This window comes from Brachycentrus maculatus, unplaced genomic scaffold (assembly GCF_059751285.1).
Source record: "Brachycentrus maculatus isolate JH-2025_06_01 unplaced genomic scaffold, ASM5975128v1 h1tg000344l, whole genome shotgun sequence".
Classification (NCBI taxonomy): Eukaryota; Metazoa; Arthropoda; class Insecta; order Trichoptera; family Brachycentridae; genus Brachycentrus; species Brachycentrus maculatus.
This window is the reverse complement of record NW_028281093.1, coordinates 1,116,719-1,188,807: the sequence shown is the minus strand read 5'-3', so window position 1 is coordinate 1,188,807 and position 72,089 is coordinate 1,116,719. Positions and strand designations below refer to the sequence as shown.

Here is a 72,089-nt window from a genome sequence, read left to right as displayed (position 1 = left end):
CATGAATGTGAAAGAGGCAATAATAGTTTGAAAAGACATATTGGTGTGGCTTTCTATTCTCTCTGTCTACTTCTGTGGAGAATTTTTTTTTAGTTTTTAAAAATTTGATGCACTTGCTGTGATTTTTTTTCATTCATTCAAATCCTTATCCGCTCCCCAATGGTGCATAGGGCACTGCATCATATAAACGCAGTGATATCTTGATCATTAACAAATGAAGGAAAGGTGATCAGCCCTCCGCTTCAGGTACCAGTCCAGGGTCATATTAAATAAATATAAGAGTGAACAAATCACTTCAATTTATTTGACCTCCCCTGGGAATCGAATACGAGACCTCCAGAACGGTAGCCAAGCGTGCTGACCATTACACTAAGGAGGCGGACGAAAAGGTGGCTGTGAAAAATAAGGAGAGTTAAAATAAATGTGGGTAGTTGAATTTTTATAATATTTGCTTTGAGCACATGTTTATATTATTTTTTGACATCTCATCAAAGATGAAGAAGAATATGGAAGTCTGGGCATTTACGGGGCTTACGACCGTCATAAGCTGGTTTAAGTGATCACTTTACACACGTGTAACATTCACCAATTCTACCCATTATTGACAACCACACTACTCAAATTCTTGGAAGTTCTATATATATGAACCAATTTAGAAACCTAAAAAAAAAAATAATAATAATAATAATATGAAAATAACTCCTGTAATTGGAGATAATCCAGATTTTGTGAACAAGTATTTGGACACACTCAAAATGTTGTAGCACATATTTAGTTCATATGAGCTGAAAGAAGGTTCTTTAGATTTCAGGAAAGCTCTTGTCTGGTTTCAGCAACGTTGCGCCAGTTGCGATAATTGGCGGCCACCTGTGGCGCCATCACCTGATCCTAATTATCATTTCCCAGAAACATTAACGGTCCTTCAATTCACACAGGGTGGTTAGACAGGGATTTAGTGCATACGAAAGAAAATAGTTTTATTATTCATCAGTCCTTCAAACCCTCATCCGCACAGGATGGTGCATAGGGCACTACATCATATAACCGCAGTGTTATCTAAATCCTTAACACATGAAGGAAAGGTGATCAGCCCTCCGCTTCAGGTGCCAGTCCAGGGTAATATTGAATAAATATTAGAGTGAAAAAATCACTTATATTTAACTGACCCCCCCCCCCTGGGAATCGAACCCGGGACCTCCAGTACGGTAGCCGAGCGTGCTGACCATTACACCATGGAGGCGGACTTCATCAGTTCTTTATAAAAACCACTTCAGAGTATGATGGCTTGAAATTTCAAAGGAAGTTCATAAAAAAATGTGGAATGTTTGAAAAAAAAGCACCAAAACTTACTTGTAACTTATATCAATATACTCGTACATATTGATTCATTTTTTCATTTAAATTTATGTTATTTAAAGAATAATCAGGCAACCGAAATCAATTTTTTTTTAAATCCATCTTTAGACCATTCGTTACTTGAACCTTTATAAATTTTAACCTTTTGTATGATACTAACTTATTGAAATAACATTACCAAGGTATCGACATATTTTTTAATTGTGATATGTATTGATTATATTGTAGGATTGATCACTCTTATTGAAGATTATAAAAATACTCTATCGATTATGTTTTTATTATGATGTATTGACTATATTGTAAGATAAATCACTCTAGTTGACGATTATAAAAATACTCTATCTATGTCACGCAGTGCCTTATGCACCATTTGGCGCAGATAAGGGTTAGAAGATGTAGAGGAATAGACTATATTTCCAGTAGAAATTGACATAATGTAATAAAAAATAATTTAATTGAAATAGGTTGACAACATTTTGAGTGTGTCCAAATACTTGAAATTGGTTCATATATATATAGAACTTCCAAGAATTTGAATAGTGTAGTTGTCAATAATGGGTAGAATTGGTGAACGTTACAGGTGTGTAAAGTGATTACTTAAACCAGCCTATGACGGTCATCAGCCCCGTAAATGCCAAGACTTTCATATTCTTCTTCATCTTTGATGAGATGTCAAAAAATAATATGAAAAAGGTTGAATTTATAGTAATATCCCTAAATTCAGCTGTTCATATCAAATTAAAAGATTGTCCTGTGATCAGTATTTAGGAATTTTTATATTGTATGATTATGGTGCATATTTATGGAAATATAATTAAATCTAATTGACAAAAAAGTCATTAATGTAGAGCCATGTGGCATAAGACTTTGCTTTTATATAATTAGTGGTCAAAAAGTTCCTTAATACCTTAAGTTTTGTTCCTTGGTAAGTTTGCCTCAGCCGGCTTAATCCTCCCCATTCTAAGAGAGAAGTTAGACAAGAAGAACTAAACTTTTTGAGTGATATGTAATAAAGACCTTGATGGGGCAAATCATCATCAAGCAAATTGGTTGAAAGTATAAGTTCATATGGAAAGAGCTTTATTTAGCAATACAAGCAAGTTTAAAAAATATCCTCCTCAAATCATAATTCTTATTTGCAGTTACTCTAATACTAGTACTACTTTGAAAAATTAAAACTATTATAAATTGATTCAGGTTAATTTTTCATATTTTCTGGCTTTTCGTCATACCTCTTTAATTATTTCAATTTATATTTGAAGCACTAACTTTGTGATTTTCCATTTTTTAATTAAAATGTTACATTGTTTTAAAATCACTATGAATATTTTATTATAACTAATTATACTCATTAATCAGTCTTGATAAAGAAACGGTTAGTTTCGAAACCGGTAAACATTATAATCATGTTATAATAAAATATTTATAGTGATTTTAAAGCAAAGTTACATTTGAATTATAATTTTATTTATGAATAATTTTATTAAAATCCGGTTTCTAGTTTTTTTTAAATTATGACCGTCACTACTAACTTTGATAATATTACCAATAATGCCAGTACCTACACTCTGACAAATTTTAGCGAAATGCTTAGGTCTGAATTGAAGAGTCGTTTGGTCATCACATTCTTCGATCTAAATAGCCAATTTACAACAGGTGGTCAGAAGTCGAAAAATGTGTCACACACACATACTATCATGTATGTTATTATACATGTATATAGAGATAAATATATGTTTTTTTTTATAAATAAATATAATGATTTTTAATACTCTTCTTATCATTCATCGTTCGCATTGTGTTAAACCACTTTTAAGTGGCAATATACAAAGCGAACGATAAATTATAATGAGAGTATTATATTACCATACCACAAAGTTAACAATACTTTCAAAATACCAAATACGATATTTTATTAGTGAAACAGTTTATACAATATATTATTGAATTGGAAAACTTTTCTCAAACGAGTGATTTCTTCTAACCATACAATAAAGACACAATCAAATGTGTCCACAATCAGCTAACAAACTTTTCGAGAACTTCTTAATAAATTTTATAAAATTAATTAACTTTGTTTTCACCACTTTTTTTATTTTTTTATTGATACAATTTAACCTACCGGTTTCGACAATACCTTGTCATAATCAGGGTTTATTTTAAATAAAAAAAACATTAAAAACATTAAAATACTCTAACCAAAAACTTCCACACACTGCATAAAAATCCTAAATGTTATTTTATAAATAACATTTAGGATTTTTATGGAGTGTGTGGAAGTTTTTTTGTGAGAGTATTTTAATGTTTTTGATTTAAAATAAACCCCGATCATAACAAGGTATTGTCGAAACCGGTAGGTTAAATTGTATTAATAAAAAAGGGGTGAAAACAAAGTGAATAAATTGTATAAAGTTTATAAAATGTGCCACAAAGTATCTGCGGAAAACATTCAAGAAAAAAAACTTTTGCAAACCCTAATTATTATGTGGTCGAAATATTAATTAAATGCGTATCTTTTCTACCACCCTGTTAGATAAGGTAATACGCATAAAAATCGATGAATAATACGCAAGTACATCTAGACACTCCAGTAATACAGGGCATTAGGTTTTATGTCTGACTTTGCCCATGTGACGTATGGCACACACATGGGTATGCGCGATCATTGTGTACACAGGGTATGCTCGCGGATTACAACTTCCAGTATCAGCGCACTGGGTTAATACTACGGCTCCGGCACACGGTCGCGACGGTATAATTACCGTCACTATCAATGTGTCACCCCCATCAATAACTTGCATTTTTATTAAATTTCCTCCACTGATCTCGTGCTTGACAGTAATTATGTAGATACCGATGTGAAAGTTCTCTGAACTCCGACCAATAGTTTTTATTTTTTTTATTTTAGTTTTTTTATACTCCACTCGTTTGCGAGTGATTTTGAATAACACAACAATCTTTAAATCTTTATTGAAAATTTAATTACTTAATTATTCAATTCCACTGTACTGATTTTTTCACTGTAATGTTAATTCGATATTACCCTGGACTGGTACCTGAAGCGGAGGGCTGATCACCTTTCCTTCACGTGTAAACGATCAAGATAACACTGCGTTTATATGAAGCGGTGCCCTATGCACCATTGGCGTGCATTAAGCAAACAAAAATATTTTAAATTGGACGACAAAAATAATTTTTACACAACCGTTGAAATTTTTGAAGTCTAATTATAAAATCAGTTGTATGCTTAAATAACAATCTTTACAGTATATTTTTTTGCTGAATTGTTTTTATTTTGATTTTTTATAATTAGTATTTTTCGTAGCATTTTTTGTTTGTTTTGTGTTCAAAATTTAAGCATTTCAACTCGACAAAGACTATGTTGAAATATCCAAAATACACACACATACAGGCGAAAAGAGACCTTAAAACAAAGCGCTGCTGTATAGCCCTATTTGTTTAATTTTTAACCAAAATAGTATATTATCCCTTTGTACCTTCATTCAATTCAATTTTTTAAAATAATGTTTTCATTGTATTCATGGACTCATCATTCAAAACATGAATGGAGTTCTTCTTTATGAAAGTCCGGAAATATAAAAATATATAGTGTTGTGGGCCGAGCAGAACAAAGAATAGAAATCCCGAATTGCACGCAAATGATAATATTTCACGTTTTTGATACTTTAACGTCGCTCCAAGTGTTCTTAGAATTTTTTTGAAACTCTACCTAAAAATATTTTATTATATTTAAATATTGGCATGAAAGGGCCTTTATCTTTTTTCCCGTCATTTTAAATGCTTGTATCATTGCTTTCTCGAGTCCTTAGTGCAGTTGATGACCTATTCAGTGCATCATCAGTGTACCTGTGAACACGTTATTACTGGAGTATATTTATACAAAAGCACTAACGATTTTCAACAAAAATAAAACATAATAACTTATGTGAGAATGCGATATGTTTAGATGAATCTACAACCTTTTCAGTGTGTCCAAATACTTGTTCATAAATCTGAATTATCTCCAATTATAGGAGTATTTTTCATATTATTTTTTGACATCTCATCAAAGACGAAGGAGAATTTAATAATATGTATAATGGGTAGGATTGGTGAATGTTACACGTGTGTAAAGTGATCACTCAAACCAGCTTATGATGGTCATCAGCCTCGTAAATGCCCAGACTTCCATATTCTTCTTCATCTTATATGAGATGTCAAAAAATAATTTAGATGAATCCATCAAAAAAAATATAATAGTATGTATGAAAGTGAAGCATGGAGTTGGTAAAAGAAGGATGAAAGTAGATTGAATGCGTTTCTTAGACGAATGTACGGCAAAATTTTGAATGATAGATGTTTGAATGGTGATATAAGGGATATAAGGAAAGAATGCAAGGCTGAGATAAGCATTATCGGTAAAATAAAGAAAAGTGTGTTGAAATGGTTTGAACACGTGAATCAAACGAGTAAAGAACAGTAAAACAAATTTATTAGGCAAATGTGGTTGGTAATAAAAGCAGAGGAAGACCGAGGAAAATTTGACATGATCATGTATTTCGTATTGAGCAGAACAAAGAATAGAAATCCCGAATTGCACGCAAATGATAATATTTCACGTTTTTGATACTTTAACGTCGCTCCAAGTGTTCTTAGAATTTTTTTGAAACTCTACCTAAAAATTAATTTGAATTCAGATAAACACGAAATTAATTGAGGTTCTCCTAGAAGTAAGTCGTATAACTTGTACCTTACCAGGGGAAGTGAATCAATTAAACAAAATGGAGGGATCTTTAAATCGCCCTGCCTTAAATGAATCATACTCGTAAGATGTAAAAAATGGAGTCTGTTTTGTAGCAGATATTTTATGCTTCCATATTCCGATAATAACCAATTTATTATGCTATAAAATTGCGTTAATACTCGATCCAATAACAAAACAACATGTACTGGAATTTAAGACTATCAAAAATACACAAACATTCATAAATAGGGTGATAATAATTCATAGTACTACATGACTCGGCATAATTTGTGAACGAATAACGTCATAGTAAATAATTGTTATATTTGTATAAAATTTAGGCTAATGCCAGGTTTACTTTTGCTGAAATAAAATTTAACAAAGCAAATTCATAAATTTAACTGAAGTTGTGTAGTGGTTAGGACTATGCATGAGGTCCCGGGTTCATTTACCAAGGCATTATTACTTTGAACTGTTTTTATGCATTGTCATATATTCTTATCCCGTATTCGCAAAGCAAACCCCAGTCCCAGGTATTATCATCAACACGAAAAAAAAAATTATTGGCTTTTTTAAAAATTGTACACATCTTGAGTTTTATTTCATTACACAAGACTAGTTTAGAAAACTACAATTATTCTAATCAACGGGTGATTACAAAACTAGTACTATAGTAGTTTTCGAAACAATTCGTGTGTAATGAAATAAAACTCAATAAGTGGCATTATACATATATGTATATATATACGTAAAATATATAAATATATATATATATATATATATATATATATATATATATATATATATATATATATATATATATATATATATATATATATATATATATATATATATATATATATATATATATATATATATATATATATATATATATATATATATATATATATATATATATATATATATATATATATATATATATATATATATATATTTATATATATATTACAGAAAATAAGAGATTTATGAAAACCTAGCTTAGAACTTTTGTGAGGTGCTGTAGGGTTAGATGACGGGCAAAATTCATAGGGTCGGCTAGGGGTTAATTTAGTATAAAATGTTATGATGGTAATTCATTGAATAAGTCAAGTAGTTCGTCAATAAATTTTAGCGTTCTCCACTCGCCGTTACCCCAATACGGGATTACCTGCCCACAAGGACTATTTAATTAACTAAGAAATATTGTATTTGAGGTTCGATATATCCACGTTTTTGTCCACCTCCGTAGTGAAGTGGTCAGCGCGTTTGGCTACCGTGGTTTTGATTCTCAGGGGAGTCAAAATAAATATGGGTAATTTTCACTCTCATATTTATTTAATACCACCCTGGCCGGGTACAAGAAGCGCAGGGCTGATCACCTTCCCTTCATTTGTAAACGATCAATGTATCACTGCGTTTATATGATGCAGTGCCCTATGCACCATTGGGTGCGGATGAGGGTTTGAAGAAGTTTGAATAATGTACAGACATTTATTGACCAACTGCTAATAAATGTTGCCTTGATGCAATTACGATCAAGATAACACATACTTCGCTACGATGAAGTATTATTGAAGTAACCCTATTCATGGGTGCAGATAAGGTTTTAATGAAAAAAGAAATAAACCCACGTGAATTTCAAGTTCAGTTATTCAATAGTCATCCCTTTTTATTTCGGCTGATATTTTTTTAGTACGGCGATCGCAGTATAATGGAGCGTAAGAAAATATTTCGCATCAAATAAAATGAGAATTACAGAAGCGTTGCGATGAAACGACTCCGCTAACTGGAGTGTGCATAGTAACGTATGAACGTGACATTCATAGCTACAAAGAGTACTTTCAATTGCTTTGAACGTGTTGTGACTTCGTACTCTGGCACTTGGTGAGAACGGGGAAAAACGATCAACGCTAAAAAAAATAGTTCACGAATATCGTATATTACGTTTTTTATTTGATTCATCTTTTTAATATTTTTTTTATATCTCATCAAAGAGGAAGAATTATATGGAAGTCTGGGCATTTACAGGGCTGACTTATAATTGGAGATAATCCAGATTTGTGAACAAGTATTTGGATACACTCAAAATAATTTCTTTTTAATCTTTTTGGAATTAAGTTTATGTAGGGTTTCTTCGTATTTAAATTGAATTAAACATATAATTAAAATACAACATTGTTTTAAAATCACTATAAATATTTTATTTTAACTTAAGTATAATGTCTACTGGTTTCGAAGCTAACCGCTTCTTTATCAAGACTGATTAATACTAATAGTATTAATCAGCCTTGATAAAGAACCGGTTAGCTTCGAAACCGGTAGACATTGTAATCAATTTATAAAAAAATATTTATAGTGTTTTTAAAACAAAGTTACATTTTACTTATAAAATGGAAAAATCACAAAGTTAATGTTTCAAATATAATTATAAAAAACAACTCATTATTAAATTCTAACTTTGGTGGACCCGAAATGATTTTTTCAAACTTTTTTAATTCATCTCACAAAGTTATAAATGTGCTACTGACAAATTAACGTGATAACAAAAATTGTTCATATTATAAATTGTCAAGTATTGGAAAATTGTCAAATATAAGTTTTGTGCTGAAATTTCTTGGTGAACTGCACTTTCATAACAACAAAATATGTATTTTATTTGACTAGTGACCGGGTTTCGTCGTTACCGACATCAGTATGATGATCGGTAATGACGAAACTCAGTCACCGGCCTAAAATAAAGTATAAAAGTATAATTAATAATTAATAATTAAGTTATTATAAAATATTTAAAGTGATTTTAAAACAAAGTAACATTTTAATTGTAAATGGAAAATCACTAAGTTAGTGCTTCAAATATAAATTATAGTTATTATTTTATTATATTTAAATATTGGCATGAAAGGGCCTTTATCTTTTTTCCCGTCATTTTAAATGCTTGTATCATTGCTTTCTCGAGTCCTTAGTGCAGTTGATGACCTATTCAGTGCATCATCAGTGTACCTGTGAACACGTTATTACTGGAGTATATTTATACAAAAGCACTAACGATTTTCAACAAAAATAAAACATAATAACTTATGTGAGAATGCGATATGTTTAGATGAATCTACAACCTTTTCAGTGTGTCCAAATACTTGTTCATAAATCTGAATTATCTCCAATTATAGGAGTATTTTTCATATTATTTTTTGACATCTCATCAAAGACGAAGGAGAATTTAATAATATAATGGGTAGGATTGGTGAATGTTACACGTGTGTAAAGTGATCACTCAAACCAGCTTATGATGGTCATCAGCCTCGTAAATGCCCAGACTTCCATATTCTTCTTCATCTTATATGAGATGTCAAAAAATAATTTAGATGAATCCATCAAAAAAAAATATAATAGTATGTATGTAAGTGAAGCATGGAGTTGGTAAAAGAAGGATGAAAGTAGATTGAATGCGTTTCTTAGACGAATGTACGGCAAAATTTTGAATGATAGATGTTTGAATGGTGATATAAGGGATATAAGGAAAGAATGCAAGGCTGAGATAAGCATTATCGGTAAAATAAAGAAAAGTGTGTTGAAATGGTTTGAACACGTGAATCAAACGAGTAAAGAACAGTAAAACAAATTTATTAGGCAAATGTGGTTGGTAATAAAAGCAGAGGAAGACCGAGGAAAATTTGACATGATCATGTATTTCGTATTGAGCCGGAATAATCGAGGAAGAGTAACGTGTGAGACGCGAAGATTGTTTGCAAAGACAGATTTGTGTGACGTTTTATTATTTCTGCTTACCCCTACGGGATGTGGCGAGATGGTTATTTAGTTGTTTTACATATAATGATTTACTTGTTAAACTAAAATGTTACTTGTTAAATTGTTAAACTATGTTCGTTGTCCACAGTATTTTGAGTGTGTTCAAATGTTTGTTCACAAATCTGGGTTCGTCCACTTAGGAGTTATTTATATATTGAAGTATGAACAAAGATGAAGAAGAATACGGAAATTTATGTTTACATTACTGAGTGACTGACTTGACAATACTTACTCAGCATGTCAATTGGTTAATGTTTTAAAACATTTTTTTCAATGTTTTGCTTTCAGCTACAGATTTTATTCATTTCATTCTTAGACAATTCAATATATATTTAATCCGCACCCATGGTGCATAGGGCGCTGCAACGTACTGACACAGCGTTACCTTGTTCGTTACTTACATGAAGGTAAGATGATCACTCCTGCGCTTCAGGGACCAGTCCAGGGTTATATTAAATAAATATTACAGTGTAAAATCACTAATATTAATTTTTACCCCTCCTGGGAATCGAACCCGGGACCTCCAACACGGTAGTTAAACATGCAGTACATTACACCAGTGAGGTGGACGTACACTTTCCCAATACATATCGCTCACTCCTTTCAAGAACGTCATAAATCGAAAAACTTGATTTTTCAGGAGAACGTTGTTAAAGTTTTAAAATATAATACAATGTATTAAAAATAAATATCAAGCCACTTATTGATCTTTTTACTGTGCAACAGATCTTTTTAGGTAAAACCTGAAGGTTTATTCTTCATTTGAAAAATAGTTTATTTTAAAAAATAGCCAAACATACATTTTCTTCAAAATGCAAAAACAACACTTTCTGCCCTGTAGAGGGTAAATAAAAAGTTAAAAATATGCCGCTTTTGCTGAGATATAGTACATTTTCTGGGCATTTCGAAAACATGCACAACTGAAAATTGATGATTTTTGATATATGACGTTGTTGAAAGGAGTGAGCGATATAATAAATAATCTTTTACCTGTTTATCTGTTTTGTTTACGGTTAGTGTATTCAATTAGATTAGAGGAACGGCAAAAAAGGCAGTATTTCACAAACATTTACTCTTGAATATTGAACATAACCAATGAGATGTTATTCTTCCGGCGTTTATGTCGTAACGTTATGTAAACGCAGCATGGATACCATTTTTGCAGTGCTTAAAAGTCTCACAAGAAAAATGGTTACAGTAAAAATGTTTAAAAGAATAACATTCGAAGATGTACGTGTGTGAGTCGTGATCTTTGATTTGTTTAAAAGATTTAAAACAAAAAATTACATACTTCTACTAGTGTCTCTGATCAGCACCAAATGGTGCATAGTTTTTTTTTACGTTTATTATTATTTATTTCATTAATTTGCTTAAATTACACTTATATAAACTATTAAATTACATACACACACACACATATATATATATATATATATTTATATATATATATATATATATATATATATATATATATATATATATATATATATATATTTATACATATATATATACATATATATATATATATATATATATATATATATATATATATATATATATATATATATATATATATATATATATATATATATATATATATATATATATATATATATATATATGTATATATATATATATATATATATATATATATATATATATATATATATATATATATATATATATATATATATATATTTATATATATATATATATATATATATATATATATATATATAACGTGGTAATATTTTCCTTTTGAAAATTAAGTGTAAATAATATGTAAAGTGGGTGTATAATAATAAAATAAACAATGTGTTGCTTTGTAATTAAAGTTTATTCTTAATTTATCTTTATAATAATTTTTATATCTATCTATCTATCTATCTATCTGATTCTGACAGTTAACAATATTATCGGAAGTCTTTTGTTTAATTCTGAGCGACGCATGCGGCATCTGGTGGTAGAACTGTTTTATGTAGGTACTTTTTGTAAGTACTTAATAAAATGTATAGGTAGGTACCTAGGTATTTTATTACATCTCCCCCCTTGGGGATGAAAATTCATAGTAAAATTTTCACTCGTCCTCCGGATCATCTTCTTGTAGTGAAGGGACTGGTATAAGTTTAGTGATATGATAAAGTTTTTATTTTTATTTTTTCCTCCTATCTTTTTTCCTTCTTTTTTTTCTTTCTTTTTTTTTGTATTTTTTTTTTCTTCTTGACCCTTTTAAAGTAGACACAGTTTTTTTCAATCCATTTTTTTTTCTTTTGAATTCCTTCATTTTTATTCAGATCTCTTAAAGTATCTTCTAATATAACCAAATGTACAACTTTTAATTGTTCATCTGCATTTTTATTCGATTCTAAAACTGGGTTCCGGCTTAGACAATCTACTTCTAAATTTTTCTTTCCTGGAGTATATTTTATTTCATCTTTCGTAGAAGTTTTTTCTACTTTATTTTTATTTTCATTTTTCAAGCATTGTCTCTGTGTTATTTTTAAGTCTTCATTTTGGATTAGTTTAAATTTTTTTATCATATCTAATCCTATCAAAAAATCATATTTGAAATTTTCTTCATCAATAATATATACATCAACGTTTTTTTCCAATTCAAATATTTTTATTTTCAAAGTCGTCAAACCGTTTGTCTTTTTAACACCATTAATTGTTACTAAATCTGCTTCATTCATATTGTTTCCTTTTTCTTTTAGTTTTAATAACTTAGAATTTATTAGAGAAACATTTGAACCTGAATCGTAAATTCCAAATATTTCAATTTTATCATTTAGTAATAGTTTGACATTTATTAATGGTGTTATTATTCGTTTTTTTGATCGGTTTCGTTTAACTTAGCTTCTATAACTGAATTGTTTACATGTCTGATAGTATTTTTATTATTAAACTTATCATCCTCCTTTGTTCTAAACCAGCACGTTACTTCAGGGTGATATCGAGTTCCCTTATTTAATTTTTTCACAAATCTTACATGGACTTTTATCTTTAATTTTACCACTAGTTCTTAGATTTCCATATCTTCTTTGATCCGAAAACCTTTTTTTATTTACAATGTTTTCGTGTTTTTTTACTTCATTGAATAAATCGACTGTATCTTCTAATTTTTCTCTATCAATCTTATTAATTATAAATTCTGGTAAACCAGCCACAATAAGATCTACTAAGGTACCCATGTCGATCGTTCTTCTCATCTCCAACAAAAGTTTTTCCTTCCTTATGGCATAGTCTAACAAGGAACCGTCGATATATTTAAAAGATAATGCAAACATTACATGGTTCCATCCCTTGTTTGTAAATGTTTTACAAAAGTTGTTTTTCCATACTATCCATTCTGAGTTCATGGAAAATTTTATCATCATCGAACTGTACCAATCTTCACAACTTTTATCCATAAACAATCTTAATATTTCAATTTTTTTCTCATCCGTTGTCACCTCAAAACGTGTACATTCTTTTTCAAAAATATCCATCCACTGGTTTGCATTAGGATTTTTGCTTGTAAATTTTTCAATGATGAACTTCTCTGAAATATCTTTTAAATTTTGATGTTTGCTTACCTGAGCATTTTGTATTAATTTTTCTAGTAAGTTTTCTAATGTTTGAGGAGCAGTATCCATTTTATTTTTATTTTGTTTCTTCATTTTTGATTAACAAAATTGTCGTTTTATAACGTGGTAATATTTTCCTTTTGAAAATTAAGTGTAAATAATATGTAAAGTGGGTGTATAATAATAAAATAAACAATGTGTTGCTTTGTAATTAAAGTTTATTCTTAATTTATCTTTATAATAATTTTTATATCTATCTATCTATCTATCTATCTGATTCTGACAGTTAACAATATTATCGGAAGTCTTTTGTTTAATTCTGAGCGACGCATGCGGCATCTGGTGGTAGAACTGTTTTATGTAGGTACTTTTTGTAAGTACTTAATAAAATGTATAGGTAGGTACCTAGGTATTTTATTACATATATATATATATATATATATATATATATATATATATATATATATATATATATATATATATATATATATATATATATATATATATATATATATATATATATATATATATATATATATATATATATATATACGTCACCTTACAATAAACAAAACATTTATTTTTAAATTCTTTCAGACTCTTTTCATTCTTCATACATATTATGTGCGCGGAACTAATCAACGATTTAAGAGGGGAAAAGAATGATTAATTCAGATACCCCATCGATTAGATAAGGATTTTTTTGCTTCATTGAGTTTAGACAGGGGTCAAAAGAAGAATGTATTATTTACATGAAAATCTCAAATAAATACCCTTTATTTTTATTAAATTTTTTAAAGTATCTTTTTCGTCCTTTTGATTTATATTTATTTTTACTACATCCTAATTTAAAGTATAAATGAACGCTGAGGATGATCTTTCTAAAGATACTATTATTTCTTTCTATCAGCTGAAATAACCACTTGGAAATCCATTAAACCGAGTCAATAAAGGGTCGAGTAATAAGATTAGGAAGGATAGGTGGTATTTAATGATTATGTGTTTGGAGTTAATTATAATTTAAACCCTTTGTGAATTACAAATCCACTCAAGATACCACTTAAAAGAAAATCAAATAAAAGTATGCAAGTAATTTGGAAAGTGTGAATTTGATAAATTGTATTAAAAATTAATAATAAAGAAATGTTCATTCCAGTTAAATAAACTCGAATGAACATTTTGATGTGATTAATTTATTTTTAATCTTCGATTCGACAGTCTATTTGTGGTAATGCCAATACTTCTTTTTAAATTTATGTAAACTTTAAAAATGCTATGCTTACGGTATTTGATTTTGATGTTGAATACATATCCCTCACTCCTTTCAACAACGTCATATATAAAAAAAAAACGTCAATTTTCAGTTGTGCATGTTTTCGGAATGCCCAGAAAATGTACTATATCCCAGCAAAAGCGGCATATTTTTAACTTAATATTTACCCGCTGCAGGACAGAAAGTGTTGTTTTTGCATTTTGAAGAAAAGGTTTTTAAATATAATAAATATTTTTCAAATGGAAAAAAAACCTTCAAGTTATACCTTAAAAGATTTGTTGCACAGTAAAAAGTTCAAAAAGTGGCTTGATATTTATTTTTAATACATTTCATTATATTCTGAAACTCTAAAAACGATCTCCTGAAAAAAAGATTTTTGATATGTGACGTTGTTGAAAGGAGTGTGCGATATACCAAAGCACGTGTATGTACAAATTTAAATTTATTGTATGAAAGTTCGGCTGGTTATAATATTAAAAATAAAAACGCAAGTTTATATAATAAGCATTTCTACGTGTTCACAGTGATTTTTTATTATTTTATCTTAAATAGTTCTCATCCATAGTACTATTTTATGACAGATTCGTTAGTTAAAATGTTATTTTTACATTAAAATGTACCCTTTCTGTTCCACAATTATTCAACATGCAAGGTGTTGTAATCTTCTTCATTTTTTGCTCCTCTGGGAATCGAACTCGAGACTTCCAGAGCGGTAGCACAACGTGCTGGCCACTACATGGAGGCTGACAACTTTAAACCAGAAAATATTTTCTTTTGCCTAAAAATTATTTTTTCATAATTTCAAAGTTTAAAAAGGACCAAAATTAATTTTTCTTTTTTAATTTAAAGCGATTCAGAAGTTTCTCGATCTTGATTCGACTAATTTGTCACCATATAATTCTGTTAGGAAAAATGTAATCAAGAAAAAAGCCTCCGGCAATTCATTCATATTAATCTACCACATTTCAGTTAATTAAGTTCCAGAACAAGCTTTTTAATTTTGCCCGCAATGATGGTTTATCGAATTTTTGTAGCGAGCAGTGGTGGATCTAGATTTTTGCTCGAATTTAACGTAAAATTAGTACCGAGGTCCTACTTATATGGTTTCCTGGTGATTTACTTGATGCAGACTAGGAAAATAAATCAATTGTAAGAAAGGCAACTTGGCTAGACCACCAAACGTTTTTATGTAGGTACCCATCTATAAAACATTTCAGCATATTTTTTCAATTGTTTAATTCAAAGAATATTTTATTTATTAATTTAATATTTTTATTTCTTTTCTTTTTGTTTGTACATTATGTTTCAAAAAAATATTTAAAAAAAGTTTGTAAAAAGAACTTTATCGACAAAACACATAAGGTGGTTGGTGTCTGCAACAAAAAAACATTGTGTTTATGAATATATAAATTACTTATTACTTCCTTGGTATTTTATTTGCGCTGAATGAACCGTTTTAACTACGAAGACAAGGTGATCATTCCTACACTATAATCATATATGAGGATTTTTTTTTGGATTTAAAGAAATAACTCATTGAATAATTACTAGATCATGTCAAGTTTTCCTAGGTCTTCCTCTGCTCAATTACCAACCACATTAACCTCATAAATTGGTTGAGATCTTTCATAATACTGTATCGATGTAATGCAGTGCTCTTTAAACCATTTAGTGCATATAAAGGTCAGAAGTAGAAGAAGAAGAAAGTTTTACATAAACTCATCAAATATCTCAGAGAAGGTTGTAATACCTGGTAGGATAAAGCTTTCAACTATACTTATATATATATATATATATATATATATATATATATATATATATATATATATATATATATATATATATATATATATATATATATATATATATATATATATATATATATATATATATATATATATATATATATATATATATATATATATATATATATATATATATATATATATATATATATATATATATATATATATATATATATATATATATATATATATATATATATATATATATATATATATATATATATATATGTTACTACCGTCTTAAGTGGACCACAGCTTGCTAACTTTGAAGAAACCACCCCAACCTCTATTTCCCATTATATTTCAGTCAGTCGATTGACCCCGGAAATGCTACAATACTGTAGAGATGTGACTAATGGGTGACTGTTACTTTTTCAATTATCCGATTGAGACGGATTCCTTATATTTTCCGGGTTTTTATTTCTTTTCGTGTCAATTTTCAAATATATTACAAGACATGCAATGTGCATCCAAATTTGTGCGTGATTAGTTTTAATTGATGGAATACAGAAACCGCACTAGGCAACGACCTATTTTAAAGAAACCGTTATTTACAACATTTTGAGGGTGTCCAAATACTTGTTAAAAGTATTTGGACACACTCAAAATGTTGTAAATAAATTTATTGGTGAAATCATAAGCTAAAATAATTGAAATTGTTATAACAAATTTAATTTAAGCGATCGTAAACATAGATACTTACATACATTGATTTTTTCAACAAAAAGTTTTCTATTTAAATGTCAAATTCCAACTGTAATTTCATACTTTCACATTAAATGATGACAACTTAAAAAATATATAAATAAACTTTAAATCGCAAGTTTAACACTTTGTTGATAAATGTAAAGATACTAATAAAAAATATCGTCATTTTAATCGTTTTCAATGCTCCATAACACTACAATGGTATTCAATATAAAATGCTTATTTAGAAATTTAAGGTTTAGTCAAAATTCTAACTTAGTTAAACTTTGATAATACCAACATAAACTTAAAAATTTCGGTATCTTTTTAAAAATTTAATAATAAAATCTCTCCAAAAACGAATTCCAAATTTTAAGAGGGTTGTATGATACAAATTCCTGATACGTCAAAATTTTATTTTTTCCAATTATCTTTTCCTTTGAACCGTTTATTTAAATCCGTTTATATCGGATCCGCACAACCAACTATTTCGATTCCAGCCTCATTTCGCGATCGCATTTTTCACGATCGAAATCACAGTAATGAAATTTGTCGTTAGGTTAGTGCGGGTGCAATCTTCAAAGCTCTCCCGGTTTCCGTTAGACTCACAATTTCAATGTAATTATGAAATCCGTTTCAGGTGCCTTCAGATCTCAGATTGTGCTTAGTTCCGCTTTAATTTAAATTGATATCAGCAATTTCAGCAAACACGGCATTTGAAAAATAACATAAATATTATTATCATTTTTTAGACATTCTAGAAAGTATAACATTTAATGTATTTTATGTGGCTACATCCATGGATTATTTATCTCGATTTCCATTATGAAAAAAAAATCGAAAGTGCATCTTTTCGTCTAAACTAATAAATTATTCTGTTAATTAGTGAATAACTATTGCTTTTTACTCATATAGTATGTGCTTAAAATCAATTAAACAATAATCCATTGTCGTTATATTTAATGAAATTTCCAATGACAATAAGTAGAAATTAGGACTTTATAATTTCTTGCGCTTTATCTAAGCTTTCGTTCGTTCAAGAAACATTAGTTTGAATGCTGATTTTGTCATTAGGGCAAATAATATTTTTTCAGATTTAAATATAGCTTTTCCTTGGTAAATAGAATATTATATTTTAAAAATCAGTTGTGACATGTGTTTCGATACATTCCGCACCATTTTCAAACGTCGTGGTATTTACCAAGTACAACTTAAATAAAAAATAGATAGATATTACCCTGTTGAATAAATGTAAATATAGCACTTGAATCGTCATATGACAAATTTTTAATGAGTTATACTTGATAAATACAACAGTGGTAAATACTAATATAAATTATAAAATGGATAATTTTACCAGAAAGTGACTACTGAATCAATAAAATAAATTAAAAATAATCATAGCATTTTTTTATTTAATAGACATAAATATATCACATTTTTTATAATTCTTTACCCCTTCTGATAAACGTTAATAATCTTTGCTCTTACTCTGATCTACCATACATTTCTTCTCACTATAAGGACTCGCTGGGTAGTTTATTTATTATAAATATTTTGAGTACATCATTTCGAGTATATCTTGATGACAATTTGATGATGATTCGTACATACTCAAACTATTAAAACGTCTCTATATACATATAACTTGACTCTTAACACCTACTGGTAAACTGTAATAAGCTGTGATCTTACACTAATTCACATTAATTTCTGTTGACTATAAGGATACGCTATACAATTCTGATAATTCTATGACAACTTCTCAAAGTAATATTTTGAGTACATCTTGATGACAATTCCTTTATGATGATGTTTTGTACATACTCAAACTACTGAATATATATACTGAACTTATTTATTATATTATTTTTTGACATCTCATCAAAGATGAAGAAAAATATGGAAGACTGGACATTTACGGGGCTGACGACCGTCATAGGCTGGTTTAAGTTATCACTTTACACACGTGTAACATTCACCAATTTTACCCATTAAAAAAAGAAGAAAAAAATTATTATGTTTTAAAATTCATAAAATATGGGCAAAGCGGGCCTGCATCTATCCTCGCTTTGTAAACCATGGGGTGATACCAACTGGAAGATACTCGTATATTAAAATTTTCCCCACAAATGTTTATTTATCAATTCCAATTTACAGGCTATACGTGTTTTTAAAAACAACTGTGGGTTTGATTTATAATTAATTGTAAAGGTCGAACCGAACCACAAATTTAATTAAAAAGTTAAATTAAATGAATAAATATTAATTTTGTCTATACATATGTACTACGCCACGTCTTTGATTATTTTAATCTTTTTTTATTTAAATCTATATAAATTAAAAATGTGATTGTAAGTTGGATCAAAATGTCAACTCTCTTCAAGTTATTCAACGGATGCATTGAAATTTTTACACGATGTTTCATTCGAATACGCGCATAATTTTTATGTTTTTTTTTCTTTATATTCCATTTAATCAGATTGAGCCACCGCAGAACGGGGACGGGTACAGCTATTATCTTAGTATTTTAAACATAAATTAACGAACTTACCATCGTGCCGCTTCCCCTCAGGAGTAAACAGAGAATATATTTCGTTACACAACTCTGTTTTGCAAACGATCTTCGACTTTTCCACATTAAGCTTTCTCCTCACATTTCGCATGTACACACACACACATATTTATATATATATATATATATATATATATATATATATATATATATATATATATATATATATATATATATATATATATTATATATATATATATATATATATATATATATATATATATATATATATATATATATATATATATATATATATATATATATATATTTGTAATCGCCGGTTGTTCCGACTCCTGATCTGACCTCATTCGAGTAATTGAAATATTTTTTACTATTGCATATAAGTACATATATATACATACTTGCGTTTCCTTATGACTTATGCTCATGACGTGTCATATGTTTGTGAACAAGGAAATCCTTGTTCACAAACCTATGACACACCCAAAATGCTATTAATATTGTAGCTTAATAATATTTTTTGATGCTTAATTTTACCCTACACTGGATATTATTGCATATGTATAATACATACGTGTGATTCCATAGAAAACTCTTTATCTTGCCGGTACGGTGCGGAAACACGTCGACGCTTTCCATCGATTCAATATTTCATCAGATTCGTCCATTAGGCACACTCCATTTAGGGGGAAACGAATCATTAAGCCCTTCAGTGTGATTGTTTAGTGGAGCTTATCGCATTATGTGCATTCGCGACTTATCTTCACTCCTATCGATCTACTATTTGTCACAATTTGTTCTAGGTTAAATGATATACAAGAGTACGTACTTTAATAATTACCGCGAACCTCACGCGAGGGTATTTTTTTGGGCCATGGACAAGAGTCAAGAAATCTGGTCCAACAGCTCAGGGATGAAACACGCAAAGGAACTGATCACAGGGTACTCGCGGAAATTTACCACAGAAGCTCTAAAGCTTAGCAAAAAACAAATAAGGATCCTAACCAGGACCTTGACAGGACACTGCAGACTGAGGAAACACATGAAAAAAATTGGAATACATGACTCCCCAGTATGCTGATTTTGTATGGAGGATAACGAAACACCAATCCACATTCTCTATAATTGTGACGCACTCGTTTGCAAACGAATTCACATCCTTGGAGGACCACTACTGGACTCCGAGAAAATGAAGCTCCTACCACCAAGACAGGTCGTGAGTTACATGACACATGTAGGTCTTGAGAGTGAGCTGTGATACAGAGGGAGGTCACAATAGACCTAATATGGTCGCCGTGACATAAGGGATGCAAGATCCCTTGACCTCACAACAAAAAAGGGGAAATTCCAATTATTTCTAGTTGATGTTTTACTTTACCACTACTTCTTAAAATATATTGTGACACGTGTTTCGATGCATTCCGCATCATTTTCAAACACCGTATGTGAAGCTATGTTTAAATTGGAGAGTTGTGTCCTTGGGATGTTGAAGGACGAAGAGGGGGTAGGAACTGTTTATTTTTTTAGTATGTTTTTTTCTGTGGAAACATAGACAATATAGTGGAGTCTTTCTTCAAACGGCGCAGTAGTAGTCTTTAATTGATTCAGCTGGCACTTTGTGGTAATATTTTTATTTGGACAAAACAACAAATTGCTTACCTACCTATAATGAGATATGGTATAAAAAAATTGGGATAAATAACTTCAAAGTAAATAAAATAAATCCAAAATTCGTGAACAGGCTCTTGGAAAATGTTTAAATAGATAAGTATTCATTCAATAAAAAATAATGCGGAAACTACGTTAAATATACTATGAAACTTTTTGGTAATATAATCGAGTATTCATACTTATTCTTGTGCTTATAAAAGTGCCTTTACCATTACGAAAAACGGAAAGCTCAATAGTACTTCCGTATTCCCATTCGATTATTATGGATGTAATACAGTTATATGTGGGATTATACGTATATTACCTCATCATACAGATATAGGTGAGATACAGTTGACCCTTGCAAATTAGCATACAAAGCTTTGACTCTGTAATAATGTAGATAGGGGAAATACACCAGTAAACGACATCTCTTTAAAACGTTTAGATTTTTAATATTCATCATAGTTATTTATTATAAAAATAAATACATAGTGATGCCTCGTGTAACGTATTTAATTCTATCCAGGAGCAAGCTCGTTTTATAAAACGTATTTTCCTATAATAATTCACGATAAAAAATCATTCTGTAGCATAAAATATAGTACTGTAGCACAAAAAAGGCAGTATTTTTATTTTATTTTAAATCGGCTGATACAATTAAAAAATAAGCAAGTAATCTTAAAAGTAATCTTACAAAATCGAAAAATAAATATCATCAATAATTAGGCAATCCATTTGTGGTTTGTTAAACGATAATGTTGAGAGCATCGACACAAGCGTCCTACAATAAAAAATTGTTATTACAAAGTACTTGTATAACTTTATAGTTTTTTTCCACATATAATTGTGGATACATGTAGAAAAAACTATTTGGTTGTTATATAATACGTATACTTAGAATAACAGTTCCACCAAGAAATGTCAAAACAAAACTTAAAAAAACCCAAAGTATTTCAATTAAAAATTTATACCAGTTAAGGGTAGGTGTCCCCTCTGCTTTAAAACAAACACTCGTGTACGGAAGCTTACTTAAACCACTAGCTTTCTGTGGAGCTTTTCAGATTCCTGCACTAGAGATGCATTATGCACTTTTAGTTTGCACTATCTTAGGAAGCGATAAGCCATTCAGGGAAAATGTTACTTCCATTTGATAGCTATTGGGATTTAACAACATAATCATGCTATCTCTCGATGTGACATACATTTGTACATTAAAATGTATATTGTATATATATATATATATATATATATATGTATATATATATATATATATATATATATATATATATATATATATATATATATATATATATATGTATATGTATATATATATATATATATATATATATATATATATATATATATATATATATATATATATATATATATATATATATATATATATATATATATATATATATATATATATATATTTATATATATATACATAAATTTTTGTAACAAAGATGAAGAATAATATGGAAGTCTGGACATTTACAGAGCTTACGACCGTCATAGGCTTAGTTAAGTTATTACTTTACACACGTATAACATTCACCAATTCTAACCACGATTGAAAACCACAAAACGAACTTTTTTGGAACTCCTATATATACATATTAATCAAACTCGTGACACAGTACATGTAATATACAATAAAAATTGTAAATCATGTTTCCAGGCGGGTCGCAAGTATGTGAACTTAATCCGCCAAATAAACGTATACCCTGCTTAGTAAAAGGATTCCTTAATCCAACATAGATGACTGTTGTGAACTCACATGTACTGTGTCACTATGTTCTTCATCTATGTTGATTTGTCAAAAATTAAATAAGAAATACTACGGACTTTGCATTAAATCGAAAATATTGAGATTTATCGTATAATATATTATCTCAGTGTTAATAATAATAATTATTTGGGATAATTTATATGGCGTCATTTTCGTAAAATACTACCTTAAGGGTATTTGTCGAATCAACCCCAAGTGTGTTATTGGAATCGTAAATAACATAAAGGTAAGGTGTAAAGGCTAAACCAGAGGCTCCCAACCATAGGGCCGCGGACCGATACCTGTCCGTGGATTAAATGGTAACGGGTTGTCCAAGGCCCTGCCTAAAAATCAAAATTACGCAACAAAAAAAAAGAAAATCCTCAAAATGTTTCAAAAACAATTATCGACAATTGAAAAAATTTAGTCGAAAACCCATTCACTCGAATTCTACCCCTCTTATCTAACACAAACTATTATAATATATGTATCTATTCAGGCCCATTTTGTATACAGTGATTTTTGCAAATGTATTTTGAATTATTGGATATTTTACATGTACTTTTTCTTCTTCAAACACGTATCCGCACCCGATGGTGCATAGGGCACTGCATCAAATAAAAGCAGTGTTATCGTGATCGTTTATACATGAAGGTAAGGTCATCAGCCTTCCGCTTCAGGCACCAGTCCATGGTAATATAATTAAAGTAAAAAATCTTATATTTATTTTACTCTCCCCCCCAGGAAATCGAACCCGGGACCTCCAGTACGGTAGCCGAGCGTGCTGACTATTACGTTACGGAGGCGAACCTATACATATCACTCACTCCTTTCAACAACGTCATTTATAAAAAATCGTAAATTTTTAGTTGTGGATGTTTTCGGAATGCCCAAAAAATGTACTACAACCCAGTAAAAGCGGCATATTTTTTTACTCAATATTTACCCGCTATAGGGCAGAAAGTGTTGATTTTGCATTTTGACGAAAAGGTATTATTTAATTATTTTTTTAATTATCCTAAATATTTTTCAAGTGGAGAAAAAACATTCAGGATTTACCTAAAATGATCTGTTGTACAGTAAAAAGTTTAATAAATGGCTTGATATTTATTTTTCTTAACCTTTAAATACGATCTCCTGAAAAATCAAGTTTTTTTATATATGACTTTGTTGAAAGGAGTGAGCGATATTACAACTGTATAATCATATGAGTTTACGGCTATGCTTTTTTACGCCGATATTTGATTCTATGTCACATAAAATGGGTTTTTAAATGTGTGAGGAGAAATTCAATTTCCTTTCAAACATAAATGATTAATAACGAGTGAGAGAAAGTAAACGGGGCTTCTTGAAACTTTTTGATGTGTGTGGCGAATTGTGAATTCAATTTTACAATTCCAAATTGAAATGTCTTGTTAATCGAAGAGGCGTTTCACAAAAACATACTGAAATATTGAATCCTGAAAACAGAAAAACCTGAGTATTGGGAAAAAAACTAATATTATTTTTTCTTCGTTTATATTGGCGTAGAAGAGCAAGCGCAACCAATTGAAAACGCTTAAAGTTTTTATTTTATTAACACGTATTTTGTACATTTTTTTGGAATTGATACATTTATCGAAAATCGTGAATTAAATTGTACAATTCCAAATTGAAATGTTTTGTTAATCGAATAGGCGTTTCCCACAAATATGCTGAAATATTGAAACCTAAAAACCTGATAATTGGGAAAAAAAACTAACACTACTTTTTCTTCGTTTATAGTGGCGTGCAGGAACAAGAAAATGTTTAAAGTTTTTATTTTATTAACACGTAGTTTTTACAATTTATTTGGAACTTATACGTGTATCAAAAAACTCATGACACTTCATGTTTGACTTCACGGCAGCCATCTATGATTGGTACGAAAAAAAAAGCTTTTATTTAGCAGAGACCCTTTTATTTAGATGTATGCAAGACTCTCAACTGGATTAATTATACATACTGGGAGACGCCTGAGAACATGATTTTCAATAATGCATAATAAGTTTATAATTTAAATTATTTTATTCACATGTTGTGAACAGGCCACGAAGTCAAACATGAAGCGTCGTGAAGTTTATTAAGTGACTTAACCAGCCTATGACAGGTCATAAGCCCGGTGAATATCCAGACTTCCGTATTCTTCTTCATCTATGTTGAGATGTCAAAATGCAAAAATAAATCAGTCAAAATATAAAAATAAAATTGTGCCGGGTTGTGGTCCCGTGGTTAGTGTCGTGGACTCTTGAGTCAGTTTCTCGGTTCGAAACCACTCTACCACAATTTGATACCTATTCCTAATAATGAGCCTCTTACGCTCACAGAAATAATATGAAATTGAAGTATTTTTGTAAATAATAAAAATAAACACAAATACTTCTTTCAAAAAGTGGAGAAACCCAGATTTGTATACAAGGATTTGGACACACCTAAAAATGTTGTGGTCATTATTTTTCATATTATTTTTGACATCTCATAAAAGATGAAGAATAATATGGAGGTCTGGGCATTTACGGGGCTGACGACCGTCATAGGCTGGTTTAAGTGATCACTTTACACACTGTAACATTCACCAATTCTACCCATTATTGATAAGGTCCATATATTATCTTGTCCGCCTCCGTAGTGTAATGGTCAGCACGCTCGGCTACCGTTCTGGAGGTCCCGGGTTCGATTCCCAAGGGGGGTAAAATAAATATAAGTGATTTTTCACTGTCATATTTATTCAATATTACCCTGGACTGGTACCTGAAGCAGAGGGCTGACCACCTTTCCTTCATGTGTAAATGATCAAGATAACACTGTGTTTATATGACGCAGTGCCCTATGCACCATTGGGGTGCGGATAAGGGTTTTATTATATATTCTTTTAATGTTTTGTATCATGTGTTACTGTTGTTAACCCTAATAAATACTAAAAAAGCTCTTGAGATTCGTTATATTGTGGTTCCGCTGTACTTATTATTTAGTATCGTGATAATACGCTTTCCCTTGCATTTTCTATGTAAACTGCATCTAATTGCCTTCCAAAATAATTAATATATTGTTCGATACAAAACAAATGCAACGTTTGGGGGCATGACACTACTATCTTAATACCAGCAAACAGCTAAAAACCGAGCAAACAAAATATATGGAGCGATAATTACACGGGTACAAATAGCAATACTTACAGGAATCCCCAAACGCTGATAACAATCATGATGTCTGATAATTCCTTAATGCATAGATAACTACACATTATATAAAGATATTCGACATATAAAACATAATTATGTGATAACATTATATTTATTATTCCGTTGTATAAAAATAAATAAAAATTATCGCAGGTACCTAGCTAGTAGGGTATATATGTCATCATCATCATCTTCTAAAGGCAGCGCCTTGTTGTGTCAGCCACTTGTCTCTGTCAGTCGCCATCCTCTTGAGCTGCGAATAGGAGGAGACGTCCATGAGCCGCTTCAAATCCTGGAAGTATGAAGTTCTTGGGCGGCCTCTTGTTCGTTTTCCCAAGATTCTTCCTTCGAAGATGTTGCTAAGAAAGGTGCTATGTCTAATTGAGTGCCCTATTAGCTTGGCCTTCCTCTTCAAAATATGATTTATAAGCTCTCTTCTTTCATTTACGTCCTGCAACACCTTTTCGTTGGACTTCCTTACGACCCATGATGTTTTGGTATATATGTATAATAATAAAAATAATGAAATAATACACCTCGATAACCCTTTGTGTGCCAGTGTCACAAGTTCAATTCCCAGCAATCGCAAAATGAACACAATAACGATTTGGTGTTTGTGGTGTATTTCATATCTCTTCTCTACGCCCTTCTTTCCAATTCAGTGATAAAAATTGAACTTTAACAGTCCAATCCAATAACAAGGTTTATAATTTTTTTTTTAATAAATGAAAAAATCGCTACGGTGACCTTTATGGTGAGACCCAGAAACAAATTTTTTATATTTTTTTTTATAACCCTTATCCGCACCTAATGGTGCATAGGGCACTGCATCAAATTGACGCAGTGTTATCTTGATCATTACTTACATGAAGGCAAGGTGATCACTCTTGCGCTTCAGGAACCAGTCCAGGGTAACATTAAATAAATATTACAGTGGTAAATCACTAATATTTATTTTCACCTCCCCCCCTGGGAATCGAACCCGGGACCTCCAGCACGGTAGCTAAACACGCTGACCATTACACCAAGAAACAAATTAATAAGGTTATATCCGGATGCCTCAGAAACTTAGTGTGGAGGAACAAACGCATGAGAATAGAAAGTAAAATGAAAATATACAACACACGTGTTCGACCAATAGTCACTTATGGGATTGAGGCAAGAGTAGATACTTCTAGAACAAAATCTCGACTTCGAACCTCCGAGATGAAGACTCTCAGATCCATAACCGGAAACACATTGCGAGACCGAGTAAGAAATACCGACATCCGGAGCATGTGTAAGACGGAGGTTATCGTGAGGTGGAGACGACAACGAAGGCGATACTGGAATGATCATGTAAACAGAATGTCAGATGACCGACTTCCACGTATCGCTCTTCAAGGAATCCATTAAGGACGCAGACCCTCAGGCAGACCTCCAAAAAGGTGGAAAGACAGCTGGGAGTCAACATCCCAAGAGCTACAAGCGGAGGCACAAACAGATCCTTAAGATCTAGAAAAAGGAGAAGAATAAGAAGAAAAATCTCTCCTAGCATGTCATTTCTCTACATTTTACCTTACCCATATAACCTACGGCATATGGTATCTTTCCCTTGGATAAATACATAAATATGTACAAAAAAAGTTGGAGATTGAATGCTGGGAACAGAGTGAATGGTACCTTGAATTCAGTTATTGCAAATAAAAACCTTTCAGTAAAAGCGAAACGACAGTGCACAAGGAGTCCTAAATCCAACCCTAATGAATGGAAGTGAAGCATAGTAATAATGGAAGTTGGCAAAAGAAGGATAAAAGTAGACTGAATGCAGTCGAAATAAAATCTCTCAGACGAATGTGCGGTAAAATGATGTATGATAGATGTTCGAATGGTAAAATAACGAAATAATGGAAAACTGAGATGGGCATTATCATTAAAATTAAGAAAGGTTTGTTGAGATGGTTTGGGCATGGGAATGGAATGTGTAAACGAAGAACAGTAAAATAAAGTTATCAGGCGAATTTGGCTGGTAATAGAAGCAAAAGAAGACACAAGAAAATATGGCATGATCATGACTTGAGCATGGTCAGGTCAGGATTCAAAATAATCGGCGTATATGAATGAATGTGAAAGAGGCGAAGATTAATTGTAGCAACAGATTGGTGGGTGTTCTATTTTTTCTTCTATTTCTGCGGCGAAGCAGCATAATGGTTAGTTAGTTGGTTATAAACATAGTTAATAAAATGACGTTTTTTAATTTCATTATTTATTTAAGTATGTATTACAAAAATGTCATGACATGTAAAATATGCGGGAGTAAATAATGCACATTCTATTTGCTTAAAACTAACAATTATAACATTTGTTTAACAATTTTTTTCTAAAAAAACATAAATAAACTTTATCATGTATAAACATAACAATAAAAATACTAAATTTAAAATTTTAGCTACCAAAATATATGGCAAATCTAGAAACAAGTAAATGAAAAATAGTTATCGTCCCAAAATCAATATTTCACACTATACGGTATTCATGAATACTTATAATTTTTGTAGAAATATCAAATGGTACAGTTAAAATGCGGAAAATATGACTGCCCAGTATTGAAGGGTAGCAACTCAAAAAATGTAGATTTTAAATAGTCAACGTTTGATATTTGAATATGTTTAATTTTAAAAGGAAATGTATTGAAATTTTTCAGTATATGTATAGAGTAAAACCTGAATATAACGGACTAATTAGAGGAAAGGGGTGTTCGTTAAAGCCGAAAGTACCTTACATGAAAACAGGTTTAAAATAAATTAAAAAACTTTTTTTGAAATTATTATATTTTTTTAAAATAAAATTGTGTTTTGTGTTTTTATTATTTTAACAAATATTTCATACTTTTTCTGTGAGCCTAAGCGGCTCATTATTTGAAATAAGTATAGAATTATGGTAGAGTGGGTTCGAACCGAGACTCAAGAGTCCGCGACACTAACCACGGAACCACAACCCGACTGAACACTATTTAGATATAAATAAACAATACAAAACAACAAAAAATCTATTTATGTACTGTCTTCAGACACTCTTTGTGAAGTGATATTGCTGTTTGATATCGATGCACTTGCTTTCGGTAATCAGGAATCAAGATTGTTTGGACTATTGATGTTTACTGTTAGTTTTTATAATCAACTCTCTTAAATTATGAAAAGTACTTATAATATTTATTGAAAGTATTTTTATCCATTATATCCGAAGTGTGTTAAATATAGGTCCGTTATATTGAGGTTTTACTGTATTATAAAATGAATTGCAAGATGTAAATGGAAACGATTCCAAAGTTTTTTCTTTGAAACTGGGAACGTTTTGCACATCTCAAAATTTCAAATGGATTTTTTGACTCTTAACGCTTCAAGGATTTTGGAGTTATTTACATAACTGGCAAGAGCTCATCTTGATGGATCATTGTATACTAAGTTTTCTAAATTTTCAGGCTTGTTACTCTTTTATACTGGGCAATCGATATGAAGTAATTTTAATTTTATAGTAAAACAGTTTCATAAAATCAATAACTTTTTACAATTTTAAATCAATACTACTATGGATTATTTATTCATATTACAGATAGTCAAAAGCATTTAATATATTTTGAATATGCAGATTACTAAAAAAAATGTGTGAGAAAAAAAACTGTTTTTATTCCCTAATACGCATTGTATATAAATTTCAGTTCTTTTCCTCATGGAAAATTTATAATCCTCTATAATAATGAAAAATGGATGTATTCATATAAACAAATGCGATTTTTAAATATTGGAATTTTTTTTCATGATTTCATTATACAAACCAAGAATACATACAAAATGTCATCCATTTCACTCAATATATCTCTAAAATAACACAGATGATGTTGGCATTTTTTTTTTACATTTTAAAATATTTATTTTACAAACTTCAATTTTTTAAATTATTTATTAGTAAAAAAATGCTTTTAAAATTATAGATTTGAAAATTTGATGATAATATTTTTTTTGACATTTGAATTGCCATTAAAACAGAAATTCTAAATTCATCAGAGAATAGAGCAATAGCAAAAATTGTCAAAATATTTTATACATATCGCGCACTCCTTTCAAGAACGTCATAAATCAAAAATCGTCAATTTTGAGTTGTGCATGTTTTCGAAATGCCCAGAAAATGTACTATATCCCAGTTAAAGAGGCATATTTTTAACTTAATATTTACCCGCTACAGGGCAGAAAGTGTTCTTTTTGCATTTTGAAGAAAAGGTATTGTTTAATTATTTTTTTAAACATACTAAATATTTTTCAAATGTAGAAAAAACCTTCAGGTTTTACCTAAAAAGATCTGTTGCACGGTGAAAAGTTCAATAAGGGGCTTGGTATTTATTTTTAATACATTGTATTATATTTTTAAACTTTAAAAACGTTCTCCTGAAAAATCAAGTTTTTTGATTTATGACGTTCTTGAAAGGAGTGAGCGATATGTACATAACATATTTATATACAAATTAAAAGGGAAAATCGTGAAACATGTAGCAAATATGAATTTTTCACTTTGTCACTGAAAATCTTTGAACACCTGCTCCAAGACTCGAACCTCAGTCCCGCTGATGTCAAGTCAGGTGCTTTGTCCAGTGAACTAATAGTCTATCATTACATTATGAAATTATGAATACTTAAATAATAAAAATAACAAAAAAATACATTTAATGCCCTTTATAGATAGAATATTAACTGACTATAGTGTTTCTATTAGGATAAGAACTTCTCTAAGACAAAGCATGATAAAAAATTATAAGCGATTCCAAAATGATTTTTAAAAATAAAAATCAGATGAATTCATCAGCATGTATAAAACACTACAGCAAGCTTTATTTTTCATGGCATAAAAGTATAGATATAGATGCATAACATGTTGTAAAGCTTTTTTTTTTAATTAAAACGATATCAAAATATGAGGGTTGGCTGAAAAATTTTGCACTCCCTAGAAAAAAAATATACTAGACGGTTTTGATTCGTTATTGATAAAGATAATTTTAACCTTTTACTGCTAGTCATTCTTGGAATGAATTGTAGTTTTTTGGAATTTCTAAAATTAAGAGTATATGAAACTATTCTTCTTCTTCTTTTTCTAACCCTTATCCGCACCCCAATGGTGCATAGGGCACTGCATCGTATAGAAGCAGTGTTATCTTGATCGTTAAATACACAAAGGAAAGGTGATCAGCCTTCCGCTTCAGGTATCAGTCCAGGGTCATATTAAATAAATATTATACTGAAAAAACACTAATAATTATTTTGATCCTCTTGGGAATCGAACACGGGACTTCCAGCATGATAGCCTAGCGCGCTAACCACTACACTATGCAGGCGGACTCATATTAAGATTACTTTTACTTAGTTATGTTTTGTGAAACAATATATTTTAATGAAAGATTTTTTCTAAAATAAATCTTTTGATGAAATACCCGGAATATTGAATAAATGAGTGTTGTGACACTATGGCAGTGCATTATTTCACACAGTGACGGTTTCGGTGACTGCACTACATGCCATTGGCTTTCAGTTGAGCCTTCCGCCTTATTCACCTGATATGCTATTGTCAGATCTCCACCTTTTTACAAATCTCTAAACAAAAATAGCGATAGAAAAATAGGCTCTAAAATAATGTCATAGCGGATATGGGGTAGTATGTTAAAGGACTGAGAAGGATAATGGCTTTATTGAATGTACATGTTGAAGAATAATCAAACATCAGACTTACGTTTACTTCTCAGTGCTGTAAATTTTTCAACCAATCCTCAAAGCGGCACACATACTTTTACAGGATTTAAAAATAAATTGAGAAAAATTTGCGGCATCCACTATTGCTTATTTCAAAGGACAAACATACATGTACTTTACATTTATTAAGTCTAATTAATTTATATCACAGTATATGATAAATTTAAACAAAAGAATACGAAGATCAATTGTTCACTTTTGACCAGTACGAAAATTAAAATGCAATAAAAATATAGGGAAAAGCTCTTTTTTAAGCAAGCATTACTTTCAAAACACAAAAATATTTAATAAAGGTAATAGATAGTACAATTTTTTGGCATCATATTGAGTATTGGAAAATAAATTTTATATTCATAATAATTCAACAAAATATATATCATTTTAAAAATTACAAATCAAGATTTCAAAAAAATCATAACATCATGCAAATTTTGAGAGTTAATGAAAATAACATAAATGATTATTATAATAATAGTTTTTGGCTCACAAATCTTTTAATTGTTTCCCTTCCAGAGATAAAATAGGAGAACAGAATGCCTCACAAATATTTGGCATATATACATACTTATAATTTAACATAGGGATATAAAAAAAAACAATGATTACGACCCGCCACCTTAAATTATAAGTATACATTCCAACACTACAAAGTAATGGATGTTGCGATGACCCTTTTGACTAATAGTACGCAGCAGCATTGTTCAAAATGAAAATGCATTATACAGTTGATCTGAAAGCGAAAAAACTTGCGCCACCATGTCAGTTGTGCATTTTGCTTAAGTGGTATAAAAAATAATGAATAACAAAGTTTTCAGTATTACAGGTGGAATTGGTTGACTAGTCAAATATTATATATAACATATCGCTCACTCCTTTCAACAATGTCAAATATCAAAAAACTTGATTTTTCAGGAGATTGTTTTTAAAGTTTAAGAATATAATAAAATGTATTAAAAACAAATATCAAGCCACATATTGAACTTTTTACTATGCAACAGATCTTTTTAGGTAAAACCTAAACGTTTTTTCCTCCATTTGAAAAATATTTAACAAATTTAAAAAAATAATTAAACAATACCCTTTCTTCAAAATATTAAAACAACACTTTCTGTTCTGTGGCTGGTAAATATTAAGTTAAAAATATGGCGCTTTTGCTGGGATATAGTACATTTTCTGGGCATTCCGAAAACATGCACAACTAAAAATTGACAATTTTTGATACATATATATGACGTTGTTGAAAAGATTGAGCGATATATAAAAGCAAACATTATGGTTGGGAAAAAATTGTCAGTTTTGTTAGAGTTGCAATAATGACCATTGCAGTGTACAAATTTGATTGACATTTGAATATTTATACAATTCATTATTTTAGTATATTTAGTTAAGAGCTTTATTAAATATTTGATGCAATTTTTTTAATAAACATAGGTCATTTCGTACTCTAAAAAGACAAATTTATTAGCAAAAAGAGCAAACATTTTTAAATAATGAGGCAAAAATATAATATTTTTGCTGAATTATGACTTAACAAGTTTTTTCTTAAAATCACAAAATAATCATATAAAAACAAATATGTTTAAGATAAAGTTGCCATAAAGTAATAAATTTAGTACATACAAGGACTACAGCTACTACCCATAACATAAAAATAAAAGTTTTAACTTACATATTGCCATGTGTGAGTATTAGTGATACATGGCTCACATAAATCAATGAAAAATACATTTAACCCACTAAAAAATATTTAAAAATATACACAAAACATGCAGCAATTTTCAAATCTGATATTTAAAAAAAAAGTCAAATAACAGACACTACCAGTTAAATCATGATGTGCCAAGAGAATTTCTGTATTATGTTTTTATAACCCCATACTTCTCTAATATTCTTAATAAGGACACTTATTTACTGACAAGTTTAAGTACTCATATTAATATTATTATTAAATCGGATTCTGGATTATTCACCCCACGGATGAGATGCAATTTTTTTAAAGATGTCTAAAGGTATGAACTCTAATCATGCATTTTGAAGATAATTATCCTTCAACTTTAAGAAACACTGCAAATAGGTTTGATAAAAGTCATATATTTAATATCGAAAACCACAGATTTTACAACTAAACTCGCGGCATACTCTGAGAAACGTTTGTGTATTTGTGATTCTATCCTCAATTTAATTTTACAATTTATTTGTTTCCGTCGCTGCAAATGAATAACTTTATATAATAATACTTTTATGTAACATGTAAAAGTATTACGGAGGAATATTAGTAATAGCTCATCAAGAGTTTAACATAGAAAGTTAACACAAGTATGATGTAAAGAAGAAATGAAAAGATCTTTAACCCTTCCCTTACAGTGCTCAAAACATCCGCGTGCACCAGTGATATGTAATTTGTACACCACATGAAAATGTTATTTAAAAATGGGAAAAATGTAAATATTCCAAAATGTTGCTTTTATTGAGCATAGTTGAAGTTGAAATGTATCAATTTTGCAATATTGGCTATGGTAAGTATCTAAAAAAGATAAAAAAATACATCGCAAGTAGCTGCCATAGCTAGCGTACCGGCTCGACCACTCTGAACGACCACGCAACTAAAATGAGATTGTCGGAAACAGTATGAAGCAGCGTGCGCGTGTACGTAAAGTGCGGCATACGTTGAGAAACATTTGTGTACATGTGATTCTATCCCCAATTTTTTTTTACAATTTATTTATTTCCGTCGCTGCAAATGAATACCTTTATATTATAATACTTTTATGTAACATGTAAAAGTATTACAGAGGAATACAAAAATTCTGAGCCAGTATCTATTATATTTTGTATTGATATTCTCATTTTTAAAGTCAAGTTTTAGTAAATACATTTCACTGGGAGGGGAAGGTTAAAAAATAACATACCTACCAAACAAAAATAGTGAAAATGCTCCTCAATCACAGTTTTTTTATTTTACTAAGCTGTTGGGAGGACACCGACCCCTACACCACCCTCATGTGCACACATGGAAGCAACAAAGGACCAGGTGTCTAATAAAGGATCATACATTTCCACAGTACTAAGATTTGTTTCACCGTTATAACCTGAAATAAACAAATACAGCAATTAGCATACAATAGGTCATATATCGCTCACTCCTTTCAACAACGTCATATATCAAAAATTGACAATTTTCAGTTATGCTTTTGGAATGCCCAGATAATGTACTATATCCCAGCAAAAACGGCATCTTTTTAACTCAATATTTACCCAGTACAGGGCAGAAAGTGTTGTTTTTGCATTTTGAAGAAAAGGTATTGTTTTATTATTTTTTTAAATATACTAAATATTTTTCAAATGGAGAAAAAACATTCAGGTTTTACCTAAAAAGATCTGTTGCACAGTAAAAAGGTCAATAAGTTGCTTGATTTTTATTTTTAATACATTGTATTATATTTTTAAACCTTAAAAACGATCTCCTAAAAAATAAAGATTTTTGATATATGACGTTGTTGAAAGGAGTGAGCGATATGTATTAGATTCCATCGTAACTCATCCCATTTTTTGCCAGCGGAATTCAAAGGCGAATTTTTTATTAACACATTATTTGCGGGAAATGCTAAAAAGCCTCTTTTACATGCTGTTGGTAGAGAGAGGGAGACGCTTATAAGCGTTCAATTTGCTTACTTTTGGTAGAGCGCGAGAGATGCTAAAAAAACATTGTACTGATCGGAATTGAGTTTGCGGTATCTTGTAATTAGTGTACTGAGGGTTGGGCGGCAGACTGAGTATAATTAGGGTCATAGTAAGGTATAATTTCCAAATTTGAGTAGTGTGATTGCCAATCATGTGTAGAGAAAGGTGAATGTAACACTCTTCTTCAAGTCTTCAGACAGACTTTACAGAATACATATAAGGGTTATTTTTTTACCAACCTCCGATTGCCCAAAGCTTTCCCATGTTGGCCACCAGGGCCACCCTGGACCGCATCAGGTTCATGGGCGCGAGATACCTCCACTGGTTGTTGATCGGATCGTACTCCTCGACAGACTGCAGGAACGTGGAACCATCGTAGCCCCCGCACACATATAGCTTGCCGTTCAATGTCGCCACGCCCAAGCGACATCTGCAAATAGATTTAAAATTACTACATTATGATAAAAAATACAAATAAAGATAGCTATCACTATGCAAAAATATATCTATAGCATAAAGGGTTTGTATAAATTGAGGGTTATGTGTACAATTTTTCCTTACTTATGTAACTATAATATAGACCAGAAGATTTTATGTAATTTTTAATAATGTAGTTTTATAATAACTAAACCCTTATCCGTACCCCAATGGTGCAAAGGGCACTGGTTCATTTAAACGCAGTATTATCTTGATCATTTTTTACACATGAAGGAAAGGTGATCAGCCCTCCGCTTCAGGTACCAGTCCAGGGTAATATTGAATAAATATTACAAGGAAAAAATCACTTATTTGACCCCCCTGGGAATCGAAACCGGGACCTCCAGAACGCGCTGACTATTACTCACATTGTAATTATGTAGTTTTACTTGGTATATATTACTATTTCTTAAAATCCATCGTGATGCGTGTTTCAATGCATTCCGCATCATTTTCAAACACCATAGATTTTAAGAAATGTTGATATTTACCAAGTGAAACTTAAATTGAAAATGGATAGATATTACCACGAAATGACTGCCAAATTAATTAATGTAAAATAGCTCAGTTGTAATAGATGAATTATAATTTTTTTGTATACTTTGTTTTGGAATTTCCACCATTGTTTTATCTCTGTAGTGTAGTGGTTTGGTTTAGTGTAGTGGTGCATTGTAAATAAGTATTGTTATCGAGATAACTTATGAAAAAAAATCCGATGTTTTTTCACATACTTTTTGGATAAAAACCCAAAGGTAGGGTAGTTAAAATTGAGCTTACCTTCTAGTTAGCATAGGTTTCTGTTTGACCCAAAATGGCGTACATGGATCACATCGCTCTACGGAATCGAATATGGAGAGACCGTCGTGGCCTCCGAGAGCCCACACGCAACCGTTCAGCGCAGCAACTCCACCTGCAGATCTGAACCGGTTCATGGGAGCTGCCACTTCCCACATATCGGTTGAAGGAGAGTATCGTTCTGTAAAAAATAACGCAAACAATGCTTTTATAGCTTCTATGATAACATACTTGGCCTGTTCAATTAATATGTAGACTGGCGTCATAAAACTAAATGTATTTTATTAAGAAGTTATAAACTTGTTACAAAACTGAAACCTGAATAGGCTAAGCTGATGAACGACAATGCTCCAGCCTATTCGCTATTCTCTCTACTCATCTGATCTTGATCTTTCTGACTTCTTGTTCCCCAAACTCAAAAGACCGTTGAAAGGAAGAAGATTTGAAAAGATTCCCGAGATTAAGGCAAATGCGACAAAGCTAAAGGACATCACAAAAGCAGCGTTCCATGACTGTTTCCAAAAGTGGAAACACAATTAGGATAAGTGTGTGCGTCGGGAAGGTAAATATATTGAAGGATACCCAGATACGTAAAATCTATATAAAGTACATTTTGTTTTATGACGTCAGTCTACATATTAATTAAACAGGCCAAGCGTAACGATTATGATTTAAAAAATCCATAAAAATAACCATCTTTAATACCTAAATAATGTTATGAAGATATTAGAAAGGAATGTAAGACTGAACTAAGGATAACTTAAAACATGAAGAAAAGATCTATAAGGTGGTTAGGACATATGGATAGTGAGAGAATGACTAAGAAAGTATATTTGGCAAATGTGAACAGGCGAAAAGAATGAGAATGGCCAATGGCGTGACGGTGATAGTAATAATAGTGGAGAAGTAGTAATAATTTAGCAAAAAGACATCAGATATTTTGAAAAATATGAACTTACCTACTGTATTTAGAGATGTACAACCATCGTATCCACCACAAACGTAGACATGGTTGCCCAGAGCGCAAGCACCAACAGCGCTGAAATTTATTTGTTGATAGTAAATAATCGACATGCCCTATTTTTGTTTTTGTTTTTTATTTATTTTAACTTGTACAGAAAAAAAGTACATTGGCGGACTTTTAGCTAAGAAGCAATATCTTCCAGCTATCTATCCAACCAGCCAATTTTTTGTGACTTGTTTGGATTTTTAAGTTTATATAAAAGTAAGGCATTGTTTGCAGGAAATGCTTAAAAGCATCTTTTACATACTGTTAGTACAGAGGAGGAGAAGCTTATAAGCGTTCCATTTGCTTACTTTTGGTAGAGCGCGAGAGACGCCAAAAAACATTGTACAGATCAGAATTGGGTTAGCGGTTACTTGTGATTAGTAAACTGAGAGTCGGACGGCAGACTGTCTGAGTATAATTAGAGTCGGAGTTGATGAAAAAACCATTTGACAATAATGTGTTAATGGATCATTCTCATGATGTGTAATTGGCTAGTAAATTAATATGAAAAATCACAAGACTATCAGTAACATCATTATTGAAATCTGTAGAGAAGTAAGGGAGATATGAAGGTATAAACTGTAGATATTTTAATAAAACAAAAAATGGACACCGCTATACGTCATCAAATTTTATGTCATCTGATGTGTTATGGGACGTATCCTTTTATTTATCTGTTTTATAGACCTGTAATAGCAGTAGTGTAGATTTGTTTCTGTGACTTCATTCGTTACTAACTTATGAAGGCGAATTTTGCAAAAGAAAATGATGAATGAAAATATTGATTATATCGACTGTTAAGGTGGAGACTGACCGGAGCATTTCGTCATAACGTAACAAGTTACGATGCGAGCATTCAGGCAGTCAGTACACCAAGCCGAGCGCTCCATCCATAGTTTCGGATGCTCGCTGATGCTCGCCGCGAACGATGTTACGACGCTATGTTACGACGAAATGCTCCGGTCAGTCTTCACCTTTATAAACACAAAACGAGTACACAATCCTTTATAGGTTGAGTATGTTAAATAAGATATTTCTCCTGAGTGATAATACCCTATTATACCTTCTTTTACAGCTCATGGGCGCCACGCGTGACCATTTGGCAGTGTGCGGATCGTAGGCTTCCACGGTGGCCAGCCGTTCGGCCCCGTTGTAACCACCCAGGGCGAACAGCCTCCCTCGCAGGGCCGCCACCCCCACCCGGGACCTGAGGGTGGACATGGGCTCCGCAGGGCACCAGCGCCCCACGGATGGGCAGTACGCCTCCACGGTCGAGAGTGAATCACCTAAATTACAAAAATAATTTAAATCAAAATATCTATTTTTTTAACCCTAGAATACTATTGTAAAAATTACGACGGCAAAATGACAATTCCTGAAAAAAACAACGTTCAATATCGTTCCTGCGCCCTTTATTTTACAGTACCTTAATTTTTTTTTCATTATTGTGATCTTATAAACTCAAAGAAAATTACTATTACTTCAAAAATCTTCTTCTAACCCTTATCCACACCCCGATGGTGCAGAGGGCACTGCATTGTATAGAGTCAGTGTTATCTTGATTGTTAAATACACGAAGGAAAGGTGATCAGCCTTCCCCTTCAGGTACCAGTCCAGGGTCATATTAAATAAATATTAGACTGAAAAATCACTAATATTTATTTTGACCCTCTTGGGAATTGAACTCGGGACCTCCAGCATGGTAGCCTAGCGCGCTAACCACTACACTATGGAGGCGGACAAAATTAGTAAAAGTTTTTCATAATCTTATTTATTCCTGATTAATTTCTGGTCGTGTTTTTTTTTACCAATGTTTAGTAACAATATCACCTGTAGGATAGTTGAGTAACCCAGCGTTAAAAAAGGAAATTATTATATCTAAAAAAAAAAAGTATCTCTCTACTCCAGGACTTGAAACTTGGAGCATTGAATGTCGGATTGCTGCTCTACCTATTGATCTAAGTAGTCTGTTACATTATACTTTTTCCCATACATTACTAAGCATCTTTGTTTGATCAGGTACATGAATCCTTCAGTTTGCCCATAGATGGCAGTCAAACTTTTTTTTGGATCAATTTTATTTGTAGGCATTATCAACACTGTAATTGTATCGATATTCTATTTTCATCTTTTGTTAATTTGCTGTCAGTGAAATGTTTTGTATTTTGAAGTAAATTTTTTGCAGATTAATTTATTAAATAATATAAAGATGTGTATCGCTTAAATATAAATAAACTTTAAAAAAAATTACTGTTGTTTCTTAATTTACCCTTATCAAACCTTGAGAAACATTTCTAAACAACAGAAGACTCCATCACAACTATACACCATTTTGTTACTAGTCGAGATAATTCAAAGTACTAATTGATTGATATCTTGATAGTATGCATATAAATGGAATGGAGATAAGGCATAGGACATAGCAACCTATGGTCACAACTGCCATCAAGAAGAGGCAATATTGTCTAGGGTGCACTTTGCATGCCTTCCAAGAGCCGCCATCAAAGTTTGCTTCTTTTACAAGGCATCAGCTTCCTGCCACCCAGGACATCCACTGCTGCCTTGACTAGGGAGGATACAAAGGAGCAGACAGAGGATGGTGTCTGTGCAGTCCATATACTCCACATACGAAGCAGATATAGATTAGTAAATAAAAGTATGTTAATATGGTCCAAAAATATTGGAAAAAATACTTGTTCAAGACAACATTTTGCATTTGCTAATGTAAACACAACCAGTTACGAGAATTACAGATGTTTTCATAGACAGGTAAAAATACAAACTTAGTCTCAAATTGCATTTTCACCTCTTGATGAGAACATCTTGAAACTAGTCATATTTAAATGTTATTCCTCAAAGTTAATACCAAATCAAAAAATAATATGCCTATATGGTGTAAAACACATACACAAGGTAATTATCTAATTATCTTTGAACGTCCTTGAAGTAGTATTTTACGAAAATGGCGCTATATAAATTATCCAAATTTATTATTAATATCTTTCATAAAAAAAGTCACATATGCTTGTCATGGAAAAATAAATAAAATATACATATAAAATTTATAAAAGTGTCAAATTTGCTCATGGCGTAAAGTGTCAGAAAGAAGTGGGTAAAAATGATATCTTTGGAGGGAAATGTGTCAATATTGCGTACCATTTTTGGTGAGCCCTCCAACGGCATAGATGACTCCCGTGACGCACACAACTGTCCTGGGTTTAGCTCTATTGCCCTGAATCAAGAACTGTCTTTCGGGCATCAGGTGATAGTCCCGTGCTTCATCTAACAAATCTCTGGAATGAAAAATAATTACATATTATAAATTAAATAACCTTGTGGTATGGTAATATAACACTCTCCTTATCATTCATTGTTCACTTTGTATAATATCACTTAAAAGTTTTAACGGGTATTACGCAAAGTGAACGATGAATGAAAAGAAGAGTGTTAAGGCCTAGATCTCAAGCATTCAAATGCAACACGCTTGGCCGTGCTTAGGGCTGGACGTCTGTACACGCTCAATTTTTTAAGAATACATATAGGATTTCATTGTTTTTTTAAAATATCTGTATATATTTTTTTAAATATATCCAGAAAAAAAATATTTTACATTTTTTTAACTCCTTATCTTTTAATAAGTCTTTTCTTTCAAAACCATATAATTATTTTGAAGGAAAACTATTTTTTTTAATACTAAAACGGTGTTTTAAGAAGAAAAAAAATCAACCACGTAAAATGTTACTTGGATTCAGAGAAAATTAAGTTGCGACATATCAAATACTGGGCCTTAGTAGTAATTAGTTCAATAAATTTAGCATTTGATAAAAATTAAATAATTTATAAAAATACATTTTCATTAGACATGATTTATCATCATTGGTATGAAAATAGGCAGTACATTAAAAATAAATATGGGTTACTCAAATACGCATTCATAATTTTTTTTTTTGTGGGAAAAAATGTCCCACCAGAATTTTAATTCATTCATATTTAAATAATTAACATAAGTTGAAATAATGAATATTGAACAGTGATTTCACTACCACGTAAGTATAAAATGGATTAATAAATTCATAAAATAAACTAGATCACCTCAAACATTGACATACTTATAAAATTAAGGTTTTTGCGCCAATTTATTTACTATATTATTATAGCTTTTTGCATCCATGGGTTACATGTGAAAATAAAAAAGGTTTAATTCATTATTTATTGACTTGGCGTTTAATTTGTAGAACTCCATTTTAATTTATGTATTTATTTTAAATCAAACACAGATTTTTTGAGTCTACTAAGTTGTATTTTATTAACAAAAAACACATAAAAAATTATATTGTGACAATTGTTTCGCCTTGTTAGGGCATTATCAAACGAATGTTAATAAAATACAACTTAGTAGACTCAAAAAATCTGTGTTTGATTTAAAATAAATACATAAATTTAATTCATTAATTTGGCATTTAATTTGTAGAACTCCATAATTTATATTTTAAATATTAAAATCAAATACTGTAAGGGCGATTGTCCACTACCGTCCGGCAATCCGGTTTTGAAAAATAAGAGCGACTACGACAGTTTAGCATGATCGAATTTAGGCGCAGCGTGTTCACGCACCAATCAAGAGCATTAATCTGAAAAAAGATGGACAAAAGCACAAGCCAATAGTTGTTTTAAAATGCTAACTGCCGTGCCGGACGGTAAAATTCTGTGTAATTCCACATAGTGGACAAACACCCTTAAGGGTCAATAAAGTTGTGTTTTTTATTTTAAAAAACAAAAATAAAAAATTAAATAATTGTAAATCGTTTCGTCTTATTAAGGGATTATCAAACTAAATACTGCAAATAAAAATACAATATTTAGTAGACCCTAACAATCAGTGTTTGATTTTAATATTTAAAGTATAAAAGTCCACCTCCGTAGTGTAATGGTCAGCAGGCTCGGCTACCGTACTGGAGATCCCGGGTTCGATTCCCAGGGAGGGCCAAATAAATTTAAGTGATTTTTTCACTCTAATATTTATTCAATATTATCCTGGACTGGTACCTGAAGCGGAAGGCTGATCGCCATTCCTTCATGTGTTAATGATCAAGATAACACTGCGTTTATATAATGCAGTGCCCTATGCACCATTGGGGTGCGGATAAGGGTTGGAATAAATGAAAATGAAAGTATAAAAAAGGTTCAACTTTATATAATTAATAAAATACAAGCTATTATTCCAACTTACAATTATGTTGGAATGATAAAAATTACACATGAATTTTAAATAAAATTAGCCTGATGGCATTCTTTACCTGCACTGGTGTGACACTCTGACCAGCTCTTCAGTGGCAACCCTGTCCACAAGGTAATGCGGAGTCAGCAGAGGGAGACGAACCCTGGACAGCAACTTGGACAGATAGGGTGACCTGGTTTCGGAGTCATGGCGGACCCATTTCATGACTGCTTCAAATACCTGTTCTTCACTGAAAAAGAAAATAAGTAAGTATAAAAATAGTTAAGGTTTGTATGGTATGCAGCAAAAAGAGGGGAAAAATTAGCTTATAACTTGTGCATTATATCTTCAAACTTTATTACATCTGAAATAGCTAAATGACCAACTACGAGATAACTCCTACGAGTTGCATTCTTTACTATAGCATTCTTTACTAGGACTGCGACTACGAGTTATCTCGTACTGTGTTTACTTGCCATATTCCTGCACCTACGATAAAATTTCTAGTATATCAGTGCTAATATGGATATGTGGCGCATGGGAAGAGAACATAAAATCAATGCTGGCTTACATGAACAGAAAATTGAAAACAGAATAAATTATTATGAAAAATTAATTCAAAATTAAGAAGTAAAAGAATATTTCTAAAGAATTCACTTTTAATATGGATTTATGCAAGCTTCTGACAGTAAATTAATAATATTTATCAGAAATAAATTACATACGTAATACAGTAAACATTTGATGTTTCTTAAACATGATAAAATTTCACATTAGAGTCCTTGAGGTAGTATTTTATGAAAATGGCGGTGTATAAATTATTCAAAATTTTTAATATTTATTTTTACAATTTGCATCTGCTAGATAAATAAATAACAGTACAAACATAGGTGATGTTAAAATCTAATAAAAAAATAAAACACGAATACTGATATAATAAAAAAATATACAATTCCATTCCAATATTTCTTTAGATAGATTTATAGATTTGTATTGATATCTTTTAGCAAATACAATTTTTTTATTATTATCAATAATTGGGTTATTTTTATGATATTATTTATTTTGTCGGGGGTACATGATAGATACATTCATAGAGGTATGGTGATTAATCTCATCGTTAGCAATGATATTCACCTTGATACGTGCAATTCATCTCTTTTTATGATCTCCATCAATTCTTCTACACTAATATTAAGGTACTCATCGGACATGGATATTTCGTAAAAATTGCTATCTATAAATTTATCACAAGCTTCCACAAGAGCCGTGCATCCCAGGGTATCTGCAAACTGCCGAATACCGATCACAATGTGGGGGTGAAATCTGAAATAAAATAATTTGTTACAAAAACAAAACAAAAAGTGATCATTTTCAATTTAAATTTTGCTTAGTAAATACCACTTTTCCTTAAAATCTATTGTGACATGTGTTTTGATGCATTCCGCATCATCTTCAAACACTGTGGTATTTACCAAAGAAAACCTAAATAAAAAATACATAGACATTACCACAAAGGGACTAGACAAATCAATTAATGAAAAAATAATAATTCGTAAAGGAAAACGCATGGTCAAAAGTAATATGTAAATGTATCCAGTTATATATACGTATCTAAACTGTCTCACGATTTACAGGGCTTACAACTTGGTATTGGTTGTGTAAAATACACCATTCTGCATGTGATTGAGCATGTATATATTCATAGATTTTTGTAACTTCTACATTTCAAGTCTATGTGATAAGCAATAAAATACAATGACATCTGTTAAAATTCTTGTAAACTAATGCATAGAGCTAAAGGCTTAAACATTTCTCAATATAAGTAAGTACTCATTCTGAATTATTTATAAGTATAGAAGTATTAGGTAAGGTTTATATCTAGTGCATAAGTAAAATCATAGAACTAAAAATCACACACCTAAGTAACTTCAATGCTTACTTGCAATCATTGGATTGAATGAATTCATGCCTTTAATATGATAACGATTTTTTATTAAAGAATTACATGAAGTTATAGTAAATTTAAATCCAAAGATTAAGCCCATTCATAAGTAGAAATAGGCTTAAAAGTCAGAGCCTAAGTAGGAATATGATAAGTGGTGTTGTATAAGCCGTAGCCAGGTTAAGAGTCACTTGAATGTTAGGTAATAAAAAAAATCTGAATGATTTCATCTACCAAAACGCCTATTTCATTAATTTATTTGAATAACCATTTCTATCCAGGATTGATTTTTGTTGTCTCTTTTATATGCTTTGAATTAAAAAAAAAAAAAAAAAAACTATGTATTTATGATTAAAGCTAAGTAACTAACCTGTGTTTTAAGAAATCAGCGCAGGCATCTCTGACTTCATTAAGCTGAAGATATGCTGATCCAACCATCAAGGACTGCACGTTAGAAAAATTTATTTTAACACGTCCGGTATATGCAAAATTGACTAGGTTCTCCAAAGCGCTAGAAGAAGATTTATTTTTATTAAAATTATGCATTTTATGTAGTTCATCTTATATAGCATAGATGTTAAAATATTTTGACAAATTATAATAATAATAATAATAATAACTCTTTATTCCAGCTTGACTAAGTGGTGGGTGCAATACTTAGTCAGCCATATATGTTTTACAACATTTTTTTTTACAATGAAATTAAAAATAATTGACAAATAAGAATAAAAATAATGAAAAGAAACGGTGAACGAAAAAAAAATATTGGAGAGATGTAGATGAAGATTAGCTCGCTGGCAAACGCAGCACTGTGCTCCAGTGCCACCATATGTCCAGTCCCCGTCTGTGCTCCACAAGCCGCTTTACGATGAGGTTGGAGCTCTTCATCAAATTATAAATGTTACAAACTTGATTTTATTTTGACTCTTTATAGCTTTGACAAATTTCAAAATAAAAGCAGTGATATAAATCATAGATATGGCTATTCCAGATCAACATTACTTTGTTAAATATGCCATATTGCATGGCATTTTTTAAATGATTTATTTATAAACCAACATTTTCAATATCTTATTTTCGAATGCTTCTTGCAAACGAGGTTTTTAAATGAGGTCAATTAAAAACAGTGCATGTACCCAATTCATTTTGTTTTTCAATATTTCATTCGGAACAAACTGAATAAATTGAGTAATTTCTTTTAAAAATGTTTAAATAATTCCAGACAAAATTAGACTTTCAATAATTCGGGAATTGTGGAAGCAGTACCAATTGCACACATTCAGTGGCTTTTTTAATTAAGATCCTAGAATTATGTAACTGACACATCTTCTATTTATGGTCAAATTAATTGAATTTTTTTAAATATATCTATTACAATTATTAATAACTTTAATTTATTTTGATGATATAAAGTTTTTAAAGTGGACAATATGAATAATATTGTCCAGCCAATTTTGATAATGAATAATTAATAATAATAATAAAACCCCTATCCGCACCCAAATGGTGCATAGGGCACTGCATCATTTAAACGCAGTGTTATCTTGATCGTTTTACACATGAAGGAAAGGTGATCAGCCCTCCGCTTCAGGTACCAGTCTAGGGTTATATTAAATAAATATTACAGTGAAAAAATCACTTATATTTATTTTACCCCCCTTGGGAATCGAACCCGGGACCTTCAGAACGGTAGCCGAGCGTGCTGACCATTACACTATGGAGGCAGACGAAATTTTATTAAATCAGTAGTTAATTTACAACACTAAGCAATTTAAATATTTACTAATAAAGAAAAGACCTATGGTCACTGGTGATAAAGAAATATAATGTAGGCAAGAAGGGTAATTATTTATTAATACTGAAAAATTTTAAGTTACGGTTTTTAATAGAGATATAATTATGACCGATTGTAGTAAAAGGTAAAGTTTTATTGTAAAGAAAATAATATTAAAAAATCCGCAGTGAATACGCAGACATCTTTTAATAGAAGACCAGAAATCTGTATACGATTATAAAAATAAAATAAAAAGAATTTTTCCGAGAATAAACAAATAAATAATAAAAACAACACATTACCAGTATTGTGATCTTTGTAAAAACACCTGAAAAGTTTATGACTGTGCAGGTTATCAAAACAAATATGTAGTTGCATACTCACGATGGATCAATATCTTTCATTGTTATCTCTTTCATTGTACTCTCGACCATGTCGTTAGTAAACATTCCATAGAAGTACGGGACAGTGGATGCCAAAACAATTCGATGAGCGGATATGGAATTATCTCCGACCTAGAAACACAATTCATGTTTGTCAACAATACGTGAACTCTATTATTTTACTCAATATTACGGATAGTGAATAATTTCAGTACACACAGAAGCATAAAATAAAAAGTTAAATATTTATATGTCCGCCTTCATGGTGTAATTATTAGCGTGTTTAGTTACCGTGCCGGAGGTTTTGGGTTCGATTCCCAGCAGGGGGGGGTGAAAATAAAAATGATTGTTTTTACACTCATTTATTTTTATTTAATTTATTTAATATTACCCTCAACTGGTCTCTGAGTGATCACCTTGCCTCCATAAAAGTAATGATCAAGATAACATTGCGTTAATACGATGCAGTGCGTTATGCACCTTTGTGTAAGGATAAGGGTTAAAGATATTATAACACTCGATATTAGGGATAATGAACAATTTTATTACGCACAGAAGTATAAAACGAAATGTTAAGACACATCACAGACTGGTTTAGGCGATCATATATAACATTCACCATGATTGATAACCACACTACTCAAATATAAATGATATAATTCACATGTCGCACACTCCTTTCAACAATGTCATACATCAAAATCATGATTTTTCAGGAGATCATTTTTAAAGTTTAAGAATATAATGAAATGTAATAAAAATAAATATCAAGCCACTTATTGAACTTTTTACTGTGCAACAGATCTTTTTAGGTAAAACCTGAAGGTTTTTTGTCCATTTTTTTTGTCCATTCAATTGAGTTTCGACCTTTGTAAGAGCACGACGCACAAAAATAAAGTTAAATTAAAAATACATAAAATCGTAAAGTTGTAAACAATAAATTATATAAAGTACTTGGTAGTATATTGTGAGGTGTTTTTATTATATTATATAAAATAATAAAAGTGAAAAGGTGATTATACGGCGGTTTCTGTGATATTATTGTAGCAATTCTGGGCTAAATAAATCGATATATACCATACAGTAGAAATGACCAGAGCTACGTCAGAAATAGTGTCCACGCTAAGCGAACGAGTCACAGAACTAAGCATGGAAATAAAAGATCTCAAAAATATAGTACTGGAACAAAGCAAAATAATTCAATTATTATTTAAAGATAATAAGATATCCCAACCGAGCGATTCTCTATCTTATGTGGACGCAGTTAAAAAAGTATATGTAAGTAAACCAAGACACACACTCATAATATCATCAACTGATCCAAAAGACGATAGCAGCGAAATTGCCAAGGTCATAAAAACAAATATTAATGTATGTGAACTAGGCGTAGGTGTGGAAGAGTTCAGGAAAACGGCCAATAAAAAAATTATTATGAGTTGTGGAAGTAAAGAGGATAGTAAAACGCTTAAACAAGCCATTAACAAATCCACAAACAGTAAGATCAAAGTGGAAGAAGCTAATCAGAGGAAACCGTTGCTGATTTTTAAAAATGTTCTAAATGACACCAAAGAAGAAGATTTTATAAATTATTTGATAAAACAAAACAAACAGTTAAAAAGTATAAGTGAAACGGACATTAAAATTAAATACAAAAAACGCACTAGAAATGATCTATTATGTCATGTTGTTGCTGAAACTAATCCAACTATTTGGAAAGATCTTGTACAGGCGGAAAAGGTAAACATAGGATTCCAAAGAATCACGGTACAAGACGAGACGCCACTGGTGCAATGTTTACAGTGCCTAATGTACGGACATACTAGACGATTTTGTGAGCGCAAACTGACGTGCTCGTATTGTGCAGGGGAACATAAGGCGCAGGAATGCAAAAGCAAGCAAGATGCGGCGACATCGCCAAAATGTGTAAACTGTGCACAAGGTCTAAATGGGCACACGGCTTTCAGTGCGGAATGCCCGTTGAGGAAAAGGATGGAACAAAGGGCGAAAGCAAAAATACAATATTGCTAATATTGACAATTGGTTATATGACTATATGGATGAGGCAGAAATAAGTAACCTGAAATACGAACGATCAACTTGTCTGAATAAATGGATTCAAAATACTCAGAGTAATAGTATCACGTGCATTCAATTAAACATAAGATCGCTTGCTAAATATTGGGATGAATTAAACGTTATTTTGAATAAATGTATAAATAATATTAATATTATTACTATATGCGAAATATCCATAAAAGAAACTGATATTAACTTATTTAATATTCAAGGATTCAATACTTTTTACTACTGCAGAAAAAAAAGAAAGGGTGGTGGAATTATTATTTATATAAAAAATAATATAATATTTACTCAAACAAAATATGATCTCGAAAGTGAGTATGAGTGCGTAGGGGGCACATTAACGTTAGAAAACAAAAAAACTTTTACTTTGTTGTCGATTTATAGGCCACCCAAAACGAATAAATTAATTTTCATCAACAAAATTGATAACCTGTTGAAAAACATTAAAGAAAAAGGAGATATAATATTTATTGGTGATATCAACATAAATTTGATGGACTCTAAGGATGCCGTTGTTATGACATATGAAAATATGATGGCATCACATGGCATGACAAGATGCATAAAGGACACAACTAGGGAAGCTGTCATACAACAGATCACGACTAGCTCGTGTTTGGACCATATTTATGTGCGTGATAGGGAGTGCGTACTACTACAAGCTTGTGTTCTGGAGTGCGCTATTGCTGACCACTACATGACTGCCGTCTCCATCTCTACTTCCAGGAAAAAACAAGAAAGTAAACACGAACAGTATGTATACCTCGCGGAAAAAAATATCGATTTAAATATGAAGAAAATACAGTGGCATCTCTTATTAACGGAAACTGATCCAAGTATTCTTTATAATAAAATTAAAATATTCTTTAATGAAGTATACGAAAATAGCAAAATAACATTGAAGAGCAGAAAAGATAATAATACAGGAAGAAAAGCGTGGGTAAATCCTGATTTAATAGAAAAAATCAAAATAAGAGATATGTTATGGAGAAGATGGAAAAATTCACCAAAAAACACAAGGTTTCAAGAGCAATACAAACTGTATAGAAATAAAATTAATAAGATTATTTTGAAAACAAAAGCTGCGTATTACAATGAAAAATTTAAAAACTGCTATAGTAACATCAAAGCTACATGGAATGAAATAAACGTAGCGATGGGAAGAAAAAATAAAGCGGACTGTGACACTGTCTTAGAAAAATATTTTATGAAAACGAAGTCAGCTGTGGAAGTAGCCGAAGAGTTCGCAAATTTCTTCGAGGAGGGGGTTAATAGTCTAACTCATCAATGTGTAATTAAAACTAGCAAGATGGAACTCGATCATAGACCACACTCCATGTACTTGCCGAGAGCCAAGGTGCCCGAAATCGCAATTATTATAAAATCAATGAAAAACACAAAAACAACAGGTATAGATAACATTAGGATGTACGACATTAAAAAATATAATTTATTTCTAGCTCCTATTATAACTCACCTTATTAATTTAATAATGGACAGTGGTCAAATTCCAGACGAACTAAAATATAGTATAATAAGACCTATACATAAAGGAGGAGACCACTCATGCGTAAATAATTATAGACCAATTTCATTACTATCGTCAATTGAAAAAATTTTGGAGAAGTATGTATCGATTCATCTAGACGTATATTTGGAAAAATTTGAAATAATAGACAAGTATCAATTTGGATTTCAGAAGAAAAACAGTTGTGATGACCTGCTGCAAAAATTCTCCGATAAAATTAATTGTAGTTTAAATAACTTAAAGCACATTATTGTTATTTTCATAGATTTTACTAAAGCATTCGACACTATATGTCACGCAAAACTGGTCAGTATATTAGAATCAATAGGCATAAGGGGAAAATTGCTAAACTTCTTTAAAAATTATCTTACGGGGAGAAAAATGAAAATCAGAATCAAAAATGTTCTCAGTAAAGACAAAAAATATTTATCTGGAGTTCCACAAGGTTCGATTTTAGGACCAAAACTGTACATAATATATGTCTCACTGATGAAAAAAATATTTAAATATGTAAATAGATTTGTGTTCGCCGATGACACAGCTTTAGTCATAGAAAGTGAAAATCCATTAGAAGCTAAAGAAAAATTACAATATGATTTTAATCAGCTTTTAAAATGGGCGCATGATTTTGGACTCTTAATCAATTCAAAGAAAACTAAATGTATGTTTATTAGTTCACCTCACTTTGCAAACAAATTTGCACAGATAGGTAATATTATTGCACACAATTTTGACTGTTTGCACAATAAAAAGCAACAAAATTGTAGTTGCGATAGGATTGAATTTGTGGGCGAATTTAAATATTTAGGTTTATGTATAGATAATAAGTTCAAATGGGATGCGCATATTATAAAACTCTGTGATCGTCTGCGGGCTCTAGGGAGTACTTTTTATAAGTTGTACTTTATCCTGCCTAAACCAACCTTAAAGATTATATACTGTTCTTTAGTAGAATCCTTAATAAGATATGGAATTAAGTCTTGGGGACATTCGACGAAAACAAATTTAAAAATGGTTCAAAATCTGCAATATTCCATAATCAAAAAAATTGTACCCAGTCATATATATAATCAAAGGGACAATCCAATCTTGTTATATAAACATTTAAAATTACTGCCGGTACGTGGAATATTGTGGATGAGTATCATCGTTGAGCAACAAACTAGACAAAAATATCGAAATCTTCTAGTACACAACCATGATACACGATTTACACAAAACGAAGGTCTGATAGTCCCAAGAATCAACAATAAATATGGAAGTCGAACACTGCAATATATCGTTCCGAACATTTTTAATTTGTTGCCGACGGATGTTAGAGGTCAAAATAAAAGATGGAACAAAGGCAAAATAAAGGAATGGGTAAATGATCAAGAGTTAATTTTATGAACATTGTAAAAAAGATTATATTGTTAATTTTTCTCCTTTTTTGTGTGTATATATTAGGTTAAAATGGTTAAAAAACAATAAAAAAATGTATGCAAAAAGAACTCCACCGACAAGACACACAAGGTGGCTTGGTGGGTCTCTGCAAAATAACTTTTTATTTTTATTTTTAATATATGTTAAAAATTGTGATTTATAAAAATAAAATAAAATAAATAAATAAATAAAAATTTGAAAAATAATTAGTTTATTTAAAAAAATAATTAAACAATGCCTTTTCTTCAAAATGCAACTTTTTCTTTCTTTGCAACACTTTCTGCCCAGTAGCTGGTAAATATTAAGATAAAAATGTACCGCTTTTTCTGGGATAAAGTACATTTTCTAAGGATTCCGAAAACATGCTCACCAAAAATTTTACGATTTTTGATTAATGACGTTGTTGAAAGGAGTGAGTGATGTGTGATTTCGCTTTAGGTGATTTGATTTAATTTTTTTCACACATACAGATTTTTTTTTAAACAAGGATTTGGAGACACCTAAAATGTTATTTCTTTACAGTTATGTAAATAATTTACCGATTGGACCACTAAATTGGTTGTACAAAGAATGATGTTAAATTACCTTTAAAACGACGTCACATAATTTTCCTAGTTTTCTAATTTCATCCATTACACCAAAACTGTTGGAAAACAAGTCCGTTTGTTGAAAGATAACATTGTCATCTTCTACATGGTCCATGTTGTAGGATATTGCTGTGTTTTCTTTCATTTAATGCAGTATTCAATTTTCCATTTCACATTCTGTAAAAAATACAAAAATAATCATTATATATGATTTTATATGTTATATTTAAAAAAAACAAGAATGTGTTTAATGTTGTTATCTCATACAATGATTAGAAATATACACATAAATATTGAATGTATGTATAAATATTTTTTATGGATTATCCACATAACCTCATATAGATTGAGGCTTATCAGAAGATATGGGCGAAATTTATGAAAAATAAAATATATTTCATAGGATACATATATAGTAAAATAACAACTACATAGTTTTTTCCTCATTAATTTTATTTGGCCAGCGACCGGGTTTCGTCGTAACCGACATCATCAGACAGGTGCTAGGCTAGACAAAATTCTCAAAAAATGTTATACACACAACAAGGCAGGGGTTACAAACCATGATTTTGTATATATTTTATCTGATAAAATGAATTTAAATTGAATGAGTTCAAGTATTGTATTTTAAGAACAATTCCATGTAAGTTATTTTTTGACATCTCATCAAAGATGAAGAAGAATATGGAAGTTTGGGCATTGCCGGTCGTCAGCCCCGTAAATGCCCAGACTTCCATATTCTTCTTCATCTTTGATGAGATATCAAAAAATAATATGCAAAATAACTCCTGCAATTGGAGATAATCCAGATTTGTGAACAAAAATTTGGACACACTCAAAATGTTGTACATGTAAGTTACTAATAATAATAATTAATAAATAATATAAATAAGTTACAAATTATAATAAGAATAATAATTACATGTAAGCAGGGCGTTTTTATAAAACAAAAAAGGTCCTGGAACTCACTTCATGCCAAGTTTTTTACTAAAAAAAGTTAGTTCATTACAATACCATATTTTATCGTTGTGATGAATTGTATAAATATAGATTGTAATTACGTAAGCGCAGACATTGTTTCGCCTAGTTGATTTTGAAAATTAACAAAAATATATTTCCTGAAAAAGGTGCGGAAATGCTGTTCCAACGCGTTACATGGAAAAAAAGCCCTGCATGTAAGTAACTCATAGGACTTATAGAGGCTAGAAGTGTATAATTTCATTATTGACATGATGATTTTTTGTTTGAACAAACATTACAAAGGCTCACTTTAACCAAATGAAAGTTATTTAAATTTGCGCTTTAAGCAAGTTTGAGTGTATGTAACCTAAAAATTTAAGGCCATAGTAATATAATGTATGTTTGAAGCACTAACTTTGTGATTTTCCATTTTATAATGAAAATGCAACTTTGTTGTAAAATCACTATAAATATTTTATTATAGCTTAATTATAATGTCTACGGGTTTCGAAGCTAATCGCTTCTTTATAAAGACTGATTATATATATGCCATAATAATATTTCAATTAATAAATTCAGCAGCAACAGTGATTTATAATTGGAAGGGAAATTTTCAAGGTAAGGTTACATCAAGGATTACATATGAAATAATTAAATTGTGAGTACACAAAGTAATGTAATCGCATAAAATTGTGTACACAATAGTAGAAAATCAAATGTAATTAAAGAGTCAAACAAGAAGACTATTTCATTTAAAGTTTTACCCACTTATTTATAGCAATATAATAACCAAAACTTGATGTTAATACATACACAGTGCAACATAGTGTTACAAAAAATTTATAATGATTAATTTTTCATATAAATGGATTATAATTAAAGTTATTAATAAATAATAAATACTTTATTTAGTATTATAAATGAAATTATTATTTTTATAAATATTTACTAGTTGCCTTAGAAAATTCTCCTTGCCTGTTATGTACAAGGATTTATAGCATATTTAGTTTATATGTCTTAAATTAACTAAATGATAATGGATGTGTATAGTTCATAATAAATAATAAAATGAATAAGGTTGATCCCGAAAAACAATACAAAAGATACAACAATACAATAGACACAATGGATTTAATATCTTATATCAATCAAGAAATCAAATTATACCATTCAGTCTGAAAATTGATATGAAGTTAGTAAATTTTTATTTACAAAGGGTCTTAAAACACATGATAATGGGTAAAAATATAAACTGAAAATACTCCCTCTTGTAGTACAGCCAATCGTAAATATTTTTCTGATAACTCGTAGTTACGTAAATCATATGTTATTAAAACAAAGAAAATATCAAAAGTTATGATTACCTACCCTTGAGAACATGAGGAATACTTGATAATCAACAACTTGTCTCAAATAATTTTAAATACACATAATTTCACAGAATATTGCAACCTATCTCCAATGTAGGATGGGAATCAACTGAATGAAGAGCCACTTTACGTTATACAGGAAAGCATGCGTACATTACCTAATGAAACGATAATGTTAATTATTGCTACATTGAGACTAAATTATTGCATAAAGTAAAAGTCAAATAAACCGTTTTCGATGTTTTAATATGATGCTCAAGGTGACCTGATTAACTGCAATTGTGATTTGGAAATATCGGAACTTGATGCGAATACGAGGGACATACAAATTAGAACAAAATCTATTTCAATAATTTGTAGGCATATCACGGATTTACGTAAATTTTAAAAAATAGGAAACTACCTTATTGTAACTGAAGTCCGATTCAAAGCGTAGTTCAATGATTGAAGACGAGTTCACGAAATGTGTATGGAAACTGAATAACTCTGTAAAATCAGAAATAGTCTCGTATTTCCTGATTAAATGTTGGATTTCAACGACCAACAACAACTGTCACTTGGCGCCTTGCAACATTTATTTGAAGCATGCTAATATTATCCAGCTGTTTTGATAATAAAGTTTACCAATGAAACAATCCAATTAATACTGCAGCAAGAAGGTGTGCGTCTTTACTGAAAAAAAAGGGATATGATTTTAAGTTATTTTGTTTCAATTATTTTCTACACACCAAGGATTTTTATGTTAACTTATCTTATTCTTTTTTAAATAATGTTGATACCGTGAAATTAGGCACACCTAAAAACACCTTTTTTTTCATCACGTAAGAATTTATTTATTGCCATCTATGAATGGCACCCATGTAACACTTTAGATAAAATGGCGATCTGTTTTACCTGCATACCAAAAATTTTCACACTAGCAAAAGATGTCAGTATTGAGATTCTTATGATTATTTTTACGAATATACCTAGTCAAATACTCCTCGTAGTAGGTATTACTTAAAAATATATTGTTTTCAAAATATTCACCGGAAATAATACAAGAAATACATTTTTTTTTCTTCATAATAAAAGTTGCCATGGGACTATAATAGCACGCTCACAGACTAACTACATATATAAATATTTCATTTTGAGTGCATCACTGCTACCAACGTGAAAATGTTGATATCAATTTTAAATGAAAAAATTAATTTTCTTTGGAATTCAAAAACATTACCTACCTATCTATCATCTACAATCAAATTTCTAGCATTCGTTCTGCTTTTGTCTTCTTTTTTTACTTGAGTGTTGAGTACGTAAATTAAATATTTTAAAATATATCGGTTGTACAATTAATCTCGGTAACTTCAAACTCGCGAGTAACATTGAACAACACATATTTCGTTAGCCATTGTTTTTCTCCGAAATTTGTGCAATAAAATTTTGTTATTTGTTACCAAAATAATATCTCAAAAAACGACAAAGATGTCAAATTTCAGTAGCGAATTTTTATGTTTTAAATTTGGTTAAGGCTTTAAAAAAATAACTGGCTTTAAAAATACCAGTTAGCATACTTTGAAGTGTTTTATTTTAGGTAGAAAAAGAGACAGAATTGATTAAATTCATTATTGATTCACAGATATGCTCCTAAATTATTAAAATTACAGCATTTAATTAAGATTTGCAACGATGTTTAGTATTACCCTGATTACAAAGATACCGATAAATACCTACTCTCTTTTTTGTATTAATTTGGTATTAAAAAAGGAATATTTGATGTAAATTCATAAATAAATAGATGATTGTCCGTAATAGTAAGTATCAGATTGTCATCAGTTTAAAAAAAAAGATTTCATATAAAAACAAATCCAATTATAAAATTGATACAAAAGTGTTCAAAGATATATTTTCTATTTGGGCGATAAACAAAGTTTTCTTAATATTATTTCGAGAAATAAAAATACTTTGTGTTCTGATCCACTCACATTTTTATTTTAACCAACTAGTTTCGGCAACAACCTGTTGCCTTCTTCAGGGTTACATTTATTACTGTAACCCTGAAGTACACTGAAGTACCCTGAAGTACATTTATTACTGTAACCCTGAAGTAAGAAGGTAATAAATGTAACCCTGAAGAGGGCAACAGGTTGTTGCCGAAACTGGTTGGTTAAAATAAAAATGTGAGTGGATCAGAACACAAAGTATTTTTATTTCTCGAAATAATATATCAAGATGATCCACAAAGTTAATGCTTTCAATATTCAAAACATAAAGTTTTCTTTATTTACTTAAAAATATATTTCATATTTCTGGTATAAGTATGTACTGATTTTTCCACAAAAGCTTAACATAAGTGTATAATATTTTCACCAAATAATTAAACCAGTAAATACCGTAAATTATGAATAAAATTATGAATATTTTTACTCTCCATTACGGTCCTGCAAAAAGTAAGGAAAACACCTGTCGATTTGAACAGAGATTTTACGAAAGGGATCTTCAACTTTCGCGGCGGAATTCAAAATATTAAATTATCTTAAGTTACAAAATGGAGGCAAATTATTCTCGTTTTCTTGCCTACTATTCGTATTATTATCCTACTATTACTATTCCCACTTCAATTACTTTCCCATTATTAAAGATACCTTTCTGCGTGAGCTTCTTCACTTGCGTCATCTGTATTTCATGAAATTAAAGATGTGACTAATAAGTAACTTCTACTGTTGCTTTTTTAATTACTCGGTTGGAATGGTATTCTTTACTTTTTCTCGGTATAAAAAAATGTTTGAATGGTGATGGCATTATCGACAAAATTATGAAAGATGTGTTGAGATGGTTTGGGTCATGTAAAACGAATAGTGAAGGAAGTAAGGGGACAGTAAAACGAATTTATGAGGCGAATGTAATTAATAATAAAAGCAGAGGAAGACTTACGAAAACTTGGCATGATCAACTATTTCAAATACTTGGTCGGGTTAGGAGCCGGAGAGTCCTGGGGGACGATCTGTCAGCTGCGCATAGGGCAAAAAAATGGTATAATTCTCTATTTCATAATATTTCATCTAAAGATAGACATATCTTTGAAACATTAATGTTGCCGGAGAATTTTGCATTTTTTGTAAAATCGACTTACATGGATCTGGCAGATTTTGAAAGAAGGTGACACAATTCAGTATTCATAAAATAAGTTAGTTGGTTAGTATGATTTATGATTAGCATAGTTGTTGAAGTCAATTAGTTAGGGGGTACTCGCAAACATGCAATTCAGAATGCGACTGGCTGTGCGAGGAGCCACTCGAGTCTCTGCGCACAATTATTTGTTAGAATATATGCTGGAATGTGATTTTTGAAAGAACATATATTGAAAAAAATTAATTACTGATATTTCAACATCGCGTATATTTTCAAAACCATATATTTATTTAAGAGAAAAACTTTTTTTTAAATAAAAATGCTTTTTGAAACAAAAATCAAGTAAAATTAGGTTAAATGTTACCTGGGTTTAAATAAAATAAAATTGCGGGGTATCGAATATCCCGCCGTAATGTAAAATTATTTTTTTTAGAAACGGAATTAAAAATGTCATATTTACCATATGTGGTTCTATCATAATAAACAATATTTAATATTATATATTTTTCCAACCATATATTTTTTTTGTAACTAACTAATGATACTTGAAAACCCCTGTCTTAACAGGGTCCATCCATATCTACACGATAACATCCTTTGCCTTACAGCACAGCCTCAACCGCTCCAAGGAACGAATAATATACATAAAATAAAAAACAAAACAAAAAACAACTTCCACGGATTCACCACTCAATATACGTACATAAATAAAACACGTTGGGTCGTTTCCGGTAGTCTAATTTGAACGAAAATGGCAAAAATGGATTTTTAAAACCAATATTTGCGACCGAAGAATAAAATAAATATTACTCTTCAATATTGATTATGTTTGTTCTGTAAATTATCCAATTAATAATCCTCTGACCTATGCAAATCGTATTTTGAACATATTGAGATTACCTACTGTAAAATATTTTATTTCATATGCTAAACTGCAGACGTCTTTATTCATACAAAGCAGACATCTTCATTTTATCCTAAGTATATAATATTCTAGTCCGCCTCCGTAGTGTAATGGTCAGTACTCTCGGCTGCCGTTCTGGAGGTCCCGGGTTCGATTCTCAGGGAGGGGTTATCAAATAAATATAGGTGATTTTTCACTCTAATATTTATTTAATACTACCCTGGACTGGTAATATTACCCTGAAGCGGAGGGCTGATCACCTTTCATTCATGTGTTAAAGATCAAGAAAACACTGCGTTTATGTGATGCAGTGCCCTATGCACCATTGCGGTCCGAATTAAAATTAAAATGGATTTCTACAAATTAAACACCAAATCTATAAATAGTCTTCGGTTTTACTTGTGAGTTTACATAAGTTATGAGTTAACTTATGTACTAGGTATAAACTATTTTAGCTAAAACTTATAAACTTAACTATCACTAAACTACATAGTTCTAATAATAAGTTAGCGTCAGGTTAGAGTGGGGCACCTAATAACAAGTCAGACAAAAAAATTATAAAGTCTTTGGTTTTCTTAGTGATCGTGCTCGGTGTGGAGTGCTAGACACTAGAGAATCAGAGAAGAAACAAAATATAGCTTTCGAAATGTAGTGGGGGTGAATGCTGCAGATTCCATAGACAACCAAATGTACAACTTCCTCGATTTTCCAAGAGCTGGACATTCAAACTATTTTTTTTTATCAATGGATATTTTAAATAGGAACTTATAATTTTTTGTTACATCCAGAGAAGAAGTGACGATGGCATGGATAAAAATGTCTCGATGGGATGTGTCGAGAAAATGATGTAGCGGTCTGTCTCAAAACAGTTGTTAGTGGCAGATAGATTTCTAAGAGTGTTCCAGGCGAAGAACGATCACTTACAGGCGATCCGTGACTACCTAATATGGATACTCATATATTATACATTTACCTTCAAAGGGACAATACAAAATTAATGTAAAATCATATATCATAATGTCGCTTCCAGAACGTAGTTGTAAATGTATCATATGTAGTTGAGAAACAAACTTGTAAAAAGTATAACATAGTACACGACTATACTATCTACTTCACCCAAAAGAAGGGTTGACAATACCAAGAGTAAACAATAAATATCGATTTATTGCAGAACACTTCAATATATGGTTCCTTCCATTTGTAATTCGTTACCGGTTGAGGTAAGTTTGGTAAACCGAAATCAGGAACAAAGGCAATAAAAAGAAATGCGTTGGCCATCAAGAGTTGATAAATAATGAATTATTTTTTAGATTTTTTTCTTCTCTTTTTGTGTGTATATTTCACTATACCACATTTTATATATTCTTATTCAATATATTTTTAAATTTATAGTAAAACATATCGCTCACTCCTTTCAAGAACGTCATAAATCAAAAAACTAGATTTTTCAGTAAAACGTTTTTAAAGTTAAAAAATATAATACAATGTATTAAAAATAAATATCAAGCCACTTATTGAACTTTTTACTGTGCAACAGATCTTTTTGAGTAAAACCTGAAGGTTTTTTCTCCATTTGAAAAATATATAGTATAGTTAAAAAAAAAAAACACTACCTTTTCTTCAAAATTCAAAAAACAACACTTTCTGCTCTGTAGCTGGTAAATATTAAGTTTAAAATATGCCTCTTTTGCTGGGATATAGTACATTTTCTGGGCATTTCGAAAACATGTGCAACTGAAAATAGACGATTTTTGATTTATGACGTTCTTGAAAGGAGTGATAAAAACTCCGCCGACATGTCATATAAGGTGGCTTTAAAAAATAAATGTAACCCACTAAAATAATATACAAATATTGAGATTAAATAAAGTAATGCTATAAAAATATAAACCTATTTTTTATGACGCAGTTTTAATGATGTAATGGTTTTATGGTTTATTGGATAATGACATTTATACCATGATTTTATACAGGTCAACTGATATACGCTAAAATTCATAAAACCACATGATCATAGCGAAATACAAAAAGGTATGTTTTATTGCCTTTATTTCGCATTTTTTAAAGAGTTAACATTTAAAAACCATAAGGCACAGTACTGTAAACAAATCTAAAAGGCATTAAGGTAAATAATTTTGAAAATAAAACAGATCAATACTAAAAGCAAGGTGGTGCACGTGTAACATTTTTTTGTACATCCACAATACGAGAAACCACCGAAAAAGTCTAAAAGGTTTCTAAAAAGGACCAAATCATCCCCTAGAGATGTTTTATACCTGGTACGGTTATTATCTCCTTAATACATTGTGGTACCATTTTAGAGAGGCCTTTTCACAAATTTCGATGAGATAGAGATATTAGATACAAATGCATTCAAGAGGTTTTGGATAACTGCAGCTGTCGTCTCGGTTAAAGATTTTTTGTGTCCATTTTAGGAGATCTATTGTGAGAGCTGTAATAAATAACGCTCAGTTGAACCAGCAAAATTTTTGAATACTAATCAGAATTCGGAAATAGATAAAAATATAACTGGGACTAAGAGATGATAACTATTGCCCAATTATTTGTTTATAGGTATGCCGTACATTTTGGTAGTTAAAATTATAAATTGTAGTATTTGTGTTGTTATGTTTATACTTGATACAGTTTATTAATATGCATATATTTTTTAAATAAATATTGTTATCATTGTTAGTTTTAAACAAAAAGGAATGTACATTATTTACTCTCGTATATTCTACATGTCAAGACATGTGTTTAATTCTTAAATAAATAATGAAATTATAAAGCGTCATTTTATCAACTTGTGAATAACTAACTAATCATAACGTCGCTTCTCCCACTGTAAACAGAAAGAATAGACTGCCAAAGCGATCGGTCTTTGCAAACAATCATCGCTTCTTCCATATTCATGCATTTCCTCGTATATGCTCACCGATTGTTCGATTATTTTTTTTTTAAATACAGCCTATGTAAATAAAATAAAACAACATAAAGGCTTTTTATTTTTATTTTATTTGACTAGTGACTGAGTTTCGTCGAAAAAACGACGGATAAAGCTATTGTATATTAGTCGTTGTTTTATTATATGTTTAAAATGCAGTTCCACCAAGAAATGTCGGTACAATACTTAGATATAATAAAAATATTATATGGTTTAATATTTTATGAATCTTATATTTATTGAGATAGTGTTTATTGTAAAGATGTTACAATGCATTGTAAGAATGCAGTTTCACAAAGAAATGCTGGTAAGAACTCAAAAATAATAAAAACACATAAGGTTATACGGTTAAACATTTAATGATTTTATTTATTTATTGAGATGATGTTTATTGCGAAGATGTTATAGATATAGACGCAAAAGAGACGAAGAAGTGCATTAAAAGAAGGAAAGAAGTCGGGGCATTTACAGTAAGATTATAACATGCAATTTTAGAAACGATTGTTTTTTACTACTTTAGTATTAGCGTCTACTCACAAAACTTCTAGTTATATAATATATTCATAAGCATTACACAAGCTTTATTAATTAATCCGTAAATAATATACATTTAAGGCGGCACAATAAACATTTTTTCGATTGAGCTTTAAGTAATTAAATTTCAACCATCTATATTTAAATTACAGAAAAAAGAATGATGGAACTTACAGTCCAATTTTTCAAATCAACACATCAAGTACTTCAATGTTGCCACTCGCACATGTCAATTTAAAAATGTAGGTAGGTACTTATAATAGGAGTTTTTTTCTATGGTGCTAGTCCACACAAAGAGATCCATTGAATATTTGGATAGTGTACCCTGAGACCAGAAAACCATTGAATTATTGTAGGAAGTTTCATGTTATAAATGGTACGTATATTAAATTTACAAGACATTTTAATGGTATTGTTGAACATTGTAAATGCGGTCGGCAGAGGGTTTTTATTTGATTTATGGTTTCGCTATATATAATTAATATGTTTGTACTGATATATAAATTTGCTAACGATATACGTATATGAAAATATGTAAGATTTGGGTATTATGTTTTCAGTTTTTTTTCGTTGAAAATATGATGATTTTTTTTTTAAATCGAAGGCATGGCAGGTACCTATCTACTTATTAATTCTTATAAAAATTTAGTACCTACAATAAAATATTATAGATAGTAAAAAAAGGTTATGACTTTGGTTAATGCGATATTTTTTGTAGGTATCTACATAATTATGGGTTCTTCTTTATTATTATTAAGGTAATTTTTCTTTATTAAGAAGTATATTTTATGGTTGGTAAAATGAAATATGTATTGAATATATATTTTACGCCAGGAAGCCTGTAGCGCAGGATTGGTCACCCTGCATTTATATAATCAACGAACGAGTTAACACTGCTTCGATCTGATGCAGTGCCCTACGCACCATTTAGGTACGGATAGGAGCTAGAAAAATATTTAAGAAAACAAAATTTGACAGGCATCTTAGAACGCCACTATAGGTAATTTTTATTTTCTATTTTAATTTCAAACCCTTATCCTCACCCGATGGTGCATAGGGCACTGCATCATATAAACGCAGTGTTCTTTTGATCGTTAACACATGAAGGAAACGTAATCAGCCCTCCACTTCAGATACCAGTCCAGGGTATTTAATATTAAATAAATATTCGAGTGAAAGAATCACTTATATTTATATGAGCCATTCCTGGGAATCGAACCCGGGACCTCCAATAGGGTAGCTGAGCGTGCTGACCATTACACTACGGAGGCGCAAATAAAACTGAAGTAAACTTAACTAACCATGACGCCGCTTCTCCGCAGGGGTAGGCAGAGAGAATAGAACGCCATACCACCCTGTCTTTGCAAACATTCTTCGCCTTTTCCACATTCATCTCTTCGGAGCCGTTGGGAGCCATATCATTAGGATATCCTGTTTAGGATGCAGAAGCATCCTTCAGATTACAATTCTTAAGTTTTTCGATTTTGCTTGCATATTATTTTTGGTAAGCAAAGTGTTCAAATATCCCAAATAAACAAAAGAAAATGTAAATGTACTCGCGTGCAGAGCGCACTCATGTTTTTTCCTTCGCCTGAAATGGCAGACCGCACCGCGCGAGTATCGTGTGCAGTAAACTAACCCGAGTAACAAAAGCAAACTAAATATAATATTGAACGATGTATAGTTAGGGTTGAAGTACTCTTTTTTGCCTCGCGGGTGTGTTAAAACATTTATTTTTGCTCGGTCGGTGCGGCAGATTTAGATCGCGCATGGTCCTTTAGCGCCATTCGGCATATCCCGCATTCGCGGCTTGTTCGCCGGTCGGTGAGTACGTTTCCGAACGCGACGACATTCGAAAATACAATACAAATATTCCGATTTCGAACGATTCGAATTTTGCCGCTTTCAAAAAGTGCACAGATACTACTAACTTTTTCACAATCTTTGCCAACGGTGTTGCAATAAAATGAAATGAATAGTGTTTTATATCAAAGTGTTGGTGTGTTTTTAGTAAACTAGTACTTTTTAAATCAGTGTTAGTGTTTCAGTTTTTTTTATTTATTATTTTTATAAATTATTTTGCGGAACTGTGAAAAACTTTTAATAAAGTGGGTAAAAGAAAAAACTTTTGTCGTTTTCGGAGGTTTGCTGATTAATGTAAGCACATTATTTTTTCATTGTGATTACTGGTATTTGCGTACTTAAATTTTAATGGATATTTTATTAAAAATTTAGTATTTAAAAAAAATACTTTTATGCACTTTTTTTTTTACTTTTTTAACTCTATCGTTTTTTTGTATCTTTGTTTAAATTAGATATTTGGTTTGCAACTCTACATTTATTATTTACCTTTATTTTCCAATGTACCCAGATGATCTGCAAACTGCATATAAATTTCTGAGAAACTGGGTGAAATTGTCCGTTTCGTTTAATGTAATTTTCTGGTGAAATGATTATAATAAAAATATTTTCAAAATACCTTGAAATATATATTTTTTTCAATTATTGCATTTATAATTGAAACTACATATTTGAAAGTCATCGATTGCATAATATTACAACTTATTGTTCACATTATCAAATCCTCGTAGGCAGAGAGGATAGAACGTCACGCCATTTCGTACCTTCATACAGTTCTCGCCTCCTCTATTAATAATAAATTTAGATAATTTATGTAGCGCCATTTTCGTAAAATACTACCTTAAGGGCGCTTTAATTTATTCTTTTTCTTCAAACCCTCATCCGCACCCGATGGTGCATAGAGCACTGCATCATATAAACACAGCGTTATCTTGATCTTTAACACATGAAGCAAAGGTGATCAGCCCTCCGCTTCAGGTACCAGTCCAGGGCAATATTGAACAAATATTAGAGTAAAAAAAGACAAATATTTATTTGACCCTTTCCTGTAAATCGAACCCGAGACCTCCAGTACGGTAGCCGAGCGTGCTGACCATTACACTACGGAGACGGCCTCCGCATTAACATACACATATCCACGTACATATCCGCCGATTATTTATACTTGATTATCAAGTATTTGAAGTACTTCATCATTGTTGGTCTTCATCGGCTTCTACACTCGAGGAAATTCACCTTTATACATTTTATCATATTTAATGATATATTATGTTGTAATATAAATATATAATGCTTGGTGATTTTTCTCTTCTTTTTCTCTTCTCTGGTTATGATGCTGTCGGGTGGGATAAATGGAGTGCTGTTATTTTGATGGAATTTTTGCGAATTCGTGGCATCGCCGAGACACCCACATTATAAACGAGGATGTTTTTGAAAAGTGACGCCAGCAAGCGCTACACGCGGGGTCATTTTGTGACGTAATATTTTTTTTTCTTATGAAATATTTTGACACCTTTCCATTTATCACACTCAACTGCATCTAAGTTCGGGTATGTAACAGTATAAGCAGTAGTGTCCTTCACCCTGAGCTCCTCTACTTACGTCATCTCAATCCCGTCAAATATATCATTTATTTGGGACTGTTGACCTCCATATAATAAACGATCAAGTTAACACTGTTTCGATATGATGCGGTGCCCTATGCACCATTTGGTGCAGATGGGGGTCAGAGATACTGACTAAATATAATAAAAAGCAAACCATTTGAAAAAATATTATTTAGTTTAAGTTTTTAATTTTTTATAATTATTTTTCATAATTTCCATTTTACTAAGAAATCTTATGAAAACTAATTATTTTTTGGGAAAAAATATTAAATAAAAGAATTCATTTTTTAATGATTGATTTCAAGCTATTGCGTAATTTAACATACAAATGTAGATACGTATAAATAAACATATTGTATTTTTTAAATGTTTTGTTTTATGTGACGTACTCGTAAGTGTACCCATTTCAAAATCATTGCTACTAAGCAAAATACTATAATGGATTTCTTAGATCAAAAGTTAAAATAATAACCACCTTCCTTTGCCTCACATTTTCAATCAATCCAGGATCAGCAGTGGCACAGCACATGAGTCATCATACGCGGAAAATGGAAATGAGAAAGATAACTGAAAATATATTCCTGATTGTGTTTCCTTCGTAAGAAAAAAGAAGGAAAAATCCCAATGAATAACGATATCATAAAATTTTATTTTAATATGAAAAAAAAAGCCAGATAGTGATTTAAAATCTGGGATATTGTAAGGAAGTAAGTCAGAGGAAAGCAAGTAAACGGGGTCCTATCAAAACAGCGAATCTAGGGACTATCATCCTCCCTCAAGCAAAATGGGCGCGACTTCCGGTTCGCCCCATAAAACCAGTGCCGGGGTTAAAAAAACCTATTTTAATTTATTGAAATATTTTAATTTAAGTACTAAAATGTTTTGGGATCTTAGGGTACCATGAGATATCGCGTTTTATGTTTTTATTTTTATTACCCTTATTTTTTTCTATTTTATAAAGAATTTATATTATCAATACATAAGTGCACATACTACATCTTCATATTTTTCCCAAAGGGAGAAATTTGCGTCAAAATTAAACCTGATATATAAATATAGTATGGAGTTATCGTATTTATGAATCAATCATTGGATAAATTACTTATCTAACTCATAAATATGATCAAAAATGTTTCAAACGAAATTTTGTAAAACTTTTCGTTTTACACCTCTTTTTCTACTATGACCTGCACTTATTCACACTCAATGGTGTAAAGGGCACTACAAATTATTACCTTGGTCATTAACTATAATATATAAACGCAAGGTGATAGATAAGTCCTGCGCTTCAACTCCCAGTTCATAATAATGAGATAAATATTAGAGTGATAATCATCACTTCATTTTTAACTATCTGGGAATCGAACCTGAGACCTGAGGCACGGTGTTTATATATTAATGTATATAAAAACACATATCCTGACTTATCTATTAAAGAGTCGAAATATACTTTTGTTTGTATTGTCTGCACATTCTCTAACAATGCTTACATATATTCTTTGGATTAAGATTAATTATGATATGTGCTATTTATTGACCATTCTATATGTACAGAACGTGTCAGACGTGATCTTTAATTAGAAGTACCTGCCTGTTGTAACATGAGATTAATTAGAAGTACCTACCTGTTGTAATATGAGACAAATATACTTTTAATGTGAGATTGCTTGCCAGCACAAAAATATTCTCTACAGGGTGATAAAAAGTTTTTGTTTTGCTTTTTTCGATATCAGATTATTCAACAACTATTAAAAATAGATTGGTGATTCCAAAGTAACGCTATTTCGACGATTAATATCAGATTCGTGTCAGTATCAATGCAAAATATCAATAAACAATCATAACTACCCTGAGCATGCAGCATTGGATGTTGATGGACTAACAGCTAACTAATAGCTTTTTGCGTTTTCCCCCCAAAAATGTTTTCGGCCAACACGCTATTACCGCGTTATTGCTGTTGATCACATAACACGCTAAGGCCAAGGTGAATCAATGAATATAGATGTGCTGAAGTAGTACTTATGTACGATCTAAATAAAGCTCAAATTAACACAACATAAGACAAAATACACTGCATATCTTACTTGTCACTTTTAATGCTAATTCTTCAATACCTCGTATGCATATGTTGGATAAGGAATGCACTTATTTCGTTTTTTTTCACTTATTTTTTTATATAACGGATAAAAATGCATGTTTAAATTACGAAATATATTACATAATTTTTTTTTGTAAAGGAAAAACCCACAAAGCCTCTACTTTTAGAGGCTTGTCTGCAGGTAGTATAGTAAGGATTGGGAAGGTAGATGTGAAAAATACATCATAAACACCCAGACCAATTGAAAATAAATCTTTCTTATTTTTTTTTGCAATTAGCAGGAACTCGCGACGCCAGTTTCGCAGTCGAGCGTCAACCCAACTACGCCACGGCACCTATAAGGGTTTTTAAAAATTGCATTTTTTATTATCTATTTTCTAATTAAATTGGAATACCTATTAACAGTGATAAGATTAAAAAATTTCAAGAACCGGTTCGCCCTTTATGTACTATCCCTACCCCCCCCCGTCCAATAAAAAAACTATTTGTATTTTATTCTGCACATAAACAGAACATTCACATTACAACTTAGAATGCTCAAAATGCAATAACTTAACTGAATTTTTCAACTATTTTTTTTCATCTTTCTAATATTTTTTTCACTTCGTGAGGTTGAAATATTTTTACAACATCGCGGACCAAAAAAACCGAGCGTGCTTCGACACATGATCTCAATCGGAATATTGTGTGACAACAAAGGGTTAAGGACCGGTTCGGCGAACTCTAAAATTTTTAGGCACCGGCTCTAGCGAACCGGTGCGAACCGGTTGAATCCCACTGCCTATTTACGTAACATTTCATTCACGCCAAGTGGAAAAACGATAATCATATAAAAACAATAGATAAAAATTAGTATTACTGTATTAGTATTTATTTGTTCCTACCGTAAATGTATTAAATTTAATAAAACATTGACATTTTACTACATTTAGAAGTGTTGAGTGTAATTTAAATATTTATTATTCACGCGATGAGCCAAATACGTCAAAGGATTGACTATATAAACAGAATAATAATACGTAAATATTATATTGAGTTGTGTGCTAAATATAGTATATTTACCCCGAAATATCGATTAACGTAAAAAAACATACTACGATACGTAGTTCGTGAAAGGAAAGGAAAAACCTAGTACCTACGTGTATATACGTGTTACGTATATCTGTAACATTAGTAGGGCAATGAAACCGTAAATAATCCAGAAAATATAATTTTCACCAATTTTAAATAATGACGCTTTTAATAAAATTAAAAATTAAAAACGATGTGTGTTTGATTCTAAAAGTACGTAATTTGTGTTTTATTAAAAATATAATAAGCATGTTTATATTTATTTAAAGATTTGGCGTTTAATTTGTAGTTTAACTCCATTTTAATTCATGTATTTAATGTTAAAATCAAACACTGATTTTTAGAGTCTACTAAATTGTATTTTATTATTAAAAACACAATAAAATAATATTTATGACAATTTCTTCTCTTTGTTATGGCATTTTCAAACTAATATGAGTTTTAACAAACTAGTGTGAGAAAATTAGTTGGAAAATGTCATAACAAGACGAAACAAATGTCACAAAATATTTTAATGTATTTTAACAATAAAATTAAGTATATGTTTATGTCTTTTGATAATTATTACTGTGTGCGCATTTTCCTCTTGAATTTATTTACTAAGAACCATGGTAGGACGGACAATCACCCTTTCCGGAGTGATCCAAAGTTGCCAAAACTGTCATCTGTCCATCCGAGGACACGTCTAACTCACATTTCCTGTGTGAATCATCGTGTGTTCATTAGGATTCCATGTCATTGAGCGATTATTGGGAAATAAATCATCGAACGAACGCGTATGTTCCGATATATTCTAACACAAAAAAAACTTATCAATATTATTAATAAATTAAAATTATTGACATCTTAACCTAGATTAGATTTAGATTTCACCTAACGTTAAATTTCCATTATAAATAATTTTAAGTAATCAGGAATTCTAGCTTGTAAAATTGTTAAATTTTGGTGCGATTTAATGATTTCATATTGGTTTAACACAGGATTGGTCACGTTTTGTCACAACTTTAATTTAGATTTCGATAGAGTACAGTAAAGAAAACAGATTGCATTTAAAGGATTTTGTGTGCAATATTGGAAATGTAATTTTTTGTTGAGGACCTGCACATTTTCATATCATAATTCATATCTATTATACAATATATAAGCGCCCTTGAGGTTGTATTTTACGAAAATAGCGCTTTATAAATTATCCCAAATTATATTTATTACTACAGGGCTTACGACCTTTAGGCTGATTATGTGATCACTTTACACACTCTATCCATGATTGACAACCACACTACTCAAATTTTTGAAAGTCATAAATAAATTATATATATGATCAATCTCGCGTGTTCCATGATTGAGTTCACAACAGCTTTCTATGATTGGATTTATAAAGCTTTTATTTAACAGAGACCCTTTTATTTGTATGCAAGATCCGAACCTGATTATAATTTTTTCGACCAGTTATTTTATTCACAACATTTTGATTGTGTCCAAATTACTTGTTCATAAATCTGGGTTCATCAATTTGTTCTTTGACGATTGTCATTTTTTTAAGTTAGTTTTTAGTTAATATATTAGTCTAAACTGTTAAAATCCAGTGTTTGGAATATACCATATATATAGTATTTTTTAAAAACATTTTGTAGTATGTTTTTATTTCGTACTGGAATCGCGACAAAAGCTATCGAATATCTTCTCTCTAGCAACATTTGCTAGATACGAGTGCGCCACTGGAAAAACGACAGTAAGCACAATGAAAAAAGAACTCCTTAATGTAATTGAGAAGCCCTTTACCCAGTGGGTCTGTGGTTTAATAAAGTAATGGTTTCACATTGTTGAAATTTTACATAATGAGTGTACTGGTGACATGTAAATATTAGCATAGGTTGAATAATGTTTATGTACGAATGTATAATATAGTATGTGAATGTTAACCCTCGACGAGTTATCTTTATACTCGCTTGTCCCAAAGCCAGTATAAACATGAGCATGAGCGTGAATGCTACACACAAAAACAGTATATACTGGTATCCATAAAATTAAATTTCATATTATTTCATAATTATAATATAGTTTTATCGTTTTGAAAGTTGCTGTTTTATCAACATCTAGTGATCGCGATAAGTTGAATGCAGTGAACGTATTAAACGAAAACTTCTAAGAAACAATTTTTCTTTACAATGTAAGCATTTTTTTCATTATACTCGTAAGAACAATGTAGATTGTAAATCCTCAAATGTACACATTGTGCTGAAATAGTAAAAAAAATCATTACGTTATTTATTATAATTTCCTAATTTTTGGTACAATTTCCTTTATGGGTTAAAAATGAAATGACGTACGGTCAGACGGCATTTTGTATTGGGAAAATAGTAAAACTCCCCGCGTAACAGCGAAAAGGCAGATGAAAAGGGGTATCCATAAAATTTTACCCACAGATGTATGCTCAGGGTTATTTTTTATGTTTTTCATGGATAAGTACAAAGAGATAAGAAATTCTATAGAACTCGTAAACGAGATTCGATTTTCTTCCGGAAAAATACAAGTTGGTATCCTTTTCAAT

At 30.7% G+C, this 72,089-nt stretch overlaps 2 protein-coding genes across 6 annotated transcripts in view; one reads left to right on the top strand and one right to left on the bottom strand.

Annotated features, from left to right (window-relative positions):
- Positions 1-29,212: 29,212 nt before the first annotated feature.
- On the bottom strand, positions 29,213-56,490 carry KLHL18 (Kelch like family member 18). Of its 3 annotated transcripts, none has more exons than XM_088269298.1 (13): positions 56,436-56,490; positions 55,810-56,078; positions 53,075-53,253; positions 47,459-47,589; positions 45,671-45,811; positions 44,493-44,681; positions 43,435-43,605; positions 41,294-41,430; positions 39,201-39,423; positions 38,088-38,167; positions 37,111-37,309; positions 36,096-36,286; positions 29,213-35,264 (listed from the first exon to the last, which is right to left on the bottom strand). In XM_088269298.1, the coding sequence occupies exons 3-13, from the start codon at positions 53,219-53,221 to the stop codon at positions 35,137-35,139; spliced, it is 1,737 nt and encodes a 578-aa protein (XP_088125424.1). In that variant the 5' UTR covers positions 53,222-53,253; positions 55,810-56,078; positions 56,436-56,490; the 3' UTR covers positions 29,213-35,136. The 3 variants fall into 3 exon arrangements, with proteins under 3 accessions (XP_088125424.1, XP_088125423.1, XP_088125425.1); XM_088269297.1 differs by having other exon boundaries at positions 56,301-56,484; XM_088269299.1 differs by lacking the exons at positions 55,810-56,078; positions 56,436-56,490 and adding an exon at positions 55,405-55,498.
- Positions 56,491-64,701: 8,211 nt separating this feature from the next.
- tinc (transmembrane protein tincar) overlaps positions 64,702-72,089 on the top strand; it is a 293,902-nt gene continuing 286,514 nt past the window's right edge. For 2 of the 3 annotated variants that reach the window (XM_088269295.1, XM_088269293.1), the window contains exon 1: positions 64,702-65,059. The gene's annotated coding sequence lies outside the window, so the exon portion shown is untranslated. The remainder of the gene's footprint in view (positions 65,060-72,089) is intronic. The other variant, XM_088269294.1, reaches the window with a different exon arrangement.

Coding starts and splice junctions, on each gene's coding strand:
- KLHL18 (XM_088269298.1), bottom strand. CDS start 53,221: ATGAAAGAAAACACAGCAATATCCTACAACATGGACCATGTAGAAGAT. Junction 44,682..45,670: donor GCTGATTTCTTAAAACACAG/GTTAGTTACTTA, acceptor ATTTTATTTCAG/ATTTCACCCCCACATTGTGA. Junction 35,265..36,095: donor AAAGCTTTGGGCAATCGGAG/GTTGGTAAAAAA, acceptor TGTTTATTTCAG/GTTATAACGGTGAAACAAAT.